The sequence below is a fragment of the Rattus rattus genome, chromosome 6 (assembly GCF_011064425.1).
Source record: "Rattus rattus isolate New Zealand chromosome 6, Rrattus_CSIRO_v1, whole genome shotgun sequence".
NCBI lineage: Eukaryota > Metazoa > Chordata > Mammalia > Rodentia > Muridae > Rattus > Rattus rattus.
The window spans coordinates 99050435-99122523 of NC_046159.1; the positions used below are offsets into that span (position 1 = coordinate 99050435).

Below are 72089 nucleotides of genomic sequence, written 5' to 3' on the forward strand. Positions count from 1 at the left end.
CCAAACAGCAACAAATTAACAACAGCATGATCACTCCAATGGATTAAAAAAGCATTATAAAATTCAACATCCTCTCATCATAAAGGGTCTCAAAAATCGAGTACAGAGACTGTATTTTAGGACAATAAAAGACATATATTACACATGTTCAATAGTGAAAACCTGAAAAACTTTTCTTTTTATTCAGAACCAAGGGACCAGAGAGCTGGCTCAGGGTTTTAGAGCATTTAGTGAGCTTGCATGGGTCTGCATTAGGTTCTTTGCATATATCTTATGGTTGTTAGTTTGGAACTGGGGGGAGTAGAGGGAGGGGAAATTGTGGTTGAGATGTAGGGACTTGGGTTTATTTCCTAGCATGCTTATCAGGTGTGTCTCAATAGTCTAGAACTCCAGTTCCAGAAATTATGGATGTTATCTGACTCCTGCAGTCATCTACACTCACAGGATAAACATAAATTCACACAGGCACACAAATACACATAGATAAAATAAAATCTTTAAAAAAAATTGTAGTCCTCAACTGCAACTGAGTATCACCAGTTCTCTCTCTTCTATCTATCTATCTATCTATCTATCTATCTATCTATCTATCTATCTATCTATCTATCTATCTATCTATCATGTTATTCATCTATGACCTCTTTTTTTCTTTTACTGGATATTTTTTATTTACATTTCAAATGTAATTCCCTTTCCTGGTTTCCTGTCCATAAGCTCCTTATCCCATCCCCCTCCTCTTCTTCTATAAGGGTGTTCCCTCCCTGTCTGCACCCTTCCTGCCCTCCCCCAACATTCCCCTACAAGGGGTGAGGGGGCTGGACCAAGGGCTTCTCTTTCCATTAGTGCCCAACAAGGGCAGCCTCTGCTACATTAGCAGTTAGAGCCTTGGGTCAATCCATGTATAGTATTTGGGGAGCGATATAGTCCCTGAGAGCCCTGGTTGGTTGGAATTATTGTTTTTATGGGGTTGCAAGCCCTTTCAGCTCTTTCAATATTTAATCTAATTCCTCCATAGGGGGTGGGTGCCGTTCTCAGTTCAGTGGTTTGCTGCTAGGATTCACCTCTGTATTTGACATGCTCTGACTGTGTCTCACAGGAGACATTTATATATGGTTCCTGTCAGCATGCACTTCTTAGCTTCATCATTCTTATCTAGTTTGGTATGTGTATATATATGTATGGGCCACATGTGGGGAAGGCTCAGATTGGCCATTCCTTCAGTCTCTGCTCCAAACTTTGCCTCTATATCCCTTCCTATGAAAATTTTTGTTCCCCCTATAAGAAGGAGTGAAAGATTCCGCACTTTGGTCATCTTTCTTCTTGAGCTTCATGTGGTCTGTGGATTGTATCTTGGATAATTTGGGTTTTGGGGCTAATTTCCACTTATCAGTGAATGCATACCAAGTGTGTTTTTCTGTAATTGGGTTACCTCACTCAAGATGATATTTTCTAGTTCCATCCATTTGCCTATGAATTTCATGAAGTCATTGTTTTTGATAGCTGAGTAGTACTCCATTGTGTAGATGAACTATATTTTCTGTATCCATTCCTCTGTTGAGGGGCATCTGGGATCTTTCCAGCTTCTGGCTATTATAAATAAGGCTGCTATGAACATAGTGGAGCATGTGTCTTTGTTGTATGTTGGAGCATCTTTTGGGTATATGCCAAGGTGAGGTATAGATGGGTCCTCAGATAATGGAATGTCCAATTTTCTGAGGAACCCCCAGACTGATTTCCAGAGTAGTTGTACCAGTTTGCAATCTCACTGACAATGGAGGATTGTTCCTCTTTCTCTACATCCTTGCCAGCATCTGTTGTCACCTGAGTTTTTGACCTTAACCATTCTGACTGGTGTGACGTGGAATCTCAGGGTTGTTTTGATGTGCATTTTCCTGATGACTAAGGATGTTGAGCATTTCTTTAGGTGCTTCTCAGTCATTCAATATTCCTTAGCTGAGAATTCTTTGTTTAGCTCTGTACCACATTTTTTAATAGAGTTATTTGGCTCTCTGGAGTCTAACTTCTTGAGTTCTTTGTATATTTTGGATATTAGCCCTCTAAAGATATTTTCCCAATCTGTTGGTTTCCATTTTGTCCTAATGACAGTGTCCTTTGCCTTTCAGGAGCTTTACAGTTTTATGAGGTCCCATTTGTCGATTCTTGATCTTAGAGCATAAGCCATTGGTGTTTTGTTCAGGAAATTTTCCCCAGTGCCCATGTATTCAAGACTCTTCCCCACCTTTTCTTCTATTAGTTTGAGTGTATCTGGTTTGATGTGGAGGTCCTTGATCCACTTGGACTTAAGCTTTGTACAGGGCAATAAGAATGGATCAATTTGCATTCTTCTACATGCTGACCTCCAGTTGAATCAGCATCATCTGTTGAAAATGCTATCTTTTTTCATTGGATGGATTTAGCTTCTTTCTCAAAGCTCAAGTGACCATAGGTGTGTTGGTTTATTTCTGTCTTCAATTCTATTCCACTGATCTACCTGCCTGTCTCAGTACCAATACCATACAGTTTTTATCACTATTGCTCTGTAATACTGCTTGAGGTCAGGGAAGGTGATTCCCCAAGAAGTTCTTTTATTATTGAGTATAGTTTTAGCTATCCTGGGTTTTTTGTTATTCCAAATGAATTTGCAAATTGCTCTTTCATTGAGTTGGAATTTTGATGGGGATTGCATTGAATCTGTATTTTGCTTAGGCAAAGTGACCATTTTTACTGTATTAATCCTGCCAATCCATGAGCATGGGAGATCTTTCCATCCTCTGAGGTCTTCTTCCATTTCTTTCTTCAGAGACTTGAAGTTCTTGTCATACAGATCTTTCACTCGCTTGGTTAGAGTCACATCAAGGTATTTTATGTTATTTGTGACTATTGTGAAGAGTATCATTTCTCCAATTTCTTTCTCAGCCTATTTATCCTTTGAGTAGAAGAAGGATACTGACTTGTCTGAGGTAATTTTATACCCAGCCACTTTGCTGAAGTTGTTTGTCAGCTTTAGTAGTTCTCTGGTGGAACTTTTGGGATCACTTAAGTACACTATCATATCATCTGCAAATAGTGATATTTTGACAGCTTCCTTTCCAATTTGTATCCCTTTGACATCCTTTTGTTGTCTGATTGCTCTGGCTAGGACTTAAGTACTATATTGAATAAGTAAGGAGAGAGTGGGCAGCCTTGTCTAGTCCCTGATTTTAGTCGGATAGCTTCAAGTTTCTCTCCATTTAGTTTAATATTAGCCACGGGTTTGCTGTATATGGCTTTTACTATGTTTAGGTATGGGCCTTGAATTCCTATTCTTTCCAGGACTTTTATCATGAAGGGGTGTTGAATTCTGTCCAATGCTTTCCCAGCATCTAATGAAATGATCATGTGGTTTATATCTTTGGGTTTGTTTATATAGTGGATTATGTTGATGGTTTTCCGCATATTAAACCATCCCTGCATCCCTGGGATGAAGCCTACTTGATCATGATGGATGATTATTTTGATGTGTTCTTGGATTCAGTTTGCAAGCATTTTATTAAGTATTTTTGCGTTGATATTCATAAAGGAAATTGGTCTGAAGTTCTCTTTGTTTGTTGGGTCTTTGGGTAGTTTAGGTATCAGCATAATTGTGGCTTCATAGAAGTAGTGGGTATTGTTCTGTCCGTTTATATCTGGTGTAATAATTTGGACCATATTGGTATGAGGTCTTCTATGAAGGTCTGATAGAATTCTGCACTAAATCCATCTGGTCCTGGGCTCTTTTTGGTTGGGAGACTTTTAATGACTGCTTCTATTTCTTTAGGAGCTATGGGGCTGTTTAAATGGTTTATCTGTTCCTGACTTAACTTTGGTACCTGGTATCTGTCTAGAAAATTGTCCATTTCCTCCAGATTTTCCAGTTTTGTTGAATATAGGCTTTTGTAGTAGAATCTGGTGACTTTTTGAATTTCCCCAGATTCTGTTGTTATGTCTCCCTTTTCTGATTTTGTTAATTTGGATACATTCTCTATGCCCTGTTGTTAGTCTGGCTAAAGGTTTATCTTTCTTGTTGATTTTTTTCACAGACCCAGCTCCTGGTTTTGTTGATACTTTGTATAGTCCTTTTTGTTTCTACTTAGTTGATTTCAGCCCTGAGTTTGATTATTTCCTGCCTTCCTCTCCTCTTGCTTTTTTTGTTCTAGAACTTTTAGGTGTGTTATCAAGCTGCTGATATATGCTATCTTCTGTTTCTTTGGAGGTTCTCAGAGCTATGAGTTTTCCTCTTAGCACTGCTTTCACTGTGTCCCATAAGTTTGGGGTACGTTTTGCCTTCATTTTCATTAAATTCTAAAAAGTCTTTAATTTGTTTCTTTATTTCTTCCTTGACCAAGTTATCATTGAGTAGAGTGTTGTTAAAAATATGGAATGCTTCACGAATTTGCGTGTCATCCTTGTGCAGGGGACGTGCTAATCATCTCTGTATTGTTTCCATTTTAGCATAAATGCTGCCAAAGTGAGCACCCATCTCTGACTATTTATTCACTCTTGTCAAACCCAAAACCCTCAAACCAAGTTATTCTACTCATTCAACCCAGAAAAGGAACTATCTCTTTAAACGAAATTGTCTTTGATATAAAAACTTAACCAAAACTAGTCATTAGTGCAGGGTTCCAGACCCAGAAAAAGCAGATATTTAACATACCAAAGCAGATCTTCTAGTTTCATCCCTTGATCCCTTCTGTCTCTGTGTCTCTCTCTCCCTCTCTCTCTCCTCTCCATCCCTTCTTCTCTCTCTCCTTCCTTCTCATCCTCCTTCCTTTCTCTTGTCTCTTCTCTCCTCTCTCTCTGTGCTCTCTCACTCTACCCTCCCACTCTTCCCATCTGTGGAGACATCCGTGACCTTGCCTGCAAGATCAGTGAACACAATAATCCTGACTTTATATATGTTCATTGGGCTTGAGTTGGCTTATTTCTCTGGACGGAGATAATTTATCTATTGAATTCAGAAGTCGTAAGATACAAATGTTAGGTTCAAATCAGGTTCCCAAAATGGCAGTGCTGGTCACAATGTTCTAAACAGAAGGATTCTGTCTGGATAAACAAAATGATTGTTACTAGGTAAACAGAAGCCTAAATTCTGCATTTCTCATGAATCTGAGGGTTTTGTTTACCAGTACCTCCCTTAATCTATACCCAAAGGTCAACTACCTCAGGTAAGGACATCTAGTTCCAGGTTGATCCAAACAATTTGCATCAACTCAAAGACCCCACCCTGCTGACTATCATATAAAATTCTCTTGCATTTCTGCCATTTTACTTCACTCTACTCTACCTTCACCCAGAGATAACCTTGGCTATTTCATCTTCAACAAATCTTTCTTTTTAACCATGGAATGATTTAGATTTGTGATTTTATTATGCCCTTGCTTACAGCAAATTATTATGGAAAACGTAGTTCCATTTTCAAATGTTAACCTTGAGCTATCAAAAGGAAAGACAAAACAAGTCCATTTATAACAACTAAAAATAAAAATCTTTGAGAACAGATGTCCCTAAGGAACTGAATTTGAACTAAAGATTTTCTGCACAACAAAAGAAATATTAATAAAATAAAAAAGAAACCCTTGAAATGAAGAAAAATATTTGGGTAATATCTAAATTATAGAAGGAATTTTTAGAGCTCAATTATGAAAGTAGAGATTCAAAATAAAAAAAAATCCAATTAAAAATTGGTAAAGTTTTTTTCTCAGAAGATAAACGCAGCCCTTAGTTTTTAAGCATGTAAAATAATGCTCAATTCACTATCAGTAGGACTTATAAATCAAAGGGATCATCCTAAATCTGCTCAGTGGCTATGATAAAAACAACAGCAGAGTTTTTCAATCTCTTAAATATAAGGAGTTCTTTTGGTTTTATATTTGTAGGTGTGTTTTGTTTCTTTTCTTTGTTTCTTTTTTCTTTTCTTTCTCCCTCCCTCCCTCCCTTCTTTCCTCCCTCCCTCCCTTCTTTCTTTCTTTCTTTCTTTCTTTTTGAGACAGTTTTTCTGTGTAGGTATGGCTGTCCTGGATCTCACTCTGTAGACCAGGCTGACTTCTGCTTCCCCTGTGTTCAGATTGAAGGCATGCATTAGCACTGCCTGCCTATTGATAATTTAAAAAAAAAAAAAATCAGGAAACATTTATTTTCTTTTTTTCCTTTCATATGTAAATATCTGCTTTACACACACACACACACACACACACACACACACACACACTCCCTTCCCTTCCTTCCTTCCTTCCTTCCTTCCTTCCTTCCTTCTTTCCTTCCTTCCTTCTTTACATGTGGACTGCAGCATCTCCTACTTTTTTTCCCCTTCCCAGCCCCTCCCCACTAGCTCCCCTTTGTCCCTCTCCCAATCCTTTGCCTTGTGTTTCTGTTCAGAAAAGCACAGGGTTCCCAAGGTATATCAAGTTGTAGTAAGACTAGGTACTTCTTCTCCTACCCTGGCTAGAGATGTCAACCCAGTATGGAGAAAGAGTTTCTAAAGCAGACAAAAGAGTCCGAGATAGCCCCCATTCCCACTGTTAGGAGTCCCACGAAGACCAAGTGACATAATTGTATTATATATATATGGCGAGGGCCTAGCATCTTTATTTTCTTGCATGGTGCAAAACATGTTTGTTTGTTTGTTTTTGGTTGCTGTTTGTTTGTTTTTAAAATCTGGCCACTTTTAATGGTTTCTTTTTTAAACATTTTAATTAAACTTTATTATAAAAATGTGCAAATAAAAAACATCAGAGATTAAAATTAACTATCCCCTGAGTCTAAACATTTCCATCTAAAAACTTCCATATAGTTAAAGTGGCGATGTCTTCTTTTAACACAAGTTTTGAGCAATTTAAGTGATATTCTTTTGTAGTGTGTGTGTGTTTGTGTGTGTGTGTGTGTTTGTGTAAACTTAGACTTTGTCTTGAGGCTTAATTTTTGCTGTTGTTGTTTGCTTTGGGTTTTTAATAGTTTTAGTCATGATTTCTCTCTGTAGTTAGCACTGTGCAGGAACACTCTGTGTAGCTCAGGTTGGCTTTGAACTCATGCCTGTGCTCTTGTCTCTTGCCTCCCAGGTACTGGGATTACAGGCATGAGCAATCTCCCGTGTTAGAGTTTAGAGTTTTTATAGTTTTAATAAGAATTAAAAAATTTTTTTTCTATTTTTCTTATCTATTTATTTGTTTGATGGAGTGTAATTACAAGTATATGAAATCACTTTATATTTATATTTTCTATAATTCATTAATGATCTGTTTTCAGTAATTGTTTTTCTCTTGTATTTCACTGTGGTTTATTTTATTTCATTACTGCAATTAAGCTTTTAACTATTCTTTTTGACAAAATATAATTTATCATTAATCTTACCAAGTATGTTCTTATTGTTATGCATTATAGTTTTTAATTTCCATCGATTTGATTTGGTGCTTTGGGAGAGTTTCCTATCTGAGTTTAATGCAGCCAGTCTCTCAGCTTCCCCTTGAGCATATGGTACACAGTAATAATTACTGTCTCAATGTCTTTGTCTTTAATTCTGACATCTGTGTCATTTCAGGGACAGCTCAATTAATTCATTCTGTCTTCTTTATGAATTATGTTTCCTACATTTGTTTAAATGCCTGCTACATTTTAATTAAATGCTATCCATTATTTTTACTTTTGTTTTTAAATTGATATATTTTGTTTAAAAAAATCCTTGAGCTCTACTTTAGAACATTTTAAAATTTCTTGGGATCATTCTCATTCTGAAGAGTCTAGCTTGAAAGATTTGTGGGGCAGGAGCAAAGCAGCACTGAGTTCAGGGGTAGTTTTTCTTTACTTATAAGTCAAAATACTTAGGACTCAGCACCTTCTTATCTATCAGGTTCAATGCATCTGATTTTTGTGCAGGGTTATAAGTATGAATGTATTTGGATTCTTCTACACACAGCTGTTCAGTTTGGGCCACACTGTTTGTTGAAGATGTTGCCTTTTTTTCCAGTGCATAATTCTGGCTTCTTTATAAAAAAAAATAAAGTGTCCATAGGTGTGTGGATTTATATCTGCATCTTCAATTTGATTTCATTTATCAAGAAAAAAACCCTCAAGTTTAAAACTGGGGTACATATCTAAACAGAGAATTCTCAAAAGACAAAAAAACCAATGGTTGAGAAACAAAGAAATGTTCAACATCTTTATTCATCTAACGAATGTAAATCAAAACTACTTTGCAATTTGATCTTACACCAATCTGAGTGGGTAAGATAATAAAATAAGGGACAGCTCAAGTTGGCAAGGATATGGAGAAGGGGACTGACTATTCATCCATTGCTGGCAGGACTGTAAACCTGTCTAAGTACCATGGAAATTAGTGTGCTGTTCTTCTAGAAGATGGTAATGATCTACCTCAAGATCTATCTATAATACTCTTGGGCATATACCAAAAGTTGCTTTATTCAACCACAGAAATACTTGTAGGTCTACCAAGGGCTGCATGACCTTCCTTAGGTAGAGGGTGTGCGATTGCACTCCCCAGACAAGGTAAGAGGAGGGGAAGCTCTGCTGGAAAATGGACTCCTCCATTTTTCACTGGACTGAGAGGAACTATCTGGATATGGTAGTCTGTGACCTTAAGTAGCAGGATTTCCCAACATGTGGCTATTAGCTGTTAAGTCAATAAATAATAGCCAAATTATAACCCATAGAACTACAGAGGTTTGGAATAGAGTAATGAACTAGTAAAGGGGACAAATCTTCACAAGAAAGGGAACTATAATGACTATAGATAGATGGGGTTTGAGAGGTGGGAACCTTCTCAAGTGAGAAGGTGAGGCAAGGGGAAGATGGAGGGTACATGGAAAGCAGCTAAAATTAAACACCATTTGAGGTATAGTATGGAAAATTAATATAGAAGAATCTTTGGAGGCAATCTAAACGAAATCAACAAATAGTGGGGAAGACAGCTCCAACTGGCCATTTTTTTTTTTTTTTTTTTTTTTTTTTTTTTTTCGGTGCTGGGACCGAACCCAGGGCCTTGCGCTTCCTAGGCAAGCGCTCTACCACTGAGCCAAATCCCCCTTTTTTTTTTTTTTTTTTTTTTTTTTTTTTTTTTTTTTTTTTTATTTTTATTTTTATTTTTTTCCAACTGGCCATTTCTTGTCACCAGACGAAGCTTACAGCACCAGGATTTGTTTACATCTAGCAAAGTTATCCCGTAGGTCCCATAGGAATCCCCAAACAACTCAAGCCAGACAGCTGTCAAGTCTACAGCAAGGCCCTATCGCTGAAGACACCACCTACTCAATTCATTGAATATAGAGAAATTGAGCTGGTGTCTATATAGATCTTTCATGTTTATATCCAAATATCTTTGGAATAGGAAGGTTCTCTACATGTTACCCAAATCTGCATGCTACATAAATATCAACCCAGTTACAAATCCAAATTTTTTAATCTACAATGCTATCCTGCCTGAAAGATATGCAAATCCAAGGTGTGGCACAAAGCTTGTGGGTGTAACCAACCAATATCTAATTTGAATAGATAACCAAGAATCTGGAACCAGATGGGCTGGTAACTTAGGGTAAAACCAAATACTGCTGTTCCAAAAAAAAAAAAAAAAAAAAAAAAAAAAAAAAAAGAAAAGAAAAGAAAAAAAAAAAAAAGTAAAAAGTGTCATTGAAATGACTCCCAATGACGTTCTGCTGTAGTCATACATCAGTGTCTCACTAAGTAACTACCATAGAAGCTTCTTCCTCTAGCAGATGGGAACAAATACACAGAGCCACTGACAGACACATACGCAGAGAACCAGAGAGATCTTGGAACACTCAGTCCTAAAAGGGCTATCTTCATCAAATCTTTCAGGGGCAGGGGACTCTGTAGAAAAGGAGGCAGAATGAGTGTGAGAGTCAGAATCTCCACCAAGACAAGGCCTTCTAAATCTACTTGAGCAAAGCTCACATGGACTCACAGAGACAGAGGCAGCATGCGTAGAGCCTGCATGGGTCTGTCTCAGGTCATTTGCTTATTTATCATGGCTTCCAGTTTAGCCTTTTTATGGTGTTGTTGAGTTTTTAAATTAGTTGGTCACTGGTTTTTTCCTCCTCTTGGGCTGCTCTCCTACTGTTTGGTTTTGTCCTTGTCTTATATATTAGGTTTATATTGGTTTATATCATTATATTTTGTTATTATTCCTTAGAAACCTGTTTGTTTTCCAATAAGAGGCAGAAAGGAGATGGATCTGGATGGGAGGTGACTTGGAGAAGAAATAGGAGGGGTAAACATGATCAGGATATATTATGTCTGAAATTTGTATTTTCAATAAAAGGAAAAAATACTTAGTAGTCTGATGTCCAATGTCCTTTGACTTTTGAGATTTTTTTCAGTCTCTCTGTGGAAAGTATATACCAATCCTTTCCCCTTTTGGAACTAGCAGGCTACTCTCTTTACTCCTGCATGTGGTTACCTTTCCAGTCTTAGGCATGTGTCCACATCCATGCCTTCACCAACACGTTTGGAAAGTAGAAACTTCCTAAGACATTCTATGTGCTCACTCTTCTCTTTCCCACACGTGGCCCAAGACAATACACCTGCCTTATTCTGTCTGGGCTCGCCTGTATCTCCTGAACTCAGTATGCTTGCTGGTATTTCCTTGGGCTTTGTTTCTCTGTGCTGTGGCCTGGAGATGCTTTCAAGGATCAGTTTAAGCAATCATAAAGCTCATGTCATATGTTTCCCCAGACCTGTGTCGGTCATGGTTAGACCAAGTATGGTGTCTAATAACTGAAAAATATATGGTTGACATATATTTTGTCTCTTAGTTCATTTTGGTTGGAAATAAAAAAAAACAATAATTTTTAAATTAAGATATAAAATGGATATTGCTTTAATACTTAACTCACATTTGCAACTGATGCTTTAATATTACTATTTGACTTGTAGTAGCCCAGGAAGCTTAATTGTTAAATGTTAAGAAATTTCACGAATTAGTTATTAAACTGTTGACAGTTTGAATCTGGCCTGATTGCAATATACACAATATTTGCAAAAGCTTTAAGTTCCATTTTTTTCTTCTTTTTGAAACCCCTTCTCCACACTCAATGCTAGAATACCAATGTGGTTTGGAAGTTTTTCTTTCTTTTTTTACCTGAATGATATATATTTTAATACTTCTTAAAGTGTATCCCTCCATCTTTTTCATGATTTTTAGTATTTTAAATTTTGCATGCCAAAGAAAGATTGATCAAATGTTTTGGAAGTTATTTCAATTGGAGCAAAATTTTAGATTTGTAGATTCTACTCTAAAATTGCTTTTTTTTTTTTTTTTTTGCCTAGACTCTGCTGCCTTTATTCAATTATACATTCTATGTCTTTATTCAGTTATAAATGCTGTTTCTTTTATTCTCTGGCTGTCTTTTAAAATATTTTAGCATGTTTATGGGGGTGAGGCACTTATGTGTAGTGGGTGTGTATGGAGGTCAAAGGTCAGTATGGGTGTCTTCTTCAGTTTCCTTTCATCTTAGTTATGAGACACAGTCTCGTTGAACCTAGATCTCACTGAATTACTGGGCTGGCTAACAGGTTCCAGGGATCCTCCTGTCATAACTTCCTCCCAGGGCAAGGATTATAGTCACACACTGCTTTACTCTCCTTTCCATGTATTTTGGGATTGAAGTCAGGTCTTTGGGATGGAAGCGCTTTACTGACTGACACATCTATCTGTTCCCTTTTAGTCTGTCATTTTTAAATTCTTATTCCATAGCTCAGTCAGCATGGAACTAATTTGGTTCTTTTTTTTTTTTTTTTTTTCCGGAGCTGGGGGACCGAACCCAGGGCCTTGCGCTTGCTAAGCAAGTGCTCTACCACTGAGCTAAATCCCCAACCCAGCATGGAACTAATTATGAAGCCCAAGTTAGTCCAAAGTTTCTTGAGATCTTCCTGCTTTAGTCTCCGTAGGGCTACAATTACAGCTGTATAGGACCATGCCTTACTCTCTGATACTTATTTATTTTTAAAGTTGTTAAAACTGAATTCAGGTTCCTATGCACACCATGCTAAGGAATCATGCTGCCACTCAGAGACAGCCTCAAGTACAAGACACTTGTTTCTTTCTTTCTTTCTTTGTCTTTCGATGTGGAAGCTAGGAAATAAAAAGAAATAAAAGGAAGGAGCCGGAGCCAAGATGTTCTCCTCAACCTCCCTCCCACCACACACTTCATAGTCCACTCAAGTTTCGAGTTCATAAGTGGATTAAACCATTGCTTATATCAGACCCCTTATGATTTATTCAATGCAGACACCTACAAATGTGTGTTTTAGTAATCAAGCCATCTCTTATTCTGATCAGTTTGACAGTATTTTGGCACTCTCAATATTATCTGACTTTAAGTTGTCTTAAAATTCAAGAGTGTTTAATTCTTTTTTATAGTTTTTTTTAACCCATTTTCATTCTACATGGTATCTATTACTTTATCTTTTTGTTACTCCTGAAATATCTAGTATGTTGTTAATCAAGTGAAATATATTTTCAAATCACAGTCCTTGCATTTTTCATTTAAAGGTATTTTATTTCAGACATTATTTTTCATACCTTCTATTAATGGCTACATTTTTTATCATGTTGAATGTATAACATGTATTAATGTTTAATAACCAATTCTATTGCTCTGTCATGTATAACACCCCTCAATCTGTCTCTATATAAGTGATTTTTCTTTGCTTATAAACAATATTTCCTCTCTTGCATATTTTTATTAAATGTCAAATATCTGAATTCTATACTGGGAATGTATAGAACTCTGAATTTTGTTTGGTGGTACAATAATGGAAACAAGGTGATATTTTCAAGTCTTACTTTAAAGGTTTTTAAGTCCTATCTAAAACCACCTTTCATACATGGCTAACCCTCCCATGGCTGGAGTAATATGCTTTTCAGGATTCCAGTTAGTGCTGGTTGAATGAGCAGCTCTCTCTATTCTTCCGTGTGACGGTGCCACCTCTTTCTTTTTGTCGAACTTGGAGTAGTCTGCTTGCTTACTCTCAGTGGATTCTCCCTAGCTGTGCCCAGTGTCTTCACACGCATTTGTTTATTAGAAGGACTGCAGAGTCTAGTGAAGATTCTCAGCTCTTATGGGACTCATTCTGCTCTGCTGCTTGTTCTGATCTGACCCCCAGACTCAAGTCATGACTCAGAGAGCCTGCTTGCCAGCAGGGGCACAGACACAGACACAAGGTCCTTGATGCCTCCCACAACAGTCTGGGGAGTTCTATTCAGAGATCTCTACTCAGGCAAAACTAGGATTCTTGGCTTCGGTACAAAAAAGACTTCTCAGGATGAGCCAGTGTAAATAGAGATAGAATTTATTGAGACTTTTTCAGTAGATTATAAACATGAAGCTTGAGAAAGAAGAAGGCTCTGGAGCAGTGAGTGACACATTGCAAAGCTGGGTGTGAGTTTCTTAAAGAGTCTTACTGTATTGTCTTCAGAATAGCCATAAGTACCATTCTGTTGGATTTTGAGGCTGTTAGAATTATTTCTGAGGAAACTAAATGACAGAGTAGGGTGCTGACAAGATTGCTGTTGATGAGGTAAATGTTTAGGTCACAGAGATGCAGGGAGCGAGAACAGCTTCCCTACAAACAAGGTTTATTTGAAACTCACAGAAACTGTGAGACAGGAATGCGGCCCTACTATACAAGTCACATATATTCATGTCATTAGCCTGGGTCACTGTTATTTTAGCATAACATATTTAGATATGAAACAAATATTCTATGCCAGTCACCCTCACAGCAAATGCTACTTGTGCTAGAACTTTTGCTTCTAAACTGGTGAGAAGCTTCCCCCTGATTCCTTAATGAGGGCTGACTTGTTTTCTTCCCATGTCTCCTTACTTCTCCCTGTCTTTCTGTACTACCTCATATGATGTTTGGTTTGGGTTTCTCTTTATATATTCCGGCCTAAGAAAATACCTCATAGCCTCCGGATGGAGCTTCTTTCTCTTCTTTTCTGCCATGGATTGTGGTCTGCTCCATCTACTGTCCAAGACCTAGAACCAGTCTCATGAGCACTTCGAAACCTTCTTCAGCTTCTAGAAGCTACCTACAGTCTTTAGCTCAGACCCATCTCCTATTTTCAAAACCAGTAGTCTAACACCCCTCTACCCTCTGTCCTTGACGGCATTTCTTTTTCTCCTGCTTTCCTCAGCCATGTTCAAGGATTGAGTATATTGGATACACTAGAAAATTTTGGATAGATGCCCTAATTTAAGGCAATCTCATAAGATACCTTAATCTCTTCTTTCTTATTGATGTAAATAAGTTCAGGTTCTTGGGATTTAGGGTGTGGATGTCTTTGGGAGGCCACCATTCCACTTGTCACATGGCATGTCTGCTTTCTAGGCTCTAGCCAGTGTGACACGTCAGGGCATAGGACTTTGTTTCTCTACCCAGAAAATAATCACAAGTGTCTTCTGGTCTCAGGACTGAGCTTCATCTCTCTTTCTAGACTTTACCCGGTTAAGACTCATAAGCAAATAGAAGAAGATTACTGTAGTCTATTTTGTGGTTCTTTCATAGAATACCACAAGCAAGTACTTTATAATGTGCAGAAATTTATTTGTTTATTACTCTGGAGGTTGCTGAATCTACGATTAAGGGTCTGGTATGTAGAAGAGAAAGCCTTCTTGTTGTAATGTTTCATGGTAGATGTGCAAGGAGAAAAATAGGAGGGGAAAGGAAATAACAAAAGAGGGACAGCAAGAACCAGGGAAGGAGAGGAGCAAAGGGAAGTAGAGAGAGGAGAAGGAGAGAGGAAATATGAAAAGATGGGGGAGAGAGGAAGAGGGAAGGAGGGAGCAGGAGAGGGAGAGACAGAGGACACACCAAGCTCAGCTTTTTTAAGGGAATTATTCCCACCATAACAGGATTAATTCATCTTAAAGGCCAAGCCTTCCTGATTGAACCACACTTGAAGGTTTTTATCACTGCAGTAGTGATTACGTTTTTTGTTCTTATGCCTTGGAGGGCATATGCAAGCCACAACAGGGAATTCTGACACATGACACTGACTGACTCCCCACCCCCTTCCATAAGCTGTAGTAATTTTTAACTCTTGTAGAGGAAAGAAGAGATGTTCCAAATTTATTGTTTAGACATAAAATGTAGAAGTCATAATAAGAAGATGACTAATAAGGCCAGTCTCCTCATGTGAAGCTTATCAGATCAGATCCGTAGTAATTAAGAATCAAGTCTAGCATAGTGTGAGGCAGAAGCCCAAGAAGGTGGCAAAGGAATTTCAAAGGAGGTTTGTTAGAGAAATGGCAAATTTCTCTACCTACAAATGCCTTGAAAGGTTAAGGAGAGAGCAGGCCACAGGTCAAACCAGCCTCTGATTACCTAGTCTAGTCAACACCTCATTGGGACTAGATGTGGCCCGACCCTTCCTTTCCAAAACCCTGTAGCTACAGAGCCTAGAGATCACATCCCCAGCAACAGATGAATGCCTTGAATGACTGAATGAATCAGCAGCATTGCAGATGGTGACAGAGAAGGAAGAGAGCTTTTTTTCCCCTAAGACATCAGCCATATGGAAGGAGCTTCAAGCTAGAATTGTGATAATGATCAGGATTTAGGAGCCAGCTGGTTCTTCTGATCTGACTGATGCAGCTCCTCTCCCCCACTCTGCTGGTTCACACTAAAGGAGGAAGGCTGTGTTGTTTCTACACTTGGCAGTGACACTGAGCTTGTGACCAACGGATTATATCAGGTCTCATGGGCTAGGACAGCACCTGAACCTGCCACTCTAAGGAAAATATGATGAGGTCCCACTGAAAGCAAGAACAATTAATTCACTTTTCCCTAATGCCCCTATCTCCCTCCCCTCCTCTCTGTGCTTAGTCCTCATTCAAGGGCCTATTAGTGGGTTTACCCCGCCCCCTAAATACTAATCCAGGAACATAAAAAGAACAGTGACACAAACAAACAAAGGCAGTCAAAGACAGTATGTGTGTATGTTATCGTTGGTCCAGTCCCCCAACTCTTGGCTCACATATATATCTTATCCAGTTCTAGCAAAAGATTTATACAAACTGAGATTGAGCAATTTTTCAAACAGCATTAGCTTCCTGCATGGCCTGTAGCTATTTTTCATCATCTTTCTAAGTGTTTATTGCATGCACACTATGTGTATCACTTGCTTTCTCAGTAAAATAAATATTGTTAAGAGGGTTAATTAGACTTAGGAAAGATGAAACAAACAACCAAAACACTGTCTTCGTAAATGTGGTGCACTCGGATGTAAGCAACGGAAGCCATCTGAAGGAAGAGCTCCAATTTTAACTCATGCTTTCGCAGCAACAGCGCCCATAACAAATGCATTAGGTCACCAGACCCCGATGAAGTGATGAGGCACTTCAAACAGCTCATTCGATTCAGGCTTAACCTCCCTGGTTGGCTACACCTACTGTTGCCTTTTCCAGGTCCTCACTTTAAACCACTCTCCCACATCTAAGATTGAATAATTGTTTTATAAATGAATGCTTCAGAGAACAAAGAACCGCACAAGTGAGGTTCCAAGGGACCAGTTGGCTGTCCTCCAAGCATCGCAGGGTGCTATGCCTCATCTCAGTGGAATGGAGCTCTCCAACAACCCTTTAGATCTTCCCCCTCAGCTCAGCACCCTTGCACTTCTTGGGTCTCTGTCATCTTCAGCTTTTACCTGCCAGGTAACTCCCTGGCAGGTGACTCTTTGCGTCTTTGCTGCTGCTTGCTTGGGCTTTAAATGCCATGTTTGTAAGAGTGCTTGCTGTGTGTCAGGCAAAACATATCTTTGAGCCATTTGTTGGTGTTGTAGTCCTTCTCACTAGGTATTACTTGTCATATGTTAAATGTGAGACTAGCAAGGATCAGAGTTAGCACAGGCTTCCTACACAGCGAGAGGAATGAACTACATTATTGACCTAGACTCATCTAATTGCAAGGCCTTGTGGTATGTTGTAACCAAAGGGGAAAAAAAAAAAGATCTAGATGGGTCTTTGGAGGCACATGGAACATGGAGACGAGCTTTGATCCTTTTAGTAGTCAATTCTGCCTGTCCGGATCTCTAGTCTACCTACCAATGATGAAAAGGATGTGGTCATTCTCCTGTTGGATGACTGACATAATAGGTTCCTTTACTCAGAACCTTTCTCCTTTGAAAACTCCAGAGACCTAAAATCACTTGAGCTGTTATCTGTCTTTATGTCTCTCCTTTCTAGCCATGTAGGTGACATATCCTGGCTTTGATTAAATTCCCCTATCATTAGCTCACTAGCAATAGTTGCTGGGATAATCAAAGACACCCAGGAGCACCTACAGAGCTACCCCTTGTTTGCCGGTAACTAATGAATCATTAACCATATTTACATACCAGAACATCAGCAGGATTGCAATAACGCTAACAAGTGCCAAGCACAGCTGGTTCCCAGGGAGGGTGGGGGATGATTCACCACCTGCTTAAGAAGCCCAGCCTCATTTCCTCCCCAGCTCAAGGGGATCTAATCTTCCACTCTGGCAGCCCGACTTGAGGTAGGAGGAACCTGTGCATCTCTGGCCTACAAGAGGAAGTACAAGTGCGAGCAGACAAGCCTAGACAAAGACCATCCTGAACTATGCTCTACTCTCTCCTTGCCTTTCTCCTAGGCATGCTCTTGGGTGGGTGCTCTTCCCCCTCGAAAGCCAGACTTTGAATCTTTGCTCCCATTCCTATACCTTTAACTTCGATTCTTTGCTGCTGGCTTGCTTCTCTTGACCACCGTCCTTCAATTACTGAGATACACCTGGGCATTTCACTCTATTTCACTATTGACTCTCAGTTTTGTATCTCTTCGAAAGGATTTGTCTCTCCTTGCTCTGTAATATTTTTCATCCTTGGATTTTCCAGTGTACTCCCTGGGATTGATTCCATGTAATACTCTCACAAGGGAAGGCAACCAGGCTGGGTTTTGCGTGTGTAGTGTGTGTGTGTGTGCGTGTGTTTGTGTTTGTGTGTGTGTTTCTTCTCTAATGGCTCCTCTCTCTCTCTCTCTCTCTCTCTCTCTCTCTATATATATATATATATATATATATATATACACACACACACACACACACACACACATATATATATATATATATATATATATATATATATATCCTTTTTCTTTTTTTACAGGTGTTAGTGCTCAGACTATCCATCAATGGCCAGCTGTCAAGGTCCAGGCTGTGGGCAGTCCACTCTCTCTGGAGTGCACCGTAAAGGGGACATCAAACCCCAACCTTTACTGGTACTGGCAGGCTCCAGGAGGGACCCTCCAGCAACTCTTCTACTCTATTAATGTTGGCCAGTCAGAATTGGTGGTGCAGCGGAACCTCTCAGCCTCCAGGCCCAAGAGTGAACAGTTCATCCTGAGCACCGAGAAGTTACTCCTCACTCACTCTGGCTTCTACCTCTGTGCCTGGAGTCTCACACTGAGTGGGGTGGGGCAGACCTCTGTGCAAAAACCACACCCTCTCTTTAGTGCTACCTCCCTTGCTAGGAACCCTCACTAGGATTAGGTGGAGGAGGTTTGCCACTGAATTTCTGGCTGGTAGCCAAGTTGAAGTCTGGAAAACAACATGATTCAAGTTAGAAGTCTCCAAAGAAATTTATTAAACGCTTTATCAGTGACTCACATATGCAGAACCCGTGAGTTGCCTACACATAATGAGCTTTCCAGTTTGTAATGTCTGGTAGTAGGATATTGTACTCCAGTCCTTACAGCATGTTACTGTTTTTAAAAAACACTCTCCACTTAATCCAAATTACTATTGAGCTACACTGGGCATGCTCATGGACGTATGTGGCTGAGAAAAGTGGGATCTACTTGTATCTGTACCATCTGTATCTGTATCTGATGCCAGGTAGACTGATGAACAGGTAAGAGAATCTCATGTAACTCAATTAGTTAATTTCACTTCTGGGAGTATCACCATCATTCATCTTTCTGCTGAGGCTAGAAGGTTTATAGAGGCTGAGACCCAAGACATTAATCAGGGAGGAACAAGATGTCATTAGACAGCTATGCGAGATAAAAAATTAACATAAAAAGGTCCTTAGTATTTTGACTAATGTCAAATGTTAAAGTTAATATGGAAAATATTTATTCAGGAATTATGACTGCATCTTGGGTTTTGTGGTTGTTTGTTTATTTTGTTCGACATAAAATTCTACTATTTAGTCTGTGCTTGCCTCAAATTTGAAGCAATCCTCCTGCCTCAGCCTAATAAGCATGTGTTACCAGGTCCGATAGTGGTCTTATTGTCGTTTCAACTTCCCAGTTCTTTTGTTTCTCCTCCATTCTCTTGTAGCAAAACAGGGAGAAGACAGATGGATGGTGGCATAAGAAATACAGGAGTCTGAAGGTAAAGAGGAAGAGTGTGTGTGTGTGTGTGTGTGTGTGTGTGTGTGTGTGTGTGTGTGTGTGTGTGTGATAGAAAGGTTAAAATGGAACAGTGATTAGGATGGAAATGAAGAAGAGGAAAAGACTGATGTGAATAGTTGGAAAGAAATGTACTGGTTACCTTGGCAACTGAAATTTCTTTAACCCTCACTCCTCCCTAGACCGTATTCCTAAAAGGGAATTTCTCCCTAATGTCCCCTTCCTCCACAAGAGGGCACACGAAGTCTTAAAATCCTCTGTTCCTGGCATTACACACTTACCTAGAATGATTCTGATGTATCTTTATTTTCAATCTCATTAGATAAATGTACAGAGGAAAAATAAAAAGAAGAGAGATACTGAGTGATCAGTATCCCATGGCAATGTCCAAAGGATAACCTAAGTGTAAAGTGACCAGGATACAGAGAGCCATCATAAAGATCAAAACAATGAAGTATATTAAAGATGGTGCTAGGCAAAGCCACAAGTAAAATATTTGGCTTCAAGTCTAGATTTCCTAGTTTCTAAGACCTGAGGGCAGTTATGTAGTCTTTTTAGCTCTCATTTTCTTCATCAGCAAATGTTACCTCTGTGGATTGTTAGATATTAAACGAGATCATAGTTTGCAAGTACTATTACAAAGTCTAATTTTTGGCAGGTGTCCTTTTTTTCTCTGGAAGCTTACAAAGCACTTTGACTGTAGCGCCTCCAAATCACCTCATTTTAAAACATTTAAACAGAAAATATGTGACAAACATGACAATGCTAAATTTGCATTATGTGGCAAACCCATGCCAATTGTCTCATGGGCTGTCTGCTCTGAATTTGATCCTAGAACATTCCTGTTGGAACTCTAGGCAGCCTCAGGGTCTGTCTTCAAAGAGAAAGATCACATGTGTTGCCACTAATCAGGCAGAACTAACTTTAAACTGTGAGATTAGGCAAGTTTAGAAAACTTGCCTTAGAAGGAGAAACAATTTTAGCTAGGTTTAGTACAGTGTCATCCAAACGAGAGGATTGCTTGAATAGAAACACAGAGATCTCAGTGTCTTTAAAGTCTTGGAAACAGCAAATGAGAAAAAAAATTCCCAGTGATGGCTTAGGGGTCACTGAGCATAGCTGTAGACAAGAAAAGGCTGTTTAAGGGGAGTCTTGAAAACCATGTACATACACTAGAGCAAGTCATTATACTACATTTAGTTATCTGCCTCTATTTATGTATAAGGATCCTGTTGCCATAACTGTTTCCATAGCACCCAGAACCCAAAACCTCAGTCACTATAACTCTAGGGAAAACAGTAAGGCACTTCAGGATGGCATATCCTAATTGTAGATGCCACCTGCTGCCAACATCAATGTCATGTTTCTGGTTAAATGTGGTTCCTTTTCTAGGAGACCTGCAGGGACCCTGATTTTGACTTTGACTTGATAGATGTGCCAAGATAACTATTTCCAAATATATCCTTTCCCAATTTTCACACACAGGATGCTGAGGATCACAGAAGTCAGAGAAACTCCCCTCAAGGATTTAAGGCATCATGGGGTTGACTTGGGTCTCTTGACTGTTTCTAGAAGGTATAAAAGGAGCTGACACTAAAACTGGGCTACTTCCTATGATTTCTCAGGATTATGTGATTTGGTTGAATGTGTGAAGGGCAGTTAATGAACTGCTGGTATAAAGCAGGTTTGGCTTGTGGATTTTGTGACTTCCCATTTCCTAATTTGAGAGTTTCTGGAGGTCTGTCTTTCCATTCTTTCCTGTGTTGTATATAGATTTCCCCCTCATCTTTCCCACCTGGGTCAGGAAATACAAAACACATTAACTTTGCAGCCTTTACTCACAGAGGATATACCACAGTGAAAGCTAGCCAATGAATGCAGGACAGACAGCAGTTCACATGTCAAGAGATTATCTGTTTTGCATTCTGTTAATTACTTAGACTCTGTTCCTGTGACTCATTATATGAATGGGCTCTCATTACATTAGTAGAAGGAAATAGAAGATACTTGTGAAGAGAGGTTGGCTGGAGTTGGGGGTAGGTGGGAAGGGGAAGTGATGTGGGGACAGAGGAACCCTAATGAGGTCAGAGCAGTTATTGCACCTGTCTCCAGGGTGCATACTGCAGGCTTTTGTTTCCTGTGTGACTTCCAGCAGATGTTGGGTAGGGTAGATGGGGGGCTTGAGCTGAGATACATGGATTCCCCTTTAGAGACCCTCCTCTTCCCTCTTGTCATCCTCACTGTCATGGTGATAGTTAGAGGCAGAGGTAGAGAGAACTACATGAGAAGGGTTTGGAGGCAGGATGTGGCGAGTGTGGTTCCCAAAATGCTCAGAATGTGGGTGAGTGGAGGAGCTTTCACAAGCACCCCAGATGTAGGACCTGGTAAATGTCAAACCACATCCTGTTGTGACTCCCTGAGATGAAGCTAGGGCAGGTGGCCGTTCTTACTTGATGCTGATGTTACTTAGAGATAAACAGCCAGAAACTGGGGTGAGATACTTCTAACCCCTTCCCCCATTGTCTGCAGGAACCTAAAAGTCCCAGCATGCACCTCTTCACTTGCTGATGTTCGATGGATGAGAAGCAGTTTTTCTTAACACTATTTTCTTAGTGTGGTCCTATACCTCTTTGCTGGAAGAGGTTAAGGAAGTAAGTATTAGGGGTCCCATTGTGCCTGGTTAACTGGAGGACTCAAGATCAGCACTGTCTCACAGCACTGCAGGTCGGATTCCTTTTAAGACATATCAAAACGTGTGTGTTTGGAGCTGGGAAGGACTTAGATTCCTCCACTTACTGTTCTGTCAGTGCTACTAGGCCTGCAGAATTTTCACTAATAACCACTAAGTAGAGCCCGAAGGCTCATTATGGAGCTCCTTGGTTCACAGGAATTGAGAGGATCTGGAAAGCTGGAGATGTTAAATGTGTTTTGCAGCTCGGGCTAGAGGAGGGGAAGAGCTAATTCTCCAAGTTTTAGCAGATCCTTGACTCCAGGCAGAGTTCAGAGAACATGTGCTCCATATCAAGCTGAGATGTTGCTCTGATTTTGTGAATCCTTGTATAAGATTAAGTAAGGTGAGATGATCCCATCTAAGAGTGTGAGGATGGAGGGATAAATATAATGGAATACAGAATTAGAATCTTGTAGAGGCTTGGTAAGTTTGGAAGATGTACTAAAGAAATGCGAGAGAATCAAGGTACTTTTTTGTTTCCCGCACACCCTCACAGACAGAAAAGCAATAATTTGCACACATAGAGGGGTTATATGACTCAGATGCAGCACATGTGTGAAAGAACTAGACCTTTGAGTCATAACTGATCTCTGAGTCGATGGCAGGATGTAGATACCAAAAGCTAAAAAGTTACCCCAAGCAAATGATACCTAAGAAAACAAACAGCGGGCATAACTAACTCCCTCTTTACCCTATGTAGGTCAGAACCCACCTGGTGTTGAGTCCTTTCTGAATACAGTGCTTTCAGGGGGATAGAAGGATAAAAGTGAGCTGAAATGTTTTTATAACAAAATAACTGATCCACGAGGAGAAAGAAATGCTCAGAACTGTGCATTTGAGGGGGAAAAAAAAAGAGAAAACTGGCAATGTTGAGCCTGGAAAATGTATTTAAGTGAACATAAATTACAGCACTTGATAGTTATTACCCTGTGCTGAGAACTGTAGATATTGTGTGGATTGATTAACCGGTTGTGATTGAGTCCATTTAACACGATGAGAGGCGGAGTCTTCGGTGGCCACTTGCTTAGAATCACATAGCTGGGAAAATGTAGAAATGAAGCCCAAATCTAGACTTTGTGGCTTTAAAGTCTATGTTCATTTTAGTCACGGTTCTTAAAGTGAAGATTTGTAGGGTTTAAATAGTGGTCTTTACAAGCTCCAACTGCCTTCTGAAACTCTCTTAGGGGAACAGAATTATACTCTGAGAAAGATATGCACAGTAAAAGTCATAGATATTTAAACAGGCAGCAAGTGCTCATAGAGCTGCCCAGGGGATGAAGAGCTTATTCAGACAAGTGAGAATTCTTTGGGGACTTCGGAAGAGTAGGAGGATTCAGTGCTATGCTGTTGTTACTGTTCTTAACATGTAGATGGTTTGTGATACCAGGTCCGATAAAGACCAAGCCATTGTACAGTGAATGCATAGAGTTGTAATCGCTAAGGAGTCCTTAAACTTGGGCCCAATGTCACTGTTTCCAAACTCATCACTTATATCAGCGATGGTTATAACAAGGTGAGTGTCTTGGCTTTTGGCATGGTTTCTTTATCAAGACACTCTTACATCCATAGATGAGAGCTGAAATTAGTTTCCTAAAAATCTGATGAAACTTTGGAAGCAGACACAATAGTTGGACCATTTTAACTCCATTTGATGACCAACAGATGGTGTTTATTCTTTTATTAGGTAACTTTTACCTCCAGGCTGCCTGCTTCAGGAAACAGGTATAAGAGATGAAAGGCTATGTGTAGACAGAGAAGGTAAATATGTAGCTGGGGCTTAAGTAATGGAACTAGTGAACTGAATATGTCTTATCCATTGAGAGCTGATGTTTCAGGTAAGATCTAACGCTGTGATAATAAATCTTAAGGAGAGGCCGATTAATAGGAATTGTTAGGAAATGAAGCTTTCAAAGCCCAACAGTGAATACTGTAGTAGGGAGAGCTCCATGAATTTCTGATCTACAAATACATGGAGAGAAAGGCTTTCAGAGGTAGAGGAAAATATACAACCTAACACTATGACATTTGGGTCCAAATTTCCTGAGTATACTAAAAACTGACCTGTGGCCACCCTTCTATTCCTCAGCACTGTAAATGAATCTAAATCCAGACATGCTGATATTTGTGTTTTATTACAGAACTTCACCAGGAGAGACCAAGAACAAATCCTCCACTTCCACAACTATTCCTGGTCAGAGTGACTTCATGAAACACTCATATAGATCATGTAGGATCGTGAATCACACAGTTCTCTCTGGGCCACTACAAAGAAGAAAAATGGGGAAATGGCTCAAAGCAAGAAGTGAGGGATCCATGGAATTACATCAATTCTTTTTTTCTTTTCTCTTAACTGCTTTCTTAAGAAAGACTAAACCTTTGTCTTCTAGACGATCCTCCAGACTCCTGAAGCATCTCCCTTCCTTAAGTTGATGAAGCTGACAAAACATTGAGTACTGTAGTGGGAAGATCTCCATGAACACTGGTGCCAATAGGAAAATTCCTGTGGCTAAATGGAATCAACTCCAGGGCTATCCACACAGGAATCCTTTTGCTTTCCTCAAAATAAATTATCATCATTACATGACTTCCAGATATTTTCCTTATCTGTCATAATTGACAGATCTATAATGGCTGTAAGTCAGTTTCCCTGTGCTACCTATAAAAACTCATCTGTTTTTCATGACATTGTAAGAACTTGGGAACCTTCAGGAGTTGTTTTAGGGAGTATTTTCTGCAATTTTCTTCAGCCAGTAAGCATCATCTGCCTCCACACTGTGGCCACTTGTAGAGTCTACCATGGACCCTGTCTTACATTCTACCTGCCTTACTGAAAAACAAGTCATATCAGACCTGAGTCCAGAACAAGTGGAACTCTTCAGATCAATGAAGAATCTCTCTAGTGTTTCGCCTTTGCAAAAATAACTCTGGGCTCAACTGATGTTTCAGAATCTCTACCCTGAGATGTCCTTTGCTCTGGTCTTATCAGAATAGTCAGGGTTCATTCTCTGGATCCCAAAATCACTAGTCTTCAGTATCTTTTTTGCACTCACTTGTTTTAGATCCTACAACAAACATTATAAACATCTCCACCTTAGCAGTTCTGCCCAGCTTACACTCAGCGGGAATGAAATGATTCCTAGTTTGGTCTAAAAGGATCCACTTTGATTATAGAGACAGAGACAGGAGAGCTCAACTTCTGAGTGCTATGAGTGTTGCAAATTGTTATTTGGAGCAGACAAGGACATTGCAGTTAATACTTGGAGAGAGACCTGGATCCTTCCCTTAGTCATGCACAGGGTTGGATGGGGTGAGGTAGAGTTTGTAACTTCATCTCTGTTATGTCCCCTGGACTGAGAGAATAAACTACTTCTGGCCTTGTGTCTTTCAAACACAATACCTGTTGTAAAACAGTAGATTATCAGTCTGGGCTCTATAAGTTCCATCCCACAGCTTCCCATTTTTAAATATTCCTGCTTTCCACATCCCCCACCCCAAAACAAAACAAAAAAACCAGTCACCAAGCCTTCAGACCCAATTATCTCCCACATGGGGTTATCTTCGCCCCACCTACATGCTAGTTTAGTGCTAAGAGTTGCTTAGCCCTTTACAGATGTGTTTATTCACACCCTATTCTCTAAAACCCCTCCCAAATCTATCCTTTCTGGTCCGAACAGCACCCACACTTTCTCAAAAGCATTTGCTTACTCCTCTCACATACTTATCTTTCCATCACATATGAGAATAGAAACACCACATGTGTGTCATTGTCTCCATAGGTCTAGGGAGTGGAAAACATCTTTTCTTGAATGCACGGTTAAGGCCTAAAGCCCATCCCGTTGCTATGTATTTTATATATAAATATATAATCAAAACAACAACAACAAAGATAATGACCAATTTCTTTTTTAAAAAAAATATAAAACTGTAGTACAATTTGAGGTATGTGGAAAGTTACCACTTATAGATGTAACTGGAATGTGATGACCTCTTAGGCTGACATGAAGCTCATCCTCTGCGGGCTGTGAAAACTCCTACTCTGTAGCCCTGTAACTCTATTTTCTGAACACACAGTCTCTTGCAAGGAATAGTGTACCTCTAGAATCATAAGTACCCAGAACCTCTGAAGGTGGCTTTATTTGGAAAAAGGTCTTTGAGTCTACCATTGGTTAAAGGCTCAAAATGGAATTGTTCAGGATTTTAGGTGAGCTTCAAATCCAGTGATCCAGGTCTTGATGAAAGAAAGGAAAGGGACACAAAGAAACAGGGGGAAGAGCACGTGAAGGTCAAGGCAGAGATGAGAGAGAAACTCACACAAGGCCAGGAGTGCTGAGAGGCCTGGGAAGGAGGAGGAACAAGAAAAGATTCTTCTTTGTAACTGTCAGACAGCACTGATGTGTTGATGATGTGATCATTTTGAATTTGGGGCCTCCATATTGGAAGATAATTTCTATTCTACTGCCCTAAACCACTCAGTGGCACTTCGTTGTATATCTTAAACACATTTTCTTGGCAACCCTGGGAAACTGACACTCTGTGAACTAAAGCAGCCTCAGTGTGGTTCTTTCTGCAAGTCCTTCCCCAGAGCTTGTAGGACCCTGAACAACTGCTCCACAGTTACTATGACAACCATGAACAATCATATCATCATGGTCACTGGTTGGGAGAAGCTTCCAGAATCACGTTATCTTTGGGAAAATATACTGAAGTTTCAGTGATTATAGTGTGATCTGCAAACTACAGTTTCTATAGCCATGAAATAGGGAAATAATTTGCCTATAGCACTATTTTTTTTTATGACAGGTGTATGTGCCCTAGGCCCGTCTAAGCCACAGAGATAGTAAACAGTCTCTCAGCAAGGGACTAATTCATTGTCCTCTTCTTTCTTTGCCTTCAGAAATTGCTTAGCCCCTCTAAGAATTTGATTTAGCCCCTCTGCCTGATCTGTGGCATCTCTTCCGAATTTCTGACAAGTATATTGTTCTATTGCAATGATTAAACCTCATAGTTACCCTTCCAAGGAAACTGTCTCTGTCTGAGGAGCTGTTCCTAACATCCTCAGCCCAGGATGGTCTTGTGTATGCTGACAGGGACTTTTACACATTGGAAGGGTGACACTTCATGTGTAATCTCTTCTATATCCCTGCCTAGAGCCTGGCCCTCTGTGGCAAGGTCCTGGGGAGTCCGCTGTTTCTAGACTTCACAGTGAAGTCACAATGAAGTTTTCAATTTTCATTGTCTTCTCTATGACCACAGACTAGACCTAGGGAGTTCTATAGATCTTAAGTTAAAACTTTCAATCAAGAAAAACCAGATATATTGAGGAGAGACACAGATAAAATCCAAAGATGTAATAAAAAGAACTGGACTCTAATTGAGAAGTAAGCAGGTGCTGTAATCCATAGGTTTGCTTAGCCTCTGCCCTATACTGGGTGGAGTTATTGTTAGTCGTAACTTTCCTATCTCTGTTTTTATCCTGCTTGTGTTCCAGAGCCCAGTCATTGCCTTTCAGACAAATGACTCATTGGAGGATCTAGAGTACACAGGGGGAAGAAGAATTTCAGGCAAGAAGGAAGATTAGCCACTCTGCTTTTTTAGACCAGTAGCAATGTCAGTAACAACAGGATCTGAAGAAACTGCTGAGACACACCAGGCTAAACTCAATATTTTTATTCACTTAGTCTGTTTCAGAGTCAAGGGGTTAATGAGGAATGGTAGATTTCCATGGAGGGAGAGGAGACAAGTCCTTAGGAACAGGGATTGGAGAAGGTGCGGGAAAATCCATGGCCAGGGTAAAGAACAGCTCAGGATGCATAAAGTTTGTCTCAGGAATTTTTTTTCTTGACCTGAGAAAGAAAAGACATTGTTAAACCTCCAGAATCCATGGAGCAGAGGGAGGGGTTATACAGGAAATAGATTCTCAAGTATGATCTTGAAGAGAGCTCCTTGGTTCTCCTCATCCTGCAGGAGTACAAACATAAGCTTTCCTCCAGTTTTACTTTGTACTGTGTTCCTTATGGTCTTTTTGAGATGACTGGATATCAGGGTTGGGTCCTCCTCTAAGATCACCTTACATTCCATACACTGCAGTCTATACCTCCAACCATTGTCCCATCCTACCATTCTTACCATGGTCATCAGCACCAGGGCACTGACTAGCACAGCATACAGGGTGGCCTTCCCCAGTAGGATCTCATAGAGGATGGTGGCAGACAGAACCCCTTGATGATAGGATGCTGTTAATAGGAAAGGAGAGTGAGTAGGTGCTTATAAACAGGTTCCTCTGGGCAGCCCCAAACTCCATGTTTGTAGAATCTTTGTGTCCTGTTTTCAAAGCCAAGACCACAGAAGACTTAGAGAAAGTTGGGAGATTTACTCACCTGAGGTGATTCCACAGTCTGAAAGAAAAGAGAGGGAGAAAAAAATAGGTGAAAGAATGGCACTTCTTGGGGATGTTGAACACCCAACAACAAAATTTAAAGCTGAATGTTAAGGCCACAGACAGATGCATGTCAGATGGCATAAGCACTCTCAGCTGATACTCCTCACACTGTCTTTCTGATGGTGCCAGGCAATGTCACAGAGACCTTAAAAATCTACCATCAGGGATGGGACTGAGAGATACTAGGCTATGAGGGGGCTGTGAGGGAACTCATAAACACAGCTCAGAGAAACTAAAGAACTGGGAAGCCAATTGGCCTGAACTGCCCCATTGAGTTTAAGTATTCCTTGGAAGAAAGCATATGCTATGGTTTTCTGACACCATGTCCTTGATTATCTGTCCCACCATTTGGACTTTTTCCTGGGTCTATTCTTTGCTTCTACATAGATCATTTCATATTTTTGAAGTACTAGTGCTGTTTAGTTTTCTTGTCAGCTCCCCAGGTGCCATTTACCTGCTCGGCCCCAGGCCTCCGCACTGATGTTCTGTGTGACAGGTTTGGGTGAGTCCTCTGGCCAGTTGTCTTCCTCTGTAAGCCCATAGAACTGCACTTGGCAGCGGAAGTGGTTGCGAGGATTGTGCCAGAAGGTAGCAGAAACCCTCAGGCGGCTGCTCAGGCAGTAGGTGATGTTGTTGCTTTCCTTGTAGGCCTGAGGGTCTGTGCTGACCCCATTGCGGATCTCCTTCCCATTCACCCACCAGCTCAGCTCCACATGGTCAGGGAAGAAGCCCCTGGCCAAGCACACGAGGGTAGCCTTTTGTTTGTCTGCGATCTCTGCTTCTGATGGCTCAAACAAGGAGACCTTGGGTGGAGTCACCGTTTTCAGATCCTCTGGAAAGTAAAGAGGGGTGAAATTAGCATTTTGCTGAGGACTACCTGGATCAGGTAGAAATTGTTTGTATCTGGAAAGGCTAAGGGCTAAGAGAGTTTCTGAAAAGCCAGTCCTGTTGGCTCTGGAAACACCATTCCTTTTCTCTTTGGCATTAATCTTTTACCTTGTTGGTCGTTTATTTCATCCAGTAGACATCAACCTTTCCTATCCTTCCATTTTCATAAACACATACTGTAAATGGTCTGGCCCAATGTTCTGCACAATGGCTCTGTATTGACACAGTTTTAATCCTCCTTTCTCAAGAGAAGTTTATTTCTTTTCTTTCTTTTTAAATTTTCTCCTTTTTGAATATTTATTTATTATGTATACATCATACAGCTTTCTGCCTACATGTAGGCTTGCAGGTCAGAAGAGGGCATCGGATCTCAATACGGATGGTTGTGAGCCACCATGTGGTTGCTGGGAATTGAACTCAGGACCTCTGGAACAGCAGGTATTGCTCTTAACCTCTGAGCCATCTTTCCAGCTTGAGAAGTTTATTTCTTATTATATTTAGCACGTCTTTAGTTGGAGTTGGCCACAGAAATCAGACATACAGGGCCCGAGTCTGAGCAATCACCTTCCATGCCTGTGTGACCATGGGAGAGCCTCTTTAATGCTTCTGTACCAATTTCTTTTCTGCTTGCAAAGCGAAATGTGCAACACTGACTTGAAGAAGAGACATAAGGATTTGGACCATCCTGCCACAGCTAAGTTATCTGTGTCGTAGCTAAGGGACCAGGATTAAAGGGTAGTTCAAGTTCAGATAAACATTTGGCATGAGAAAGCTTTCCTCAGACTTCAATAGATGGTTTATTTTCACCCATGCCTGTGTAGACATCCCGGTCTACCATGTATTCACAATATATAAGGTTTACTCAATTTTGCGGAGTAATCTCATCAACTTCTCTGCCTCTAAATATCCCCAGTTATTTGCACTTTTCTGTCTGTCCTTTGCTTCCAAGTGATTTGCTGAAAATGAAGAGATAGATATATTTTGTGCTAGCAACCCAAGACCTTCTTGATAATGCGGAAACTTTATTTTAACCCTTTCTCATAATTTTGTGGATATTATCTTATTCCAGGGCTCCAAACAAAGGTATCCATCCTGCACAATTCTTACCCAAGGTCAGAGGCTTAGTGCTCCAAGCTCTGCAGCAATCGCTCTGGAACTCTGTTTCTTTTTAGTAGGAGTGTCTACATTTTTCTTTTCTTTCTTTTATTTGGGGGGAGGGGTTGTCTTATTCTGCAATCCATAATGGCCTAGAATTCTCTACATAGTCCAAACTGGCTTAGAACTCATTGTGTAGCTTAGGCTGGCCTCACAGTCATGGCGTTTCTCTTATTGCAGTCTCCTCAGTGTTGGGAGTGTAGATATGGGTCTAGCAGATCCTGCCTCAGCTCATTCTCTTCCTCCAGTGCATCATTTTCAATATCCCTAGGACTTCACAGGCTGGGCCTGGATGCAGAGAGTATTATTCTTGCTTCTCTCTGTGGTTCTTGACTCTGTATCCTGTGCTCTTAGTCTGTCTAGTCTTATTCTGTCCCAGAGATATTGGCTTTGAGACTCCCAGCTTACCATGGGAACTGTGGGATGCAGTTCTCTGACCCTCTCACTCAGCAGTCATTGAGTCCCCATTGTGAAAATTGAACACTTGCCTGAGTCAGGCATGTTGTTCTCTAGTGTATTAATGAACACCATTGTCAGGACAAATAGAAGCAGATCCTCACTACACCCTGAAGTATTACTTGTATAATTCCACAGGGAGACTGGGGGCAGCTAAATATCCATGTATGTGAGTCCATGAGGGTTCTTTCGAGGTATAATTGCCTATGAAAGTGAATTGTGCATAAGTGAGCTGCTCCTGGTATGTGATTAGCTTTCGAACTGGACTAGCTGTGAGTAAAATTGTAAAACTCCTCTTCCCTTTTGCAAACTGCCCCACTATCTGTCTCCATTGAATAGGTTCACACACTAACAGGCCTAAGCTTACCTTATCATCAAAGAACCAGGACTGGGAACCAGCCTCATCTGGCTATAAAGTCTGTCTCTTTTCTTTATCCCACATGACCACAGGGACCCAACATTTCCCTTAGACACAATTTAACATGGCTGAGTTCCCTTGGATCCAACTTAATGTTCCAACCACAAACGATGTCCACCGTTGCTATGGTTACCAAATAATACAGGTTAACATAACCAAGCTGTGAATTATTTCTTTTTTATACCCTTGGCCCTCACTGTCAAGGTGATATTTAAGGTCCATTCTAATACTGGGACCTTAAGGTTTTTCAAGCATTTTTTTCCCAAGCTAAATGTCTGTAGTTTAATGTATGCCTTTGATCAACGAACCCCATTCATGATATAGCCTGTCTGTCTAGCCTGGAATTCACGGTGTGAACAGTGCAGATTTTAGGTCAGGAGTCAGGCGAATAACCTGAGGATAAACAGACCCCAGTGACTAAATTCCCCCTGCCTTTGGGCTGGCCAGTCATGAGAATGTGTGGATACTGGGTTTCCATCCCTGTTTCAAGGGATCCCAAGGTAAAGCAGTAGATGGAATTTAATCACATGCTAACACCACCAGGCTTTTGATTCTTCTGTTCTAGTTTAGGTTCGTCCTTGGTTTATTGCTAGACTCCTTCCCCTTAAAAAAAAAAAAAAACAAAAAAAAAAAAAAAACAAAAAAAAAAAAAAAAAAAAAACAAAAAAAAAAAAAAACAAAAAAAACAAAACCTCTCTCTTTTGGACAACTTTTGCCAGTGGGAACTCTACCTCCCCGCCTTTCTCTGCCTTTTAGTTCTTTGTGCCTGCCATTTACTTTCAAAACCAAGTTTGATTCCAGAGTCTTAATTAATCCTTTTTCTCCACCGCCCACCCAGCGCATGCATACCTCAGAGAAAAGAGAAACTTACCTTGTCCTGGCTTGCAAGAGAAATGCTTGGCACCCAATACCCTGTCTCATCTAGCTCTCCCAGAAAAGGCGAAGTCGAGAGCTGTCTCCCATTACCGATTCCCCCGGGAGACCTAACCCGCTCAATCCCAATTTCCTCCAGGGACCCAGGAATTAGGGCGGGTGGGGGGGGAGCGGGGAAAGATTTGAATCTTACCTAAAACCGTGAGCCTGGTGCCGGGACCGAAATACTGCTCATAGGAGCACGGAGGCGCGACCCCACACACAAACCCGCGGGACTCAGCGAGGTATTCCCCAGTTTAGGGACAATCTCCCTGCATTCAGTCTCCCTCTCCCCTCGCGCGTAGGGCCTGAGAACCCTGGGCAAAGACGCCAGTAGCCCCAGAACTTGTCGCTGAAATTGCTAAGAAGCTCACACGGGAGGTTCAACCCAGGGCAAGGGCTGCACAACCCTGTGAACTCCAAGAAAAACCCAGCCAAGGGACCCGAGCCCACTGCAGCCATATCCCGCTGCCAACGCGCGCGTGGGGCCCCAGCTCACCTAACACGAGGAGCCGAGTGCCTGGTCCAAAGTACTGGGTCTCTTGGTTCACAGCCCCAGAAACCAACACAAAAACCGTACCAGCTTACCTAGCACCGACAGTCGGGTGCCTGCACCGAAGAACAAGGTGTTTTGACTCACAGCCTCTTAGCACAGGACAAAAACTAGCCCTGGCTATTTTTACCTGGGAGTCCCTTCAAGGAAATGCTCCCTCCCCTTCACGACTAAGCTCTCAACTTACCGAGAACGGTCAGTCTGGTTCCTGAGCCAAAATATATCTTGTCTGTAGTCACAGCCTTCAGGCTCAGGACAAAAACTCAGTGCTGCCCGCTCGCTCCTGCTGTCCCAACCCCAAACCATGAGTGCTTTACTGTTCCCAGTATCCAATACAGAAATCCTTCTGCCCAGGCAGGTTAGCTCAGACCAAGAGGACACTGAATAGTCCTGCTCTGTCCCTCTTACTCCCACAGTACAGTTCAGCCCTCCTTACCCAGCACTGTCAGCTTTGAGCCTTCACCAAAGTACAGCTGTCCGGTGTTTGCACAGTCCTGGGGATGGTGGCACAAACCTCCTCTTCCCTGATACAGGGCCTTGGATAGTCAAAGGTCCACTCTGCTAAGGCTTTCTGCTCCAGGGGTCGTTGTGGCTGACTGTCCCACCTTCTCCCCACCTGTGTGGCCTCTGCTTTCTTACCTAGGACCGTGAGTCGTGTCCCTGATCCGAAGAACTGTTCAGCATAGGAACACAGCAGAAAAGGGCTGCCAAGAATTCTTCCTGCTTCCTCACCTTCCTCAGAATAGACCCGGGGTTACTCACATTCTCCATCTACCTCCAGAACCGGTAATGCAATCTTGACCTTGCATGAGGCCGATCTTAAGATCCCAAATTGAAGAAGAGATACAACCTTTGGTTTGGGAACGAATATCCATCCAATTCACTCCGGGATTAGCAAAGTGACTTTGAAATCTGAGGGCTTCCTGCTGTGTCTGGGTAGCCTCCAATGAGAAAGGACTTGTAAAGTCTTTCCAACAAAGGGTATATTTATTTACTCAATACTTTTTAATAAGTTCTTAATTTACCCTGCATGTACAGATACTTTGTTGATGGTAAGACTCATGATTAGGGCTGAATGTGAACCCACTTCCCTTTCACACTCATGGGAAGCTTTCTAGGACAAGGAAATGCTTAGCTATTAGAAGACCTTGTAGGTCCACTCACACAGACTCCTCCTCACATGTTAAATGCATTTCTTGGGCAGAGAGTTGGTGTTTTGGGGGTTAGAGCTTTTTGTAAAAGCACCTCTTCCAGTTGAATCATTGTGGCCCCCCCCAGTCCCCACAATGTTACACCATGATACAAAAAAGTTTCTTCCCCGCAGGTGCCCTACCCCAGTGCCTGGGCAGGGGCAGGGAGACCAGGTGGCAGAGAGGTTTGTCTGACTGAGAGGGGCTGGGAAAAGTCTCAAGCTGGGTAAATCTTAGGAGGGGAGGAGCTTGGAGATGTTCTTGGGACTGATGGTGGTGTTGTTGATGGGGGAGGGAGCCCCTGTTCTGAACATGTTCTCTCCCTCTCTGAGAACATCTATGTCACTGGGTTTCCCCTCTGAGACACAGTGCCCACCTGCTTAGGCTGGCATTTATAGGAAGATAGGTGGGAGGAGTGAAGTGGTAAGGCTGCTAACAGGAGACTCCACAGAGTGGTTGATGCCACTTAGAGACATGCGTCTCAGAAACGATCATCATTCCTATTGCTTACTGGACAATGTTCAGCTTTCTCATTTATTTAGTCCACAAGTCCTTAGTGGGTTACGCAAGTGTTAGATTCTATGCTGGTTGCAAGGAAATGAGTCCATTCTCAGAGAGGCTTGTGCTAATATGGTTTCTCAGCCTTGGTTTTGATTATTGCTGTCTCTGACTCTTTCTTGTTCCCAGGCAAATAGCTAAAGTCCAAAGCATTCAGCCATGTTGTTCGTGCTTTTTCTCCTGCCTCTGGTGAGCACGAGCACTCTCTGTCGTGCACAAAGTACACGTTTTTGAAGAATCTGTATGTTTGCATGCCCTCCTGATTACTAACTGCCGAGTACAGCTTTGTGGACAGTTCACTCAGCTATTTAAAAGTGCTGGCTTTTATTTCTGTTCTTTTTTGTTTCCCCTTGACTTAGTCCCTGTGTAGACAGATTGTTTTCTTGAAAACTGTGGTTTAGTTACCTCTGTTCTATGACTGGTCAGAATCAATGCATTACAGCGAAGTGTTCAGTGAGTGAGTGTTATGAATATACATGTAACCATGTCTGTCTGTAGCTGTATATGTATTTTTGCACAGATTAAACTCTGAACTCATATGTAAGCAAGAGGGAAGGCCTCAATGAAATGACTTTATAAAACCGGGTCACTTTCATTTCCCTCACCATTCACATGTTTATTAGAAAATTACCACAAAGTGTCTACCGCAAAGCAAAATACCATTCAGCATTCCAGGGTACTATCAGAAATAACACCTTAGTTATGGGGGAAGCCATCAGTTACATGGGAGGTGTCAGATAAGAAACAGTTCCCATTGAGTATGATAAATATTCAAAGGAAGTATTTACAAGAAGCTAAACAATTGAGAATGTTTTTGATCTCGTCTTAGTAAGAAGGAAGGACTGGGCAAAAACCACTAAAGGCTCTAGGAAGACAATTAATCCAAGTCCTCAAAATGAAGTAAGGATTGCTAAGGGAAGAAGGGTATGTGTTGCTCCAAGTGGAACAGGCAGGAGGAGAACATGCAGAATGGCATGACGAGGATGAGAGGAACAAAGCATGGGGGATTATGAAGTATGATGAATCATTGAGTATTTATGCCATCTTAAGGATCGCAACTACTCCACAATGGCTGCAGCGAGATCTCAAGAGATATGCAGGTTTTCTAGATGTAGAAATAGGTCTTGCTCTTGCTTATAGGAAGCTCTAAGTTCTGTACAACTAGGCACACTTGTGTGATGTGATTTACACCCATCCATTTCACTGGGGTATAATTTGTCAACGATTTGTACCTTAAGTGAAAGACACATCTTCCATTGGAATATAATTTTCCAAGTCAGTGCATTGTCGTGGGTAATCATCTAGGAAATGATGGTGAATGAACACATGTGTTCAGTGAAAGGCCTAAAGGAAGATAGGTGACACACATGGAAGCAAGCCTTGTTAGCCACAGGGGCATGACAAGTTGCAGGCAGATACATTTGTGTAATCTGTAGCTGCTGTCCCCCAGAGCACTAACCTTTTGTTTGTTTGTTTGGTTTGATTTTGAAATTAAGAGACTTCCTGGACTCAGGACCTTTGTCCTTCTCTCTTGAGAAATTTTAGTTTCTGTCACTACCTTCCAAACTTAATCATCATCTGTTAATTTGAGGGTGGGGCCTTTACTTCTCTTACCCTGGATGGGCATCATTTTTCTTGAATATCTCTTCGTTTCTAATCATAAATTGATCAAGGAGTTTGGAGAGAGAAAAGAAATAAAGATATCTACACACACCAGAGAGAGTCAGGCCATTCTAGAACATGTTTTATTGGTTATGGTTACTAATTGTAAGTGTGCTAGGCACTCTCCAGGCCACAAGGATTTCAAACATACAAACGCAAATGTACATGACTAGTAGGCAGACTTTGGGATTCACAAAGGAGAATAGGCTCTTCAGAAGCACCCATAGAAGAAAATCTGTATCAACACCGCAATGGGTTGTGAGCTCTTGGATTCACCTTCAGGTCTGGCTTCAGGAACTCTTTCTTTTCACCTGTGGATGAGAAGCATTTTAGGTTTTCCAATGGCCATGCATAGTGGGGCTTGAAAGAATGTAGGAAGGCCCATTGTTCTGACAAATGATAGAGCTACTAAAATATCCCTTGGGCATTTTGAGTTATCATAGCATGTCCTCTCTGTAGATCATTCACTCAAATTCTTTGAAATTTCTTCTTGTCTTTAATGGCATGGGAGCAGAGCTTTCTCTACTGCTTCCATCTAATCCTGGAAGAGCCCTTAAGCCCCTGGATGTAAGTGTCTTGTGTTCCATGTGTCACCTCCCCTGTAAGGTCCATCTGCCCATTCCTTACCATAGCCATCACTACCAGCGTACTGACAAGCACAGCATACAGGGTGGCTTTTCCTATCAGGATCTCATAAAGGATGGTGGCAGACAAGACCCCTTGTTGATAGGATGCTGTTGACAAAAGGAGAGCAGGTTAATACCATTGGCCAGGTAGCTAGTTCTACAGTCAAGATCATGAGAGGTGAAGAAAGAGTCAACTCGCTTACCTGAGGTAATCCCACAATCTGAAAGAATAGAAAGAGAGAGAGGAAAATGGATGAGACCACTTTTTTATTAAGAAGATTGAAAATTAAGTCAACCTAGGAGCTAGAATAGTTTGATAGGCCCAGATTACCCCTCCCCCCCAGGAGGTCCCAGAACCATCTCTCTTCTGTTGTACCAAGTGTTCTTAAAACCCATGGCATAGGCACCAAAGCTAATGATTCGGATACTGAGCTGCACAAGTGGCATAGACTGGAGATCTTACATGTAAGGCTGACAGAATGAGGATCTGGAGTGAGAATTATACACAGTTGTTTATTTTATCTTCTTGGTAGGCTTTTTATCACTTTCCAGTGTATTTTCTGTATCCTGACTTCCTGGCTTTTCACCTGCATCTTTCCATTTTTCTTTGGCACTACTGATGCTCATTCTTCTTACCAGCTCCCCAAGGCCCCCTTACCTGCTCGGCCCCAGGCCTCTGCACTGATGTTCTGTGTGACAGGTTTGGGTGAGTCCTCTGGCCAGTTGTCTTCTTCTGTAAGCCCATAGAACTGCACTTGGCAGCGGAAGTGGTTGCGAGGATTGTGCCAGAAGGTAGCAGAAACCCTCAGGCGGCTACTCAGGCAGTAGGTGATGTTGTTGCTTTCCTTGTAGGCCTGAGGGTCTGTGCTGACCCCATTGCGGATCTCCTTCCCATTCACCCACCAGCTCAGCTCCACATGGTCAGGGAAGAAGCCCCTGGCCAAGCACACGAGGGTAGCCTTTTGTTTGTCTGCGATCTCTGCTTCTGATGGCTCAAACAAGGAGACCTTGGGTGGAGTCACCGTTTTCAGATCCTCTGGAAAATGAAGAGAACAGGACAGGTCTGAGAGCTGCCTGAACCCAGCTTGGATTTGTAAGAGAGGGCTGGAAATGGTCATTATAAAGTACAACTATGTTGTAGCAGGTTCTGCTTGTTTTCTGTCTTTGTCCAATTCTGTTTCTGGTCTCGCTTGGCATTCCCTCTTCTTTATGGATTGTTCTAAGTATATGCTTTGTTTACTCTCTCCTCACACTTTCCTATGGTGGAATGGTACCTTGGATTTTTCACTTTCTTGTAATGACTCATGTACTTGAACACTGATCACTGGTTAAAAGGAATACACCCAGTAGTTTTTAAGAAACCGGAATCCATGGATGGCTATTCGAAACAGAGGCTTTGAGTGATATTGAAGTTTAAGACAAAGATGTCATAGTAATGTTATGATCCTAAGAACTAAGGTGTTTTTTTCTCATTATTATTATTTTTCTTTTTGTGGTAAAGTGGATATATCAATGTATTTGGGTCATTCTATATAGTATAAACTTTCGTTACCTAAAATAGACACTTTCCACACAACATCCAGAGACATCTCTGAGTTTCTGAATACCTTGCTCAATGCAACCTCCTCCCCCACTGCACGCAACTTGCTTTGAGGTTCCAGCTTGTCTCTGGCTGTTAGCCTATCCGATGTTCCACATCCACTCCTACACTGAGATGTGAGAAAGCTGTGGTGGCTTGCATAGGAAAGCTGCAGTCCCATGGAAGATAGTATTCATAGGTTGAACTTTTATTTTTTCAGTGCTCAACAAGTCTCCCTGGTGAGTTTCAGAATTCTAGTTCACAACCTAACATTGTATTCTTTAATGTAGTGAAAACTTCCTGTAAGCAAATAATAAAGTACAAGGGTCATTTCAGAAGCAGGTCTCCACCAGAAAGGCCTGGACCCAGCCACATGCTTAGAAGACAGGACAGAAAAATACTCCTGGGATTATTGAAATGAATGACCCCTGCCCCAAGACACAATAGATGCAAAATCCACACATGTCCTCCAAGCCTCCTCCCTTGATGTAGAGTTCAATGGTCTTCCTCTTTGGCTCTGTTCTGACCTTAAAGTAAGGTTCTGATGTACAAACAGGATAACATAAGATCTTTCTTCTTTGTCTGAAGTTGAGGACTTGTCCGGGAAATTGAGAAATGAGTTTGGAGAAAGACAAACAGTGGCTTGAAGGGTAATCAATAATTGAAATAAATGTAGTCACATGATGTGACCTTTGAATCCTTTAAAAGAATTGGGAGAGAGAAAGGAGGAAGAAGGATGTAGAATCACTACTTATTTATGAAGTTCTCAAAAGTAAAAATCAAACAAAATCAATAATTTTAAACATAAAACAGTCCTTTCTATTTTTTTGTGTGTCTTATAGAGTCTGGGATTGCCTGAAACATTCACACTTTAAAAAAAAAAATATCACTCTACGCATTTTCCCCCTCTTTGAGCCCCAGCCTTTGAAACCAGTGCTTAGTAGTTTCCTTTAATTTTCATGGCATGGATCCTGTCTACTAGACAATATCTATGGAAGCTACCAATCCTGGGAGGACCAAGGTGTTACATTCTTCCACCTTTTCTTGTATTTTCCAGACCTCATATCTTTCCTACCCACTCCCCATGCCTGTTAGCCTTTCTGCTTCCTCCCAAGTATGATATTGCTTATTTTAGGTTTTCATTAGCTTATTATCCCAAGATAGACCTGGAGTCTCAAGACCTTTATTTTCTCTTCATTATACATAATTTATTGCTAATATATCATTTTCTAGTTATAAGCTTTTTCATATCTAACCCTGAGATAATCCACGGAGTATAATATACTCCAAAGTCCTGTAGGCAGCTAGAGTTCCTGTAGTGCTATGACAGACTTATGCCATTGCTCAGGATTAGTGCCCAGGTCACTCTGATACCACCAGGACCTGTTCCCCTCTGCCCTCCAGCCCTTTTACCACACAAGGAAGGCAGACATGTGTCCTCAGAAACTGATAGAGACAGAGAGAAGGCAGAAGATGAAGAAGGCAGCAGAAGTCTGCACAGGAGGTCAGTGTCAATATTTTAAATAAGACAGAGTTCTATGTACCAAACCAACCCAACAGTGCAGAAGGGGAAAGAGAATGGAAAGAGTGCAGATGAGGCTATAGAGAGAAAGCGAAGTAATGCATCCTCTCAGAAGGCACAGATGAGAGTAGCCCAAAGAATAAAAACAAGAGCAAAAAGACAAAGCTCCGAAGCAAGGCTTTCCGCGACCAGAAAGAGAAAACAAACCCAGAGAAGAGCAAGCTACCAGGCTTTGGGGAAGTAGAAGAGTAGAGGGTTCTAAATGGGAAGGGATGACTCTGTCTTATCTTATACCCAAGTTCCTTTCCCAGACCATGTTGATCCAACACAGGCATAACCCCTCCAGTCAGGAATGGAACCCCCATACCTGTCACAGTGAGCCGGGTGCCTGCTGCAAAGTAGAGGGGCGAATTATAGAAACACAGTTGCTGGTGGCCTTGGTAAAACCTACCCGTGGTCCCAAAGCTAGAGAGCTACTCTTAGCTCCTTGAGATCTGGATGACTGTCTCTCTGCCTGCAGTAAGAATTCCAGACTCCAGTAATCCCATGAGACATGTGACAGGAGGGAGACTGGAGGAAAGGACTCAGAAGAAGCACATCTATGCAAAGAGAAATGTCAGAAGGCAGGAGACTGCTCCTAGACTGCAGAGACTCAGGGGAAAAGAAACAGTTACTGATTCATCTCCTCCTAAGGGAGGCAGAGGCCCCCTTTAGAACCTAGCAAGAAAAGGAATAACTCAATTCCCCAGCCCCTTCTACCCAGCTCTGGGGATGCAGAAATCCTGAATCCACGGGATGGTTCTCCCACCACTGTAGTCCCATAGCTTACCTAGAACGGAGAGCCGAGTCCCCTCTCCAAAATACTGGGCCTGGTTGTTACACAGTACAATACAAGGGTGGCAAACTCCCAAGGATCTGATGGGGCCCTTCCCTGAGGCAGGACTCTACACAGAATCCCCAGGGGTCCAGGCACATTCACCAGCCTTTCTTCCTCTTTGAACCACAGCCCAGGCTGCATTTTTTGTCCTTTCCTTGTCTGAGGAGTTTCCCACACCTCTAGGCTTACAACAAACCCTCCTGAGAAAGAAAATTTTTACATACCCAGGACAGACAGCTTGGTTCCATGGCCGAAAAACAATCTTTCATTGGAAACACAACATTAAAGCCTGATTGTAAAACTTCCTCCTGCTTTCTGTCCTTCCTCCCTGTGCCCACTGCCAGCTAGCTTCCCTCATTCCTGAGGAAGGTTTTATCCCCAGGGAGTAGGACAGACAGGTGTGCCGTATTAACTAATATAATTGGCAGTCAGTTTTCCTAATGATCTGTACATCCTCCTCCTCCCCAAAGCCTGTTTTCTGCCTGTATGTGAGGGTCAAATAGCAGGACTATGAACAGTACACGAGGCTGACTCCTAGTTGAGCTTGCCGGCATTTAACAGGGTACCCAGGTTTCATATAACCAGCCTGTAAAATATGGGAGATGGGCATTCAACCCCTCTCACATGCATGAGCAGAGGAATTTAGTTATTTCTTATGGAAGTACATTGCAACCTGGACACCTTAGAGAGAAATTTCATCTGGTACCCAGCCATTTGGCCCTAACTTACCTACGACAAGAAGCCGGCTTCCTTCTCCAAAATAGAGCTCATTTCCAGAACACAGCCTCCCAGGTCCAATTCAAAACCCTTTATTCTGTGAGCTCTTCTCTTTTCTCTTTCACACCCTCCACCCTAGGAGGACTCAGCCACAAACATTCAGCCCCACTTTGTGGATTCAACCTCCTTAGAATGTAGTCTCAGACATGAGATAGACTTCCTCAGGAAGGAACCATGAGCTGGATCCTTTCTCTTATTTCCAGGACAGTATTACACTTTTTATCCCACACCCAAAGACCCTCAGTCCTTACCTATTACCAAAAGCCTGGTCCCCGGACCGAAGGTGTAGTCATAGTTTACACATCAGAATACAGATACTCTCTAATATGGACACAGAGGAAAGGCTTTGTCCAAAGACAGACTTGGAAATTTGCCTTAAAGATATCTTACCTACAACTGTCAGTCTGGTTCCTTTACCAAAGAAGACTTCTGTGTTTGCACAGTGCTATAGGGTGAGGAGGAAAATAATCTTAAGATGTGACGAGAAACTCATCCCAGCTAGTGTCGAGAGGACCCTAGGAGGAATAATAGCCTTGTGTGCATGATGACAAGTATTGCACAAAAGAACATTTTGATGTTAGACTTGTGGCAATGTAGAACATGGTAGATTCCATCCACTGGGACCTACATCCCCTTTTGTGAATGACATAGCATATATATTCTCTCTCTGAAGGTCCATTGAAGTGAGGTAGCCTTTCAGAGAGGAGTTTCCCAGAGAGATGTTGATATTCCTCAAGAGCTGAGATCTTTATGGCTTTTTTTTTTAAAAGCTGTAGACCTGTTCATCTCTGATTCACCTGTCCACTGATGGTGGTGGTCTGTTTTATGGAAGTTGGGAGAAGAGGCTCTTCCTGCATCTTCTGCCTCTAGGGCCACTAGGCCTCTCTTCTTATGCTTGTGATCATTCTGCGAAAGAGGTTTCTGCTCTGGGACGGCCCCATTCTTCTCCACAATCTTGGCCTGGCAGGCAGCAGAGGTGAAGTAGAAGCATTTTGGATGTAAACACATTTAGCTTTGTGACCCAGAGGAAGAGGTAGCAGACTGTGGGCCTTGGGACAGACAGAAAGGTTTTTGTAAAGGTTTCCCATAGAATTGAATCACCGTGCCCCCTGTCCCCACAATGTTACAGCTTTATACAAAAAGGACCCTCCCATAGGTCTACCCCTTGAGGGCTGGAAGAAACCACCAGAGAAGCTGCTCCTCTGAGGGGAGTCAAAGATAAGGAAGATGACATCGCCACCATTGTGCAAGGTGGTGATAAGAAGTGAGCTAATGCAGGGGTTTCCTCCTTAACCCCTGTTCTTCTTTTGAATGTTCTTTGTTCTTGGAGCCTGATGTCATTGAAATGCTGTTTGCTGAAGGGGCTGAATTTCCTCTGGTATCCGCCCTTCTCAAGTTTTTGTCCTATAAGGGAACTACCCTATGAAGAAGTTACAGCCCCCAATCTAGCCTGGCTTTGCCCTTGCCCTAAGGCTCGGTGTAACTCAGAGATTATATCTTTTCCCATGACCAAGACTCTGTGGTACTGAGATCCTCTCTGTGTGACAGACTTGAGCCTTCTTAAGGGGCTAACTAGGTTCTGGACTTCTTAGAATGATGGTGAAGAGTGCACCACATTTCTAACAATGGCTATGAAATGAGATGACTTGATCACATACGTTATGATGTTATTACCCATCCTGCTAGGCAAAGGGAGTTAAGGACAAGTCCCTATGGAGGCTGGGTAGTCACACAGTTTGGAAATCAATCTAATATAAATTGCATGGTCATGCGATCATAGCCACATGGTAGTCTTCTCTGAAGACATTGCAATATATTAGTAGGTATTTCAGTTTTCCTGTTTAAGATGAATCTGGTTGGGTGTGGAGGCACAGTCACACATCTTAGTTCTATGGAGGCAGAAGCAGGACAATCTGTGATTTTGAGCCTAGTATGATCTGTAGATGGAGTTTCAGCCCAGCTAGGGCTGTACATTGGTACTTAGTCTCAAAAACAGTCTTATTCCGAAATCCAACCTGCCTTTGCATGCTTTGGGTATCTCTCCCCTTAGTGATGCTTCCTATTATTGCCTGTCAATGGTGACTTAAGACCCAGATGATGAAAAGACAGACTTGACTATGTAATTTTGCCACATTAGAATGAAAGAAAGAAAGGAAAAGAGAAAGAAAGAAAGAAAAAAATAGAATCAAAAGCTAATTGAAAACCTGGAAAAAATATTTTCAATTCTCACCATCAGGGCTAGTAATCAATAAGAAGATAATTCAATAGCTCAAAAAAAAAAAAAAAACCAAACAAAAAACCCCCAAAACAAACAAACAAACAAACAAACCCAGAGAGAGGCAAATAGCAGATGTTTCAGAGAAAAATAAATCAAAATGGTGCTTAAGTGTAGGGAAAAGTTTTCACAATGATTAAAAAAAAAGGGAAAATGTCATTGAAATCATGCCTATCAGCAATTTGAGAAAACCGGGTTATTACAGACTGTTTTCCTGGGGACCCTGCAGAGAAATACTTTAGTATATTTGTTGCTAACAGGAATGCAAAAACAATAAAACAACCTTTATAGAAAATAACTAGAAAACAGCTATGAAGCTATAAATGCACTTTTGTTTTTATCCAGAAACTCCTTGACCCAAGGGAATTTACTTTGTAGGTAGGGTTGCATACAAATGAAACTAGCAATTGGGAGACTGAGACAGGAGAACTGTTAGGAATTCACGGCCAGCCTGGTCTATACAGTAAGATTCTCTTTCTAAAAGTTCAAAAAGCTGAAGAATGAAAAATGTTTAAATGAGTGTGCAATCCTTGTGTCATGTCAGTGACTCACACATGGTTAACTGGAAAAAAAGCCAACTGCAGAGCTGCTTAGATGTAAGCTACCTTTTGTTTAACAAATGCGACAGCTCACAAGAATTAAGTAATTAGTATCCTCATAGAGAAACAATGGGCAGAAGGCTGACCCTGTAGCTTATTGGTAGGCCGAATGCATGAAATGATGGAGAATGTGGGTTTGATTTCTCAGAATTGCAAAACAAGATGAAAAAGAAATTCTGGTAAAAATGTAAGATGATCTATTGAAAGCAACTGCCCATCACAGACAGGAGCGCACAGGACCATTTCTCACTGATGATTTAATGGCGCACAAGACCACTTCTCATCGATGATTTAATGGCGAGATTTCAACTTTGTAGCTATACACCTCTATTATGTGTTCTAAATAAAATTTAAAATCAATAAAAAGGGAAGGAAAATCAATAAAATGTCATTTTCTATAAAATATATGAAAAAGTTCTGCTAGAAGGAACTTAGTTTTTTTTTCTCCATCTTTATTAACTTGAGTATTTCTTATTTACATTTCGATTGTTATTCCCCTTCCTGGTTTCATGGCCAACATCCCGCTAACCCCTCCCACTCCCCTTCTGTATGGGTGTTCCCCTCCCCATCCTCCCCCCATTACCACCCTCCCCCCCAACAATCACATTCACTGGGGGTTCAGTCTTGGCAGGACCAAGGGCTTCCCCTTCCACTGGTGCTCTTACTAGGCTATTCATTGCTACCTATGAGGTTGGAGCCCAGGGTCAGTCCATGTATAGTCTTTGAGTAGTGGCTTAGTCCCTGGAAGCTCTGGTTGGTTGGCATTGTTGTTCATATGGGGGTCTCAAGCCCTTTCAAGCTCTTTCAGTCCTTTCTATGATTCCTTCAACGGGGGTCCTGTTCTCAGTTCAGTGGTTTGCTGCTGCTGTTCGCCTATGTATTTGCTGTATTCTGGCTGTGTCTCTCAGGAGAGATCTACATCCGGTTCCTGTACTTCAGCCTGCACTTCTTTGCTTCATCCATCTTATCTAATTGGGTGGCTGTATATGTATGGGCCACATGTGGGGCAGGCTCTGAATGGGTGTTCCTTCTGCCTCTGTTCTAAACTTTGCCTCCCTATTCCCTGCCAAGGGTATTCTTGTTCCCCCTTTAAAGAAGGTGTGAAGTGTTTGAATTTTGGTCATCCTTCTTGAGTTTCATATGTTCTGTGCATCTAGGGTAATTCAAGCATTTGGGCTAATAGACACTTATCAATGAGTGCCTACAATGTGTGTTTGTCTGTGATTGGGTTACCTCATTCAGGATGACATTTTCCAGTTCCAACCATTTGCCTATGAATTTCATACAGTCATTGTTTTTGATAGCTGAGTAGTATTCCATTGTGTAGGTGAACCACATTTTCTGTATCCATTCCTCTGTTGAAGGGCATCTGGGTTCTTTCCAGCTTCTGGCTATTATAAATAAGGCTGCTATGAACATAGTGTAGCATCTTTGTTATATGTTGAGGCATCTTTTGGGTATATGCCCAAGAAAGGTATAGCTGGGTCCTCAGGTCCAATTTTCTGAGGAACCTCCAGACTGATTTCCAGAATGGTTGTATCAGTCTGCAATCTCACCAACAATGGAGGAGTGAGCAACTTAGTTTTAAGTCACTACTTTTTCCAAAGATTGGTTTATGTGAGGAGTTGTTTTAAGATCCAGTGTTTGCTCAGAGAGGCCCAGTTCTGTAGGGAGCTTGTCAAAATTCTGATCTCTAAATTGTTTTTCCTGAGCTTTGGAATCAAAATCTCTAGGACTGGGTTTGTTAACAGTATTAAACAAATAACCAGAAGGTGTTCTTAGGTATGCTTTGTTACGGTGGGAAGCCTGGAACCCACTCCTGGTCCCTAGGCAAACAGAAAGTTGTAAGACTTGGATAAGACCAGAGTGCTAGCTACTGGTGCTCTGAACTGGGCAGAGACTGTCTCACCAATAGTGGCAGATCTTACAATTGTACTATAAGCCTGGGTAAGAAGGCCAACCATTTTTAACCTTTTTGAAGGTGGCAAAGTCTATTCTTTTTTCTTTTTTCCATTGAGCTGTACATTTTATTTTATTATGTTTTTCTCACCTTTTGACATCTCACTTAATCCCTCTCCCTAACAAAGACTGACTTGCTAAGCCAGAGTTTCCTTTTAATCATGTAGGTGAGTACTTGGATTTCATCTGACCTTGAAAAAAATAGTACCATTTTTCTTTTTTTTCTTTTTTTCTTTTTTTTTTGTACCATTTTTCTTGGTGTCATTGTATCTCATGGGGTTTTTCCAGTTTGCTCATCTGGACATTGAGACTAAATGTAAAGATGGTAGCATCTCAAAACATTTAAAATTTCAATTTATTTATTCATTTCCTGGTTCGTTCATATTTCTCTCTCTCTCTCTCTCTCTCTCTCTCTCTCTCTCTCTCTCCCTCCCCCCCTCCCTCCCCCCCTTCTTTTTTAAAAATTAACCTGAACAAACAACATAGATTAATTGGGCAAAAATCAATCAGGTTGTAGCCATTCACAGATGTGGACAGTAGGGGGCAGCCTTTCCTTATTTAATTTATCATTTTTTAAAAAATATAGATTTGTTTCTTTTCTTCCTTTCATCTTTATTTTTCTTTCTCCTCCCTCCCTCTCCCCCTTCCTTCCTTAATTTCTTCCTTCCTTCCTGTCTTTCTAATACCGCGACTGCAGTTTCCCCGCTCTTCCCTTCCCTGAGTCCTACCCCACAATTCTCCTTTGATTGCCCCCACCGCCATCCACTCCTCCTGTTTTACAATTCAGAAAAACCTTCCATGGATGTCAATCCACTATGCTATATAAAATTGCAGTAAGTCTAGGCAAACACGGTAGGAGGAAAGAGTCCCTAACGGAGGCAAAGAGTCAGAGATAGCCCCTGCTCCCACTGTTAGGAGTCTCACAAGACCAAGATACACAACTATAGCATATATGAAAAGGGCCTAGGTCAGTCCAATGCAGGCCTCCTTGTTATCAGTTCAGTCTTTGTGGACTCCCTGATTGGCTGATGCTGTGGATTTTCTTGTGGTGTTCTTGATCCCTCTAGCTCTTACTTTCTTGTGGTGTTCTTGATCCTTCTTCCTCCCCTCTTCTGCAGGATTTCCAGAGCTCTGCCCTATATTTTTGGCTATGGGTCTCTGCATCTGTTTCCATCAGTTGCTGAGTGCCGCCTTCTGATGACAACTGGGCTAGGTTCTGAACTATGAGAATAGCAGAGTATAATTAGGCATCTTTTTCTATTCCAGGTCTCTTGACTATGACTCTCTGGGTCCTGGCCCTCCAGGCAGTATCAGGGGTGGGCTTCCTCTGGCCACTTCCACAATTTCTGCTTTATCTTTACCCCAGGACATTTTGCAGGCAGGACAAACTTCACCCAAATAGCATTTGTGCAAGAACAAGTTTGGGGAATTTTAAAATAGTAATGGGTTTCTTTCAACCCATTGTACTCTGGTTGGTGTCTCAGTTAAGGAACTAAAACAGGAATCTGAAGATAGGGGCACTCGAGCAGCAGTTCACATGTGGTCCAGACACTGTGTGGACCTGAAGGGACCCGGTCAAAAGTTCTCTGCAGCCAAATCCCGTGGGAGGGAGAGCTAAACCTTCAGAGGGGCAGACACGCTTGGGAAGCCAGACATTGCCTACATTTCTGACTCCAGAGGAAAACACCTAATGCCGTCTGGGACCCCGGTGCACGGGGTACCCGGGAAAAGGCAGTGCAGGCCCTGCTAGTTGCTGCCCTAATAGAGAGCTCAAAAGCAGCCCCCCACAAGCAACTTCAGCTGCGGGACCACAGGTAAGACCAACTATTCTGCTCCAAGTGACATGCCTGGTGGACTCAGGACACAGGCCCACAGGAACAGCTGAAGACCAGTAGACAGGAAAGACTACACGCCCGAAAGCAGAAAACTCTGTTCCCATAACTGGGTGAAAGAAAACAGGAAAACAGGTCTACAGCACTTCTGACACACAGGCCTATAGGACGGTCTAGCCACAGTCAGAAATAGCAGAACAAGGTAACACCAGAGACAATCTAATGGCGAGAGGCAAGTGCAGGAACCCAAGCAACAGAAACCAAGACTACATGGCATCATCGGAGCCCAATTCTCCAACCAAAACAAACACTGAATATCCAAACACACCAGAAAAGCAAGGTCTAGATTTAAAATCACATTTGATTAGGATGATGGAGGACTTCAAGAAAGACATAAAGAACTCCCTTAGAGAAACTCAGGAAAACATAAATAAACAAGTAGAAGCCTATAGAGAGAAATCACAAAAATCCCTGAAAGAATTCCAGGAAAACACAATCAAACAGTTGAAGGAATTAAAAATGGAAATAGAAGGAATAAAGAAAGCACAAAGGGAAACAACACTGGATATAGAAAACTAAAGGAAGAGACAAGGAGCCGTAGATACAAGCATCACCAACAGAATATAAGAGAAAGAAGAGAGAATCTCAGGAGCAGAAGATTCCATAGAAATCATCAACACAATGGTTAAAGATAATGTAAAATGGAAAAAGCTACTGGTCCAAAACAAACAGGAAATTCAGGACACAATGAGAAGATCAAACCTAAGGATAATAGGTATAGAAGAGAGTGAAGACTCCCAGCTCATAGGACCAGTAAATGTCTTCGACAAAATCATAGAAGAAAATTTCCCTAACCTAAAGAAAGAGATGCCCATGAACATACAAGAAGCCTACAGAACTCCAAATAGATTGGACCAGAAAAGAAACTCCTTCTGTCACATAATACTCAAAACACCAAATGCACAAAACAAAGAAAGAATATTAAAAGCAGTAAGGGGAAAAGGTCAAGTAACATAATGGCAGACCTATCAGAATCCCACCAGACTTCTCACCAGAGACTATGAAAGCCAGAGGATCCTGGACAGATGTCATACAGACCCTAAAAGAACACAAATGCCAGCCCAGGTTACTGTATCCTGCAAAACTCTCAATTAACATAAATGGAGAAACCAAGATATTCCATGACAAAACCAAATTTACACAATATCTTTCTACAAATCCAGCACTACAAAGGATAATAAATGGTAAAGCCCAACATAAGGAGGCAAGCTATACCCAAGAAGAGGCAAGAAACTAATCGTTTTGGCAACAAAACAAAAAGAGAAGAAAAGCACACAAACATAACCTCACATCCAAATATGAATATAACAGGAAGCAATAATCACTATTCCTTAATATCTCTCGACATCAATGGTCTCAACTCCCCAATAAAAAGACATAGATTAACAAACTGGATACGCAATGAGGACCCTGCATTCTGCTGCCTACAGGAAACACACCTCAGAGACAAAGACAGACACTACCTCAGAGTGAAAGGCTGGAAAACAAATTTCCAAGCAAATGGTCAGAAGAAGCAAGCTGGAGTAGCCATTCTAATATCAAATAAAAACAATTTTCAACTAAAAGTCATCAAAAAAGATAAAGAAGGACACTTCATATTCATCAAAAGAAAAATCCACCAAGATGAACTCTCAATCCTAAATATCTATGCCCCAAATACAAGGGCACCTACATACGTAAAAGAAACCTTACTAAAGCTCAAAGCACACATTGCACCTCACACAATAATAGTAGGAGATTTCAACACCCCATTCTCATCAATGGACAGATCATGGAAACAGAAATTAAACAGAGACGTAGACAGACTAAGAGAAGTCATGAGCCAAATGGACTTAACGGATATTTATAGAACATTCTATCCTAAAGCAAAAGGATATTCCTTCTTCTCAGCTCCTCATGGTACTTTCTCCAAAATTGACCATATAATTGGTCAAAAAACGGGCCTCAACAGGTACAGAAAGATAGAAATAATCCCATGGGTGCTATCGGACCACCACGGCCTAAAACTGGTCTTCAATAACCATAAGGGAAGAATGCCCACATATACGTGGAAATTGAACAATGCTCTACTCAATGATAACCTGGTCAAGGAAGAAATAAAGAAAGAAATTAAAAACTTCTTAGAATTTAATGAAAATGAAGGTACAACATATCCAAATTTATGGGACACAATGAAAGCTGTGCTAAGAGGAAAACTCATAGCGCTGAGTGCCTGCAGAAAGAAACAGGAAAGAGCATATGTCAGCAGCTTGACAGCACACCTAAAAGAACTAGAACAAAAAGAAGCAAATACACCCAGGAGGAGTAGAAGGCAGGAAATAATCAAACTCAGAGCTGAAATCAACCAAATAGAAACAAAAAGGACCATACAAAGAATCAACAGAACCAAAAGTTGGTTCTTTGAGAAAATCAACAAGATAGATAAACCCTTAGCCAGACTAACCAGAGGACACAGAGAGTGTGTCCAAATTAACAAAATCAGAAATGAAAAGGGAGACATAACTACAGAATCAGAGGAAATTCAAATCATCAGATCCTACTACAAAAGCCTATATTCAACAAAACTTGAAAATCTGCAGGAAATGGACAATTTCCTAGACAGATACCAGGTACCGAAGTTAAATCAGGAACAGATAAATCATTTATACAACCCCATAACTCCTAAAGAAATAGAAGCAGTCATTAAAGTTCTCCCAACCAAAAAGAGCCCAGGTCCAGACAGGTTTAGTGCAGAATTCTATCAGACCTTCATGGCAAACCTCATACTTCCAAACTATTCCACAAAATTAAAACAGTTGGAGCACTACCGAATTCCTTCTATGAAGCTACAATTACTCTTATACCTAAACCACACAAAGACCCAACAAAGAAAGAGAACTTCAGACCAATTTCCCGTATGAATATCGACGCAAAAATACTCAATAAAATTCTGGCAAACCGAATCCAAGAGCACATCAAAACAATCATCCACCATGATCAAGTAGGCTTCATCCCAGGCATGCAGGGATCACAGTAATCTAATATATCACAGTAATCTAATATATAAACAAACTGAAAGAAGAAAACCACATGATCATCTCATTAGATGCTGAGAAAGCATTTTTACAAATTTCAACACCCCTTCATGATAAAAGTCCTGAGAATGAGCATGGGCCTTCTCAGGCATATGTCCCCTCTTCAGAACTAAGTATTTCTTCCAGTATCCTCCATGGAGATGACTTAGGGATCATAATTCCCTAAAATCTGACTTTATCATGGAAAAAAAGTTCTTTTTCCTTTGGTTATACCTAGTCATTTTTCTGGATATGATAGCCTGGGCTTGCATCTGTGGTCTTTCATAACTTGTACAAGGTAGGTCCAAACCCTCCTTGTTTTTATAGTCTCTATTGAAAAAAATCAGCCATTATTCTGAGACATCTGCATTTATATGTGTGAAGTGAACAAGCCAGCTCAGTCAGTCAACAGGGTTTCAAGGATGGAGTGAGGATTTAAAAGAAAAAAGATGATTAGACAACTTGTAGCATGATTCCAGCCAGTGCTGAAGTTGAAGGAGGTTTATTTTTTCCCACTCTGCTTTTATATCAATCTAGGCACATTCAAAGAATACATACAGTCAGTTCTCAGAACAAAGACAAAGTGATCAGCAAGGCAAGGAACAAAGAGATCATACCATGTAGTAATCAAACAAAGTAATAATCAAAGTCCTTGGAATCACTGCTTCTAGGGGCTTATCAGGTTTACCAAGACAAAGGGAAGTCACACATTCCCTGGCTGTGTTTACTTTGATCCTTGCATTAGCCCAAATATGAATGTTCTTATCTAAGTCTACTTCCTTGAGCCCAGGTACTTGCCAAAAATATTATTTATTTATTTATTTTCATTTTTTATTAGATATTTTTTATTTACATTTCAAATGTTATTCCCTTTCCCAGTTTCCTGTGGATAAGCCCTCTATCCCATCCCCCTCTTCTTCTTCTTCTATAAGGGTGTTCCCCTACCAAACCACCTTGCTTCTGCCCCCCAACATTCTCCTATATTGGGAGGTCCAGCCTTGGCAGGACCAAGGGCTTCTCCTTCCATTGGTGCCCAACAAGGCCATCCTCTGCTATATATGCAGCTGGAGCCATGGGTCAGTCCATGTATAGTCTTTGGGTAGTGGTTTAGTCCCTGGGAGCCCTGGTTGGTTGGCATTGTTGTTTTTATGCAGTTGCAAGCTCCTTCGGCTCCCTCAATCCTTTTTCTAATTCCTCGAACTGGGATCCCATTCTCAGTTCAATGGCTTGCTGCTACCATTCGCCTCTGTATTTGATATCAGGCTCCTGTCAGTATGCACTTCTTAGCTTCATCAGTGTTTTGGTGGCTGTATATATATGGGCTGTGTACCCATGTGAGGCAGGCTCTGAATGGCCGTTCCTTCAGTCTCTGCTCTAAACATTGCCTCCATATTTCCTCCTATGAATATTTTTGTTCTTCTCTTTAAGAAGTAGTGAAGCATCCGTGTTTTGATTATTCTTCTTGAGCTTCATGTGGTCTGTGGATTGTATTTTGGGTAATTCAAGATTTTGGGTTAATATGTACTTATCAGTGAGTGCATACCATGTGTGTTTTTCTGTGATTGGGTTACCTCACTCAGGATGATATTTTCTAGTTCCATCCATTTGCCTATGAATTTCATGAAGTCGTTGTTTTTGATAGCTGAGTAGTACTCCACTGTGTAGATGTACCACATTTTCTGTAACTATTCCTCTGTTGAAGGGCATCTGGGTTCTTTCTAGCTTCTGGCTATTATAAATAAAGCTGCTATGAACATAGTGGAACATGTGTCTTTGTGTATGTTGGAATATCTTTTGGGTGTATGCCCAGGAGAAGTGTATCTGGGTTTCAGGGACTGGAATGTCCAATTTTTTGAGTAACTTCCAGACTAATTTCCAGAGAGGTTGTACCAGTCTGCAATCCCACCAACAATGTAAGAGTGTTCCTTTTTCTCCACATCCTTGCCAGCATCTGTTGTCATCTGAGTTTTATATCTTAGCCATTCTGACTGGTGTGAGGTAGGATCTCAGGGTTGTTTCGATTTGCATTTCCCTGATGACTAAGGATGTTTAGCCTTTCTTTAGGTACTTCTCAGCCATTCCATATTCCTCAGCTGAGGATTCTTTGTTTAGCTCTGTGCCCCATTTTTTAATAGTGTTATTTGGCTCTCTGGAGTCTAACTTCTTGAGTTCTTTGTATATTTTGGATATAAGCCCTCTATCTGTTGTAGGATTGGTAAAGATCTTTTCTCAATCTATTGGTTGCCATTTTGTCCTAATGACATTGTCCTTTGCCTTACAGAAATTTATATAAGCTGCACAAAAAGCTCTCCACGGTGAAGTGTGAATTTTTTGTTATTGTGTCACATGGTGCAGACTCATGTGGTGCTTTGTTGATGCAAGACCCATGTGAGGACAAGTGATGTTTGGAGAGAGTATAAGTGAGAATCAACAGATAGTGATGGGGCACTTGCATAGGTAGCTGTGCAACTCTTTGTTGGTGTCCTGTCTTCACAGATCTTCATTTTATTGACAGTGGCATGACAGAGAACTCCTGGTGTTCTGCTTGGTCCTGGTAACTCCTGTTGACCATGCCGATTTGGTGAAGGCCTAGTGATTTCTGCTGTGTTGTACCACTGTTGCTTATTTGTGTTTGGTGACATTTTTCAACTGGACTTTTGGTATCCTGCCACTACTGAACTGGACTGCTGGTATCCTGACAAACGGAGGTTGGAATCATCCCAAAGAGCTACTAAACAAGATCACATACCCTTGTCCAATTTACCATCTTTTCTCCCTTACCTTTGGACAGTGGGATAGATCAGAGGTGGGGGTCCAAGCATTTGAGAACCCTTATTAAAATAGGTTTTGAAAAACCTAAGTCGACATATGCGAGTTGATCATTCTCCTTTATAGCTTTCAATATCCTTTCTTTATTCTGTACATTTAGTGTTTTGAATATTATATGATATGGGAGCTTCTTTCCTAGTCTTGTCTATGTGTTATTTTGTATACCCAATGGTCCTTCATAGGCATCCCTTGCTTGTACATGGAAACTTTCCTTTTACGATTTTGTTAAAAAATATTCTGTGCCATTGAAATGGGTTTTCTTCTTTACCAATTTTATTTGTGGGTTTAACTCTTTAATGGACATTTTTGCATGCTTTTTCCTTGGATTTTTATAGATCTGATATTTTCTGTGACTGAGTGATTCAATTCCACTACCTTGTTTTCAATACCCGAGAGTCTCTCTACCACTTGATCTGATTTATGCATGGGATTTTCCTCTGAATTTATTAAAATTTTCTGTCTTTTTTCTAATGATTTTTTCTTTTATTGAAAAAATAGTTATTTTTCTCACATAATATATCCTATTCATGTTTTTCCTTCTCTTTATTTCTCCTGGATCCTCTCCACATCTTCTCATATCTCCTCAACTCTCACTAGAACAAAAAAACAAGTTTCTATTGTATAAAAATAAAATAAAGTATAATAAGATAAGAGAAAACAAATACCAACATATTGGACAAAACAAACAGAAGTAAAAGAGCCCAAGAAGAGGCACACACACACACACACACACACACACACACACACACACACAAAACGAAAAAATCCAAAAAAACCCAAAAAACAAAACAAAGAAACACTAGAGACCCACTCATTTCTGCACTCAGGAATCCTAATACCCAAACCTCATAAAGACTCAATAGGAAAAAGAATTACAGAGCAATTATTCTTATGAAGACAGATGCAAAATTTCTTAATAAAATACTTGCACACGAAATCCAAGAACACATCAAAAAGACCATCTGCCGACCCCTGTCGAAGGAATCTTAGAAAAGACTGAAAGAGCTTGAAGTGGCTTGAGACACTATTTGAACAATAATGCTAACCAACTAGAGCTTCCAGGGACTAAGCCACTACCCAAGGGACTATACATGGACTGACCCTGGGCTTCAACCTCATAGGTAGCAATGAATAGCCTAGTAAGAGCACCAGTGGAAGGGGAAGCCCTTGTTCCTGACAGGACTGAACCCCCAGCGAACTTGATTGTTGGGGGGAAGGCGGTAATGGGGGGAGGATGGGGAGGGGAAGACCCATACAGAAGGGGAGGGGGAGGAGCTAGGGGATGTTGGCCAGGAAACCGGGAAGGGAATAACAATCGAAATGTAAATAAGAAATACTCAAGTTAATAAAGATGAAAAGAAAAAAAAAAGACCATTTGCCATGGTCAAGTAGGCTTCCTCTCAGAGCTACAGGGATAGTTCAATATATGAAAATCAGTAAATGTAATACAGCATATAAACAAACTTAAAAAAAATCACATGATCATCTCATTAAATGCAGAAAGGAGCTTGAACTGAATCCAACACTTCTTCATGATAAAAGTCCTGGGGATATTAGGGATAAAAGATACAAACCTAAAGGCCGTTCACAGCAAGCTCACAGCCAACATCAACCCAAGTGAAGAGAAACTCAAAGCAATTCTACTGAAATCAGGAACATGACAGGTTTCCATTCTATACCTAGTCTATATAGTACTTGAAATCTTAGTAATTGAAGTACTTGAAGTATTATAGCATTTGAAATAATAAGACAAGTGAATTATTTTATATTATATAATAAATTACATATAATGATATATAATATGTTATAATCAAGGTGATACAAGTAGAAAAGGAAGAAATAAAATTATCTTTATCTGTAGATATTATTCTATACAAAGTAACCAAAGTATTCCACCAGAAAACTCCTGCAGCTGAAACACACTTTCAGCAAAATAGCTAGATTCAAAAAACAAAATTGAGCCATACTATATACAAATGAGAAACAGACTGTGGAAGGACTGTAAGAATCAGATGTTGTAGATGATGAGAAGGAAACAGTGTATTATGTGTTGTCTTGGGCAGCCATCCTATACCATCAGGTTCTGGAAGGTAACCAAGAATAATGGCAGTAGACTGTAATCTTTGGAGGTATATGGGACTTTAGTGTGGGCAACAATTTCAAAAGAAAAAAGCCATTCCTGACATTGGGCTTTTCACTTTGTTAGTTTGTCATTATTTTGTAGAATCATTGAAGGAATATTGGCATTAACTCTTCTTTGAAAGGTTTTGTGTTAAAACTGTCTGGCCATGACTTTTTTTTTTGGCAAGGATACTTTTAGTTACTGCTTCCATTTTATAGGTGCTAAAGGTTTGTTCAAATTGCTTACTTGATCTTGATTTAAGTTTAGTTAGTGGTATAGATAAAGACAATTATCCATTTTTTTTTGTTTAGCTTTTCCAGTTTGGTGGAGTACAGATTTTAAAATTATGTTCTTATAATTCTCTGAGTTTTCTTTGTGTCTGTTTGCATGTCCCGAAAATATTTATAATTCTGTTAATTTGAATATTTTGATATTCTCTCCACCTTTTAGTCAATTTGGATAAGGGTTTGTAAATCTTATTTGTATTTTTTTCTTCAAAGTACTAATTTTTTCTTCATTGATTTCTTGCATTTTTATTGTGTTCATTCCTATTTTATTTATTGCAACAGAAAGTTTGATTATTTCTTGCTAACTACTCCTTTTGGGTATGATTTCTTCCTTTTGTTCCAGAGCTTTCAGAGGTTTCTTAAATATCTGATATATTTCCATTTTTTAAAAATGTAGACATTTGGTACTACGAACTTGCTTGTTAGAACTGCCTTCATTGTGTTCCATAAGTTTGGGTTTGTTGCATATTCATTTTAATTCAATTCTGAGAAGTTATAAACTAAACAAACAAACAATTCTCTCCTGACCCATTTTTCATTCAGTGGCTTCTTTAGTTTCAATGAGTTTGTAATTCTTTTGCTGTGGATATCTGAGGGCTTATGTTTCACTTTGCAGGTGGGGTGTGTGAATGCCACTCCAGTAGAGGAAATGCAGGAGGACTAGGCTACTCCATCATTACCACCATCTGGGTGCTGGACATGGGGAGCACTGACACCTGCTCAGGGGTGTCAAACACATCGTAAGGTGGGGGCCTTAGCACAGATAAGAAATTCCTGGACACCCAGATGCCACTGGGAACCTTGAGGAGTTGGGAATGGGGCTCACTGATCAGAGATGAACCATGGGGCAGGGAGGAGGGAATCTGGTTTAGCTTAAGGTGAGGGTCAGATGCAAGAGCAAGGAGGGGCCTCCTGTCAGAGAGTTGGGCAGCACTTCTTTTTTTTTTTATCTATAAAGTATGTTAAATATAAGGTTTGAAGTTATATATATATATTTTTTTCTTTTCTTTTTATTAACTTGAGTATTTTTTTCTTTTTTTTTTATTAACTTGAATATTTCTTATATACATTTCGAGTGTTATTCCCTTTCCCGGTTTCCGGGCAAACATCCCCCTCCCCCCTCCCCTTCCTTATGGGTGTTCCCCTCCCCACCCTCCCCACATTGCCACCCTCCCCCCAACAGTCTAGTTCACTAGGGGTTCAGTCTTAGCAGGACCCAGGGCTTCCCCTTCCACTGGTGCTCTTACTAGGATATTCATTGCTACCCATAAGGTCAGAGTCCAGGGTCAGTCCATGTATAGTCTTTAGGTAGTGGCTTAGTCCCTGGAAGCTCTGATTGCTTGGCATTGTTGTACATATGGGGTCTCGAGCCCCTTCAAGCTCTTCCAGTTCTTTCTCTGATTCCTTCAATGGAGGTCCTATTCTCAGTTCAGTGGTTTGCTGCTGGCATTCGCCTCTGTATTTGCTGTATTCTGGTTGTGTCTCTCAGGAGCGATCTACACTTCTGCACTTCTTTGCTTCATCCATCTTGTCTAATTGGGTGGCTGTATATATATGGGCCACATGTGGGGCAGGCTCTGAATGGGTGTCCCTTCAGTCTCTGTTTTAATCTTTGCCTCTCTCTTCCCTGCCAAGGGTATTCTTGTTCCCCTTTTAAAGAAGGAGTGAAGCATTCACATTTTGATCATCCGTCTTGAGTTTCATTTGTTCTAGGCATCTAGGGTAATTCAAGCATTTGGGCTAATAGCCACTTATCAATGAGTGCATACCATGTATATCTTTCTGTGATTGGGTTAGCTCACTCAGGATGATATTTTCCAGTTCCAACCATGAATTTGCCTATGAATTTCATAAAGTCATTGTTTTTGATAGCTGAGTAATATTCCATTGTGTAGATGTACCACATTTTCTGTATCCATTCCTCTGTTGACGGGCATCTGGGTTCTTTCCAGCTTCTGGCTATTATAAATAAGGCTGCAATGAACATAGTGGAGCACGTGTCTTTTTTATATGTTGGGGCATCTTTTGGGTATATGCCCAAGAGAGGTATAGCTGGATCCTCAGGCAGTTCAATGTCCAATTTTCTGAGGATCCTCCAGACTGATTTCCAGAATGGTTGTACCAGTCTGCAATCCCACCAACAATGGAGGAGTGTTCCTCTTTCTCCACAACCTTGCCAGCATCTGCTGTCACCTGAGTTTTTGATCTTAGCCATTCTCACTGGTGTGAGGTGAAATCTCAGGGTTGTTTTGATTTGCATTTCCCTTATGACTAAAGATGTTGAACATTTCTCTAGGTGTTTCTCAGCCATTCGGCATTCCTCAGCTGTGAATTCTTTGTTTAGCTCTGAACCCCATTTTTTAATAGGGTTATTTGTCTCCCTGCCGTCTAACTTCTTGAGTTCTTTGTATATTTTGGATATAAGGCCTCTATCTGTTGTAGGATTGGTAAAGATCTTTTCCCAATCTGTTGGTTGCCGTTTTGTCCTAACCACAGTGTCCTTTGCCTTACAGAAGCTTTTTGCAGTTTTATGAGATCCCATTTGTCAATTCTTGATCTTAGAGCATAAGCCATTGGTGTTTTGTTCAGAATTTTTTCCAGTGCCCATGTGTTCCAGATGCTTCCTAGTTTTTCTTCTATTAGTTTGAGTGTGTCTGGTTTGATGTGGAGGTCCTTGATCCACTTGGACTTAAGCTTTGTACAGGGTGATAAGCATGGATCGATCTGCATTCTTCTACATGTTGACCTCCAGTTGAACCAGCACCATTTGTTGAAAATGCTATCTTTTTTCCATTGGATGGTTTTGGCTCCTTTGTCAAAAATCAAGTGACCATAGGTGTGTGGGTTCATTTCTGGGTCTTCAATTCTATTCCATTGGTCTATCTGTCTGTCTCTGTACCAATACGTGCAGTTTTTATCACTATTGCTCTGTAATACTGCTTGAGTTCAGGGATAGTGATTCCCCTGAAGTCCTTTTTTTGTTGTTGAGGATAGCTTTTAGCTATCCTGGTTTTTTTGTTATTCAGATGAATTTGCAAATTGTTCTGTCTAACTCTTTGAAGAATTGGGTTGGTATTTTGATGGGGATTGCATTGAATCTGTAGATTGCTTTTGGGAAAATGGCCATTTTCACTATATTAATCCTGCCAATCCATGAGCATGGGAGATCTTTCCATCTTCTGAGGTCTTCTTCAATTTCTTTCTTCAGTGTCTTGAAGTTCTTATTGTACAGATCTTTTACTTGCTTGGTTAAAGTCACACCAAGGTACTTTATATTATTTGGGTCTATTATGAAGGGTGTTGTTTCCCTAATTTCTTTCTCGGCTTCTTTCTCTTTTGTATAGAGGAAAGCAACTGATTTATTTGAGTTAATTTTATACCCAGCCACTTTGCTGAAGTTGTTTATCAGCTTTAGTAGTTCTCTGGTGGAACTTTTGGGATCACTTAAATATACTCTCATATCATCTGCAAATAGTGATATTTTGACTTCTTCTTTTCTGATCTGTATCCCCTGACCTCCTTTTTGTTGTCTGATTGATCTGGCTAGAACTTCAAGAACTATATTCAATAAGTAGGGAGAGAGTGGGCAGCCTTGTCTAGTCCCTGATTTTAGTGGGATTGGTTCAAGTTTCTCTCCATTTAGTTTAATGTTAGCAACTGGTTTGTTGTATATGGCTTTTACTATGTTTAGGTATGGGCCTTGAATTCTATTCTTTCCAGGACTTTTATCATGAAGGGGTGTTGAATTTTGTCAAATGCTTTCAGCATCTAATGAAATGATCATGTGGTTTTGTTCTTTCAGTTTGTTTATATAATGGATCACGTTGATGGTTTTCTCAGATATTGAACCATCCCTGCATGCCTGGGATGAAGCCTACTTGATCATGGTGGATGATTGTTTTGATGTGCTCTTGGATTCGGTTTGCCAGGATTTTATTGAGTATTTTTGCGTCGATATTCATAAGGGAAATTGGTCTGAAGTTCTCTTTCTTTGTTGGGTCTTTGTGTGGTTTAGGTATAAGAGTAATTGTGGCTTTGTAGAAGGTATTTGGTAGTGCTCCATCTGTTTCAATTTTGTGGAATAGTTTGGATAATATTGGTATGAGGTCTTCTATGAAGGTTTGATAGAATTCTGCACTAAACCCATCTGGACCTGGCCTCTTTTTGGTTGGGAGACCTTTAATGACTGCTTCTATTTCCTTAGGAGTTATGGGGTTGTTTAACTGGTTTAATCTGTTCCTGATTTAACTTCGGTACCTGGTATCTGTCTAGGAAATTGTCCATTTCCTGAAGATTTTCAAGTTTTGTTGAATATAGGTTTTTATAGTAAGATCTGATGATTTTTTGAATTTCCTCTGAATCTGTAGTTGTCTCCCTTTTCATTTCTGATTTTGTTAATTTGGACACACTCTCTGTGTGCTCTCGTTAGTCTGGCTAAGGGTTTATCTATCTTGTTGATTTTCTCAAAGAACCAACTTTTGGTTCTGTTGATTCTTTCTATGGTCCTTTTTGTTTCTACTTGGTTGATTTCAGCTCTGAGTTTGATTATTTCCTGCCTTCTACTCCTCCTGGGTGTATTTGCTTCTTTTTGTTCTAGTTCTTTTAGGTGTGCTGTCAAGCTGCTGACATATGTTCTTTCCTGTTTCTTTCTGCAGGCACTCAGCGCCATGAGTTTTCCTCTTAGCACAGCTTTCATTGTGTCCCATAAGTTTGGGTATGTTGTACCTTCATTTTTATTAAATTCTAAAAAGTTTTTATTTTCTTTCTTTATTTCTTCCTTGACCAGGTTATCATTGAGTAGAGCATTGTTCAATTTCCAAGTATATGTGGGCATTCTTCCTTGATTGTTATTGAAGACCAGTTTTAGGCCGTGGTGGTCCGATAGCAGGCATGGGATTATTTCTATCTTTCTGTACCTGTTGAGGCCCGTTTTTTGACCAATTATATGGTCAATTTTGGAGAAAGTACCATGAGGAGCTGAGAAGAAGGAATATCCTTTTGCTTTAGGATAGAATGTTCTATAAATATCCGTTAAGTCCATTTGGCTCATGACTTCTCTTAGTCTGTCTACATCTCTGTTTAATTTCTGTTTCCATGATCTGTCCATTGATGAGAGTGGGGTGTTGAAATCTCCCACTATTATTGTGTGAGGTGCAATGTGTGTTTTGAGCTTTAGTAAGGTTTCTTTTACATATGTAGGTGCCCTTGTATTTGGGGCATAGATATTTAGGATTGAGAGTTCATCTTGGTGTATTTTTCCTTTGATGAATATGAAGTGTCCTTCCTTATCTTTTTTGATGACTTTTAGTTGAAAATTGATTTTATTTGATATTAGAATGGCTACTCCAGCTTGCTTCTTCTGACCATTTGCTTAGAAAATTGTTTTCCAGCCTTTCACTCTGAGGTAGTGTCTGTCTTTGTCTCTGAGGTGTGTTTCCTGTAGGCAGCAGAATGCATGGTCCTCGTTGCCTATCCAGTTTGTTAATCTATGTCTTTTTATTGGGGTGTTGAGGCCATTGATGTTGAGAGATATTAAGGAATAGTGATTATTGCTTCCTGTTATATTCATATTTGGATGTGAGGTTATGTTTGTGTGCTTTTCTTCTCTTTGTTTTGTTGCCAGGACGATTAGTTTCTTGCTTCTTCTAGGGTATAGCTTGCCTCCTTATGTTGGGCTTTACCATTTATTATCCTTTGTAGTGCTGGATTTGTAGAAAGATATTGTGTAAATTTGGTTTTGTCATGGAATATCTTGTTTTCTCCATCTTTGTTAATTGAGAGTTTTGCAGGATACAGTAACCTGGGCTGGCATTTGTGTTCTCTTAGGGTCTGTATGACATCAGTCCAGGATCTTCTGGCCTTCATAGTTTCTGGAGAGAAGTCTGGTGTGATTCTTATAGGTCTGCCTTTATATGTTACTTGACCTTTTTCCCTTACTGCTTTTAATATTCTTTCTTTATTTTGTGCGTTTGGTGTTTTGACTATTATGTGATGGGAGATGTTTCTTTTCTGGTCCAATCTATTTGGAGTTCTGTAGGCTTCTTGTATGCCTATGGGTATCTCTTTTTTTAGGTTAGGGAAGTTTTCTTCTATGATTTTGTTGAAGATATTTTCTGGTCCTTTGAGCTGGGAGTCTTCACTCTCTTCTATACCTATTATCCTTAGGTTTGATCTTCTCATTGAGTCCTGGATTTCCTGTATGTTTTGGACCAGTAGCTTTTTCTGCTTTACATTATCTTTGACAGTTGAGTCAATGATTTCTATGGAATCTTCTGCTCCTGAGATTCTCTCTTCCATCTCTTGTATTCTGTTGGTGAAGCTCGTATCTACAGCTCCTTGTCTCTTCTTTTGGTTTTCAATATCCAGGGTTGTTTCCATGTGTTCTTTCTTGATTGCTTCTATTTCCATTTTTAATTCCTTCAACTGTTTGATTGTGTTTTCCTGGAATTCTTTCAGGGATTTTTGTGACTCCTCTCTATGGACTTCTACTTGTTTATTTATGATTTCCTGATATTCTTTCAGGGATTTTTGTGTCTCTCTCTATGGGCTTCTACTTGTTTATTTATGTTTTCCTGGAATTCTTTCAGGCATTTTGCGATTCCTCTCTGTAGGCTTCTACTTGTTTATTAATGTTTTCCTGTGTTTCTCTAAGGGAGTTCTTCACGTCTTTCTTGAAGTCCTCCAGCATCATGATCAAATATGATTTTGAAACTAGATCTTGCTTTTCTGGTGTGTTTGGACATTCCATGTTTGTTTTGGTGGGAGAAGTGGGCTCCGATGATGCCATGTAGTCTTGGTTTCTGTTGCTTGGGTTCCTGCGCTTGCCTCTCGCCATCAGATTATCTCTAGTGTTACTTTGTTCTGCTATTTCTGACAGTGGCTAGACTGTCCTATAAGCCTGTGTGTCAGGAGTGCTGTAGACCTGTTTTACTGTTTTCTTTCAGCCAGTTATGGGGACAGAGTGTTCTGCTTTCGTGCGTATAGTTTTTCCTCTCTACAGGTCTTCAGCTGTTCCTGTGGGCCTGTGTCTTGAGTTCACCAGGCAGTTCAGTTGCAGCAGACAAGTTGGTCTTTCCTGTTGTCCCGAGGCTCAAGTTTGCTCGCAGGGTGCTGCCCACTGGCTCTCTGCGGCGGCAGCAACCAAGAAGATCTGCGACATCCCTTCCGGGAGCTTCAGTGTACCAGGGTTCCAGATGGCCTTTGGTGTTTTCCTCTGGCGTCCGAGATGTGTGTGCAGAGAGCAGTCTCTTCTGGTTTCTGAGGCTTGTCTGCCTCTCTGAAGGTTTAGCTCTCCCTCCCATGGGATTTGGGTGCAGAGAACTGTTTATCCGGTCTGTTTCCTTCAGGTTCAGGCAGTGTCTCAGGCAGGGGTCCTGCCGCTCCTGGGCCCTCCCCCACGGGAGCCCAGAGGCCTTATACAGTTTCCTCTTGGGCCAGGGATGTGGGCAGGGGTGGGCAGTGTTGGTGGTCTCTTCCGCTCTGCAGCCTCAGGAGTGCCCACCTGACCAGGCAGTGAGGTCTCTCTCCCCCGGGGTCTGGGAGCAGAAAGCTGCTGCAGGCCGGGATCCGCGGGTGTGGGACTCCCGGTAAACACAGGACATGCCCGGTCCTAGAGGAATTCTGCCTCCGTGTGTCCCGATTTCACCAGGCAGCTTTCTTGCAGCAGAAAAGTTGGGCTTACCTGTGGTCCCGAGGCTCAAGTTCGCTCGCTGGGTGCTGCCCACGGGCTCTCTGAGGCGGCAGCAACCAGGAAGATCTGCACCGCCCCTAGGCAGCACTTCTTAGTAACAAGGCTTCCCCTCACAGCGGTCTTGACAGAAAGACAGTCCTTACTTGTTCAAACTGTTTATTCATAGTGGAAAATGGATACATAAGACTACTCACACTGGAACAGAGATGAAATAGCTTTTGCAGGATGGAATGTCCCAGAAGGGAAGCTTATTGGCCAAACCCTTGGGGTCCATCTAGATACCACCTTATTAGCATGAAGAACATTGGGTCCTATGCTCTGTGACAGGTTGCCAGGTTCTTCTTAGTGAGGTGTGGTGATCATGTGCTCCAGGACAGTAAGTGGGTCAGGAGCAGATTCAATTGCCTACCGTTTTCAATTATGAGCATTGCTGAGGTTTCTTCATCTGCTCTATGTTACCAGGTTTTCTGTCTGGTGACAGAGTTCCACTTGCCCCATATCCAGCTTTAATCCATGGTGGCAAAATGGGGTCACAGTGTAATTTCTTCTATCTGTCGAGAGTTGCTTTGTGTCTAGGTATGTGGTCTATGTTGGAAAAGTTCCATGAGGAGCTAAGAAGTTATATTCTTGTGTGTTTAGGTGAAATGTTCTGTAAATACTTGCTAGGTTTGTTTGGTTTGCATTCCTCCACTCAAAGGATAAACAGGATGAGAAAGAAATTAGGGAAATGACACCCTTCACAATAGTCCTAAATAATATAAAATATCTTGGTGTGACTTTAACCAAGCAAGTGAAAGATCTGTATGACAAGAATTTCAAGTCTCTGAAGAAAGAAATTGAGGAAGATTTCAGAAGATGGAAAGATCTCCCATGCTCATGGATTGGCAGGATTAATGTAGTAAAAATGACCGTTTTGCCAAAAGCAATCTACAGATTCAATGCAATCCCCATCAAAATTCTTACTCAATACTTTAAAGAGATAGAAAGAGCAATTTGCAAATTCATTTAGAATAACAAAAACCCAGGAGAGTGAAAACTATACTCAGCTATAAAATAAATTCTCGGGGAATCACCATCCCTGACCTCAAGGAATAGTGATAAAAACTGTATGGCATTGGTACAGGCAGATATATCAATGGAACAGAATTGAAGATCCAGAATGGTACAGGCAGATATATCAATGGAATAGAATTGAAGATGCAGAAATGAACCCACACACCTATGGTCACTTGATCTTTGACAAAGGAGCTAAAACCATCCACTGGAAAAAAGATAGCATTTTCAACAAATCGTGCTAGTTCAACTGGAGGTCAGCATGTAAAAGAATGCAAAGAGATCCATTCTTTTCACCATGTACAAAGCTTAAGTCCAAGTGGATAAAAGACCTCCACATCAAACCAGACATACTCAAACTAATAGAAGAAAAAGTAGGGAAGAGTCTCAAACACATGAGCACTGGGGAAAATTTCCTGAACCAATGGCTTATGCTCTAAGATCAAGAATCAACAAATGGGACCTCATAAAACTGCAAAGTTTCTATAAGGCAAAAGACACTATTATTAGGACAAAACAGCAACCAACAGATTGGAAAAAGATCGTTACCAAACCTACATCTGATAAAGGGCTAATATCCAAAATATACAAAGAACTCAAGAAGTTAGACTCCAGAGAGACAAATAACCACATTTTTAATCAAAACAACCCTGAGATTCCACCTCACACCAGTCAGAATGGGTAAGATCAAAAACTCAGGCGATAGCAGATGCTGGCGAGGATGTGGAGAAAGAGGAACATTTTTCCATTGTTGGTGGGGTTGCAAACTGGTACAACCTCTCTGGAAATCAGTCTGGAGGTTCCTCAAAAAATGGACATTCTACTACCTGAGAACCCAGATATATCTCTCCTGGGCATATACCCAAAATATGCTCTAACATACAACAAAGACACATGTTCCACTTTGTTCATAGCAGCCTTATTTTAATAGCCAGAAGCTGGGAAGAACCCACATGCCCTTCAACAGAGGAATGGATTCAAAAAAATATGGTACATCTGCACAACGGAGTACTACTCAGCTATCAAAAACAATGACTTCATGAAATATAGGCAAATGGATGGAACTAAAAATATCATCATGAGTGAGGTAACCCAATCACAGAAAAACACACTTGGTATGCACTCATTGATAAGTGCATATTAACCCAAAAGCTTGAATTACCCAAGATGCAATCCACAGACCACAGGGAACGCAAGAAGAAGGGTGACTAAAATGTGGATGCTCCCACTCTTTCTTAAAAGGGGGAAAATATAAATAGGGGATACGGAAGCGAAATTTAGAGCAGCGACTAAAGGAACGGCCATTCAGAGCTTGTCCCACATGTGCCCCATATATATACACAGCCACAAAAACTAGATAAGATTGGTGAAGCTAAAAAGTGCATGCTGAAAGGGACCAGATATAGATCTCTCTGAGAGACACACATCCAGAACATGTCCAATACAGAGGTCAATGCTAGCAGTAAACCACTGAACTGAGAACAGGACCCCCTTTGGTGGGGGCTCCTTGAGGAAAGATTGAAAGAGCTGAAGGAGCTTGCAACCCTATAAGAACAACAATGCCAACCAACCAGAGCTTCTAGGGACTAAACCACTACCGAAAGACTATACATGGATTGACCCAGGGCTCCAACTGCACATGTAGAAGAGAATAGCCTTGTTGGGGCACCAGTGGAAGGGGAAGCCCTTGGTCCTGCCAAGTTTGGACCCTCAGTGCAGGGGAATGTTGGGGAGGGGTGGTATAGGGGGTGGATGGGGAAGGGGGTGGGCATGGGGACTTATGAAAAGGAAACTGGGAAAGGGAATACCATTTGAAATGTAAGTAAAGAAATATATCTAATAAAAAGTTAATAAAAAGAAACAACAACAAAAAATAACTCATATAAAGAATAAATATTTTCACTTTACCATCCCACTGTTGCACTATTCAGGACCCATTGGGAAAACAATAAATGCCATATATAATAAAAAATATCAGTTAACTCTAGCATTTCTCTGTTTAGTTTTCATCTAAATGGTCTTTCTGTTGGTAACAGTGGGATATTGAAGTCTCCTAATATTAGTGTATGAGAGTCAACATATGGTTTAAGCTATAGTAGTGTTTCTTGTCCAAATTTGGGTACCCTTATATTTAGAGCATGTGTGTATATAACTGCAATGTCCTCTTGGTTGAATTTTGCTTTGATAAGTATTTAGTGTAATTTTCTATCTCTTCTGATTAGTTTTTGTTTGAAGTCTAGTTTGTCACATATTGAAGTATCTACACCAGCTTGTTTCTTAAGTTCTTTTGCTGGAATATATTTTTATATAGTTTTATTGTGAGGTGATAATTATCTTTGATTTTAAAGTATGTTTCTTTGATGCAGGAGTATGGATTCTGTTTCACACCTATTCTGATAGTCTGTGTCTTTTTATTTGGGAATTGAGGCCATTGATGCTGAGATATAAGTAGCATTTGTTGGTTCCTCTTATAATGTTTGTATGGTGTGTGTGTGTGTGTGTGTGTGTGCCTCTTTTGATTTGCTGGTATGGGATTGTTTATTTCTTGTGTTTTCTTGGGTATGGTCAATCTCTTTAGATTAGAGTTTTCTTTTTGGTACCTTTTATGGCCCTGGATTTGTAGATAGATATTGCTTAAAATTGGTCTTATCACGGAATATCTTGTTTTCTCTGTCTATGGTGATTGAAAGTTTTGGTTGGTATTGTAGTCTGGGTCTGTTGTCTCTTGGAGTATGTAAAAACATCTTTCTAGGACCCTATGGATTTTAGAGTCCCCATTGAAAATCAGAGTAATTCTAATAGGTTTGCTTTTATATGTTACTTGCTTTTTCTCTTACAGCCTTTAATAATCTTTTTTTATTCTGTATATTTAATGTTTTGATTATTATGTGTCAAGGGGACCCTCTTTTCTGTTTTAGTCTATCTTGTGCTCTGTATGCTTTCACGTCAGAGTTATCTCCTTTTTAGCATGGGAAAATTTTCTTCTATGGTTTTGTTGAAAATATTTTGTATCTTCCTCTATTCTTATTATTCTTAGATTTGGTCTTTTCATAGTGTTCCAGATTTCCTGAAAAATTTGTATCATGATTTTTTAAGATTTAATATTTCTGACATGAGGTGCCAGAATTGCTTATTGCCCAGGGGGGGGATTTCCCCTTCTTAGAGGTGAAGAAAATGGGGGAAGGCATTCTGTAAGGGGGTACTAAGAACAGAGGGGAGGCTGCAATCAGGATGTAAAGTAAATAAATCAATGGAAAAAAATATATTTTTTTTACCATTTCTTCTATTGTGTCTTCAATGCCTAAGAGTCTCTCTTCCATCTCTTTTATTTTGTTGTTGAGGGTTGTCTTTGAGGTTACTGTTTGAGTTCCTCAATTTTTATTTCTAGATTTCCCTCAGTTTAGGTTTTCGTTATTGATTCTATTTCTACTTTCAAGTTTTGAGATGTTTTACTTATTTTTTTCACTGTTTATGTAACAAAAAGGCCATCTTAGATAGAAGGAAGGCATGGTAAGGGGGCATGGAAAGGGATAACTGTTACTAAAGACATTTCAGAATATCATATAGAAGCTTACTACTGAAGAAGCATCTTAAAATATTTATACATATACATAAAAAATTAGAAGCTGCGTTGCATAACAGGGTGAAAAGGCCTCTATTAGAAATAACAAACTAAAAAAAAAAAATATAACAAACTAACACATAAAAAGCCCAGTGTCAGGAATGGGTTTCATCTTTTTTTGAAATTTTTGCCCAAAGATTGTGCAATCCAAAGATTGTGATTACTCTTGGTTAACTTTCAGAACTTGATAGTATAGGCTGATTGTTCAAGACACTACACAAATGAGTCACAGAATATGGCGAAATCAAGCTGACTTAGACACTTCATCCATACTGGCTTGATCTCATAATGCTGGAAGGTGCTATTTACAGTATCAGAACAGAGTATCAGTCTTACCCAGCTGTGAATGTTGTGATATATAATAATGACTGGCCTGACAGGACATGGCCATTTAGTGTACTAGTGGTACTAAATCATCACTGTAACCAACCACTTTCTGATTGGATTTAAGACCCCCCTCCACAAATTGAAATCTGTAATTGGTAGCACTATCAGTGCCAAGAATACATGACCCAGGTCATAGGCTCTTTGAGGAGAACCTACTAATATTACTTTGTTAAATGAGCATAGCATTAAACTAATTCCTAACGACATACTACTTCTGCTACTAGTACTACCGCTACCGCTACCGCTACTACTACTACTACTACTACTACTACCACCACCACTATTACTACTACTACTGCTATTGCTACTAAATTAGTGAATCTTTCAACTATCATCAGAAAACTTTTTTTGGCAGTAGATGGTGATAAATAGGGTCTCACAACTAACTGAGGTGCCAAAAATGTTTGGCCCTAAATGCTAAAATTACACCATACCCCTTTTTCTCAAGGATCAGGGAAAACTTCAGAAGAGGGGGTGAAAAGACTGTAAGAGACAGAGGTAGTAAATGATAATAAGGAAACACTGTATTCTGGACACAACAGAGTAACAGTATATATGAAATCTTATCGGTTATGGCAGCATGCACAATAGCTGTGAAAACTTAATCTGGACCGAATCCCAGAAGGAATATAGTAGCTAGGCATGAAACCCTATCTCTGGCTGAGGAGCTGTTGACAATTGACAGCTGTTGAGAAAGGTAGAGTCAGTGGGTTTTGTTTTTGTTTTTGCTTTTGCTTTTTTTAAAATATGAGTATAGCCTAAGTTCCAGTGGAGGACCACACATCTAAGACTATATGGGTGATGCAAATGAAACTTGATGGGTATTAAAAAAAGGAGGAAAAGTGAAACACGCATGCTGCATGCTGGTTGGATATGGAAGAAGAGTGGATTTGGTAGGAATTAGGATCAAAAGATAATGTATGAAATATTTAAGGAACTAATCTTAAAAACAAGAGACAATGAGCCTGTCAGTAAGCTAGCAAACAGCATTTCTCCACGGTTTATGCTTTCCGTGCTTACTTGAGCTCTCAGTAGCGCACTGTGACGTAAACATCTGAGGCTCTCTGTTACTTTTGGCCAAATGACTTTATCACAGTAATAGGAAGGAAACCAGAAGAAAGATGAAAAAGGGCCATGTATTTCATGATGAGCATCATAGAATCTGTCTTGAACATGGTGGAAAAACAGGAAAAGTATAAATCATAAAGGATATAATGAGCAAGCGTTCTGTACGAGTAGACTTCATGAAAGGCAGTGACTAGGGAATACTTCCGGGAAGTGCATGGAGGCAGGGATGGGTGTTTGTCAGTGGGAGTGGTCTGGAGATACATCAAAGATAAAGGTAGATGGCATCTTTCTCATCTGAGATCATGCAGTAGAAAGAGAAGGGATGCCATTGGTGAGCATGCATATATCCAAGCAATCCTGACAATAGCCAGGTCTACCAGTTGCTATGTGTGGGATGTGGGGAGTCGATAACCTTCTCGGAATCTTTGCTTTCTAGTTGTGGAACTGCTGTAAGCACCATAGAAGGGAAAAATGAAGTAAATGTGAAAATATCTATGAAATTCTCAAGGTGGTACATGCATATTAGTATTAATGTGTGAGATAAATAGAAGGCAATTGCTTAGAGATGTGGACCACAAGTCTCTTATTCCTATAGAAACATAAGTCAGAATTTGAGGATGACCAGTGAGACCTTCTCTAAGTAACTCAACTGTTAGGACAAAGTATGACTGCAGTGGCATAAATATTTCTATGTAGAGAGCCAGTCATAGATACAGTCTAAGAATTCTGCAGTCTGAAGCAAGAAAATTACAAGTTCAAAGCCTTCTTGAATTACAGAGCAAGACTTTGCATCAATGCTGCCAAAATGAATATGAGGGAAGGAACTCAAAAGCCATTAACCAATCATAGCTAAGCCTTATATTGGGTATAAAGACTTTCTGATGGAGTAAAAGAAACAAGTACTCTTGTCAACCACAAGGTATTCCTAAATTCACAACTGCAAGTCCCATTGAACTTCTAAGGAAGAAAAATTTTGGTCCACTATTCAGACACAACGTTTCTTGAAAAAGTAAAATGAAGCAAACTCCTCATTATGGTTCTGCAGAAATTATTATTCATATCATCATCATTATTATTATTTTGATTTTTGAGACAGGATTTCTCTGTGTATCCCTGACTGTCCTAGAACTCTGTAGACCAGGCTGACCCCAAACTCAGAAATCAGCTTGCCACTGCCTCCTGAGTGATGGAATTAAAGGCGTGCACCTTTATCATGCAACCTGCAATCATTTTTGTGTTTCCAATGTTGCTGCTAATTATTTCATGAATTCTATTTTGCAATCTAGGATACTTTTCAGTGGCAAATCTCTGCTGCCCTCAAAAGTTAAGAGCATGCCTCCCAGAGCTAAGGACAAGAGAGATGAAGATGATGAACACATAGAGTGGGCAAATGAACTTTATTGACACATTGATTGAAGAGAGACGGAAGATATTTAGTTTGCAGCAATGGTGTCCTGAATCCAGTCCACGAAGTTGCAGACCTTGGTGTACA

General features: G+C 40.6%; 1 protein-coding gene, 1 non-coding gene and 2 gene segments (V, D, J or C); all 4 read right to left on the bottom strand.

The window, feature by feature from the left end:
- Positions 1-4387: 4387 nt before the first annotated feature.
- On the bottom strand, positions 4388-4494 carry LOC116904809. Its single transcript, XR_004388460.1, has one exon. It is a non-coding gene; the product is annotated as a U6 spliceosomal RNA (small nuclear RNA).
- A 23307-nt stretch (positions 4495-27801) lies between these two features.
- Positions 27802-36348, bottom strand: LOC116904412. The segment is given in 6 exon segments: positions 27802-27992; positions 28276-28382; positions 28527-28544; positions 29043-29420; positions 33158-33232; positions 36333-36348. Coding segments are annotated over 6 exon segments (615 nt in total).
- A 91-nt stretch (positions 36349-36439) lies between these two features.
- Positions 36440-42769, bottom strand: LOC116904413. The segment is given in 6 exon segments: positions 36440-36691; positions 37008-37114; positions 37210-37227; positions 37665-38042; positions 40475-40543; positions 42559-42769. Coding segments are annotated over 6 exon segments (804 nt in total).
- Positions 42770-71981: 29212 nt separating this feature from the next.
- LOC116902877 (anionic trypsin-1) overlaps positions 71982-72089 on the bottom strand; it is a 4714-nt gene continuing 4606 nt past the window's right edge. Inside the window, exon 5 of the mRNA XM_032905208.1 lies at positions 71982-72089. This exon is cut by the window's right edge and continues 91 nt beyond it. Coding sequence (XP_032761099.1) covers positions 72031-72089 — 59 coding nt within the window. The 3' untranslated portion in view covers positions 71982-72030.